The sequence below is a fragment of the Motacilla alba genome, chromosome 1A, assembly GCF_015832195.1.
Source record: "Motacilla alba alba isolate MOTALB_02 chromosome 1A, Motacilla_alba_V1.0_pri, whole genome shotgun sequence".
NCBI lineage: Eukaryota > Metazoa > Chordata > Aves > Passeriformes > Motacillidae > Motacilla > Motacilla alba.
In genome coordinates this window covers 7,516,679-7,577,626 of record NC_052031.1, presented here as the reverse complement: position 1 = coordinate 7,577,626, position 60,948 = coordinate 7,516,679, and the positions used below count along the sequence as shown (strand labels likewise).

At 42.5% G+C, this 60,948-nt stretch overlaps 4 protein-coding genes across 8 annotated transcripts; 1 reads left to right on the top strand and 3 right to left on the bottom strand.

Annotated features, from left to right (window-relative positions):
• Window positions 1-740: 740 nt before the first annotated feature.
• MEIG1 (meiosis/spermiogenesis associated 1) lies at window positions 741-9,542 on the bottom strand. Of its 4 annotated transcripts, none has more exons than XM_038154396.1 (4): window positions 9,483-9,542; window positions 6,868-7,000; window positions 4,896-5,058; window positions 741-2,875 (listed from the first exon to the last, which is right to left on the bottom strand). In XM_038154396.1, exons 2-4 carry the CDS (start codon window positions 6,969-6,971, stop codon window positions 2,747-2,749), a joined length of 396 nt encoding a protein of 131 aa, XP_038010324.1. In that variant the 5' UTR covers window positions 6,972-7,000; window positions 9,483-9,542; the 3' UTR covers window positions 741-2,746. The 4 variants fall into 4 exon arrangements, with proteins under 4 accessions (XP_038010324.1, XP_038010323.1, XP_038010326.1 ...); XM_038154395.1 differs by lacking the exon at window positions 9,483-9,542 and adding an exon at window positions 9,048-9,194; XM_038154398.1 differs by lacking the exon at window positions 9,483-9,542 and adding an exon at window positions 9,048-9,106 and having other exon boundaries at window positions 4,896-5,069.
• DCLRE1C (DNA cross-link repair 1C) lies at window positions 9,155-22,995 on the top strand. Of its 2 annotated transcripts, none has more exons than XM_038154391.1 (14): window positions 9,155-9,408; window positions 9,502-9,553; window positions 11,212-11,296; window positions 12,356-12,415; window positions 13,062-13,117; window positions 13,196-13,297; window positions 13,545-13,617; window positions 13,782-13,922; window positions 14,432-14,533; window positions 15,133-15,269; window positions 15,429-15,483; window positions 17,032-17,120; window positions 17,991-18,091; window positions 18,568-22,995. In XM_038154391.1, the coding sequence occupies exons 1-14, from the start codon at window positions 9,300-9,302 to the stop codon at window positions 19,524-19,526; spliced, it is 2,121 nt and encodes a 706-aa protein (XP_038010319.1). In that variant the 5' UTR covers window positions 9,155-9,299; the 3' UTR covers window positions 19,527-22,995. The 2 variants fall into 2 exon arrangements, with proteins under 2 accessions (XP_038010319.1, XP_038010320.1); XM_038154392.1 differs by lacking the exon at window positions 9,155-9,408 and adding an exon at window positions 9,936-10,279 and having other exon boundaries at window positions 9,508-9,553.
• Window positions 22,996-23,660: 665 nt separating this feature from the next.
• On the bottom strand, window positions 23,661-33,192 carry SUV39H2 (suppressor of variegation 3-9 homolog 2). The gene is made up of 6 exons (XM_038154393.1): window positions 33,090-33,192; window positions 31,932-32,077; window positions 30,294-30,965; window positions 28,259-28,405; window positions 26,548-26,677; window positions 23,661-25,176 (listed from the first exon to the last, which is right to left on the bottom strand). The coding sequence occupies exons 1-6, from the start codon at window positions 33,106-33,108 to the stop codon at window positions 25,067-25,069; spliced, it is 1,224 nt and encodes a 407-aa protein (XP_038010321.1). The 5' UTR covers window positions 33,109-33,192; the 3' UTR covers window positions 23,661-25,066.
• Window positions 33,193-34,070: 878 nt separating this feature from the next.
• On the bottom strand, window positions 34,071-45,636 carry HSPA14 (heat shock protein family A (Hsp70) member 14). The gene is made up of 14 exons (XM_038155176.1): window positions 45,516-45,636; window positions 45,340-45,420; window positions 45,167-45,249; window positions 43,969-44,017; window positions 43,098-43,191; window positions 42,902-42,992; window positions 41,684-41,788; window positions 41,121-41,282; window positions 40,569-40,724; window positions 39,251-39,353; window positions 37,517-37,729; window positions 36,924-37,097; window positions 36,009-36,079; window positions 34,071-34,747 (listed from the first exon to the last, which is right to left on the bottom strand). Exons 1-14 carry the CDS (start codon window positions 45,570-45,572, stop codon window positions 34,669-34,671), a joined length of 1,518 nt encoding a protein of 505 aa, XP_038011104.1. The 5' UTR covers window positions 45,573-45,636; the 3' UTR covers window positions 34,071-34,668.
• Window positions 45,637-60,948: the final 15,312 nt, after the last annotated feature.

The window sequence follows — 60,948 nt, the reverse complement described above, 5'->3', positions numbered from 1 at the left end:
CTAAGCTTAAGAGACAAGTGAGCTCACAGCTGTCCACCTGCTTAAAACTGAGGTAGGGATATTTCAGTTTAGAAATATTTCAGATATTTCTCTTATCAGACGTATCAGATAAGAGAAAACACTGAGTTCTTTTGACAGCTCTTCTGAATGACTCAGCACACAGGCAGCAGAGGAAACCTTGCTGGTACTCAAGTATCAGCTTCATGCTCAACCAGCACAGCTGAACGCCAAAGCCTGGTCAGGAGGAGCGTTGGTAGGCTGGAGGAGTGGTCACATCATCTTAAGTTTAGCATAAACTGGATGTCAAAAGACAATTATAAAGGAAACCAACACTGCCAGTACAAAACCTGCTGTTTCCGTAATGAGAACTCCCAAAGTCACCAGGCTTGACAAAGGCCATCTCTGTAAACTGGTCTTGCTAATTACAAGGCTTGTTTTTCTCTTTCATCCTGTGAATCTTTTAAATATCACAGTGACATTCAATCATTTTTTACATTGACAGTGCTGAAAAGTGTAATATCTAGGTAACTCACTCTCTCAAAGTGGGAAGGATCTGTCAACTCATATAAAGTGGAACATGAATTTCCATGCTATTAGTTTGAAGTAAAATATCCATGGGCTGCATGAAATGCACACTCATGGTTTTAAAATACAGACAGAAGCATCCAGCAATACTGCAAAAATTCAAAAATATCGAGGAGTAGTCAGGTAAAATGAGGGAATGCCAAAATAATCTCTTATATGTGTTTCAACTTCTAAAAAATCTTTCTTGAGGAAAAAAAAAATCACAATAAATCCTAAAAAGTTACCTGCAGTTTTAATTCCTGTTCCCAAATGCCCAACTATGTCTTTTTTATAGACTGAGAAAATGGCTGTACCAAATGTTCTCACTTCTTCTGTGCGAGCTGATAGCAATAATTTCTGACAATAAATTTGAGCAGGCTATACACCACATCTATTTTTTGTGAAATTCTTTAAAGGCTGTTTTCATGTCCACTGGAATATTTTGTTTTTAGGAATCTATAAAGTTTACAAAGTGAGATCCACTACACTAAAGTGAAAAAACAGATGGGTTATCTCATAATTGCTCTGTTCCCACTATTTAACTGCAAAGCATGCAAAAAGTCCTGTCTTTAAAAAGTACATCCAGAGCACTCCAAGCATAAAACAAATCATAATGAAAGGCTGAAGTGACATTCATTGTAGCAATGCTTTATTTCTCTACATTGCAGTAACTCTCTATATGCCATTAAAACCTTCTGGGAATATAAGTTTCATAGCTGCTTCACAGTATCTTTCAGTAATTTCTCTAACAGAGCCCATACAAATTTAAGCTAAAACTTTCCAAGTAGTCTAAATAAGATGAGGAGATCATCAGCAGTCATTGTCAATGAGGTCTTTTAAATACTGCATTCATACTTCTTATTTTGACCAGGAGCTGTAAGTCCTCTATTTCTCATCTTGAGTCTGCTTCCATCTTAGGCTCAAATAAATGAAGAATATCCATAAGATAGGTGGTAAAATGTACACTGCTAACTCATGCCTAAAACTAAGTTTAGATACCCTTGGTTAACAGTCTAGAGATAGGAAATATTAATAACTTTTTTTTTTTGTAACTACCTCAAACACACCTACAGGTTTACATAACAAGAGTCTGTTCTAGTGGTCAATTATCAAGAGTTTTGGCATCTCAAAGCATTTTAATTAAATCCCCTCATGAGTGAAGGTAACTACAGTCCCTCATCTTCATTGAGTGTCTCAGTAGCCCAGATATGGGCAGGTGCTGCAGAGCTGATGTCACAGCAGCACATTCAAAGAAAACGTTACATAGCTGCACTTAAAATAAATTAATTGTGCCCACAAGAGCTTCTCTCTATTCAGAACAAAGGCTGTCCAAATGACAGGATCAGGTGTGGATGTTGATAATGTGACATTTGAAGTTAGATGACATGAATTCTGCCCAGAAATCCCACATATCATCTGTGTATGTCACTTTCCTCTAAATATTATTGAGCGTGGATTTCAAGTTCTCCCTGGAGTTTTACACTGCATGTTCCCAACACCTGGGAATCCACAATCCACCCCTGCAAGAAGGCATATGCTACTAAATCAATTAATACTTCCTCTTTGAGTAATTAATACTGGCAACTGACAAAAATACTTTGGGGATGGACAAAAAAAACATTTCTGTGGTGCCTCTTTCTATCACAATAACCAGTCTTTACATCTGCAGCTCTGCACTAGCCATTGTTACTTGATTGTTCAGCATCCTTCACTTAAATTCTTTGCTTGTTTTTCTTGCTGTGCTCCAAGGAAATGTCAGTCAGGGCTCTGGCCTCACTTTGGCCCTTTGGAGTCTCATAACCCTTAGCTACCCCAAGAGACTGTGGCTGACATTAACCAGTGTCAACTAGATTATATTGTTTGGAATAAAGATTGATTCTTGTACTTACAATAGACTTTATACAGTTAACTGAAATGTATGATGCCCATTTACCAGTTTTTTAGCTTTATGTCAAAGCATTTGTAACCAGGAAAATGAGGAATAATAAGACTTTTAGTTATAGGAAGGAAAAAGTGAAGTTTCTATGTCTATAGTTCAGGCTTCTCTACATTTCCAGAAATCCCCTTTCTATCTAAGCATGCCATGGATATTTAAGGTCAGCCAGATTACACAGTTCATTTACTTATAGGTCTTAAGAAATTATTTATAAAAACAAACAAACCAACCATAACAGTAACAACACTAATACACATAAACTTTCACTTTACGGACATCTTTGTCTTCGCATTCTCTTTGCCTGTTGTAATAATAGAATGTATTGTCCCTTCTCTGGAGTTTCTTAACAAATCCGGTTTCTGGCCAGCACTCTACCTACAAGTAGAACAAAAAGGATATAAAATCACCTGGACACGCTCACATTAAATGATGTTTGTGCATGACATTGCAAGAAATACAGGGTATACTTTAATAGGAAACCCTCATTTGCATCTAAATACTACTTTTCTATTAACTAGCTGAACTTTTAAAACAGATTGAGAACAAGATGACAGAAACCAGTTTTCAGGTTTAGTATAATGTTATGTGATCTGAAAAGCCTAGAAATAGGAATCTAAGGATATTTAACAGGCTAATTTAAAATTGGACAAGTCAAAGATTTTAAAACACCTTGTTTAGGAATATAACATTGATGCTATTCAGTTATTCAGTAATCTGAGAGGCTGCAAGTGTCTGCTTCTGTAAGACTGACATATATTTAAGGTTTCTTTCAGATCCATCTAACCATGAAAAATGTTCTTTTCATTAGTAATTTAATGAAAATAAAGTAAGCTTCAGACTGTATCAGTCTCAAAGACAGTAGGATCAGTCCCACATAAACTCAGCATCACCCTGGTGCTCTTCATTGTTTCACAGTGTAAAGCTTTAAATTAAAAGCTTCAGCATTTGCATGTTCAACAGCTTTATAGCTTTAGTAGCTCTTTCAGCTTGAGCATGTATGACTGTTTCTGATTAAACTAAACCTTAAAAATCAGGTACTAAGCATCTTATTTCTCTTCCAGGCAGAGCTGACAACACGATGTCAGACTAGAGCGTTCTCTAATGGGAGAGCCCCAGAAGTGGTTTCATCACTTACCTTATGGCTTCAGGCATACAGCTTTGTTATTGCTACTGTCTGTCTAAACATAAGAGCCTTAATATTCATTCCACCTACATTGTAATTGCATCTTTAGTAACAATAATATGGACTAAACAAGACATTTTGGAATACGTAAGTTGAAAGAGAATCACTGCCAGGCCCTGGCATGCTGGAACTGAACGCACACGCACATTACAATTAGTCAGTGGTATTCATTAACTTTCATCAGGGTTTAACTGCCAGTGGTTGTGCCCTGTCATAAATCTTGAACACACAATAATTACCTACCACAATAATTACGTGATTTCCTTCGGCACTTACTGAAAATTATACCACAGCCTTTGCAGTGGTATCAGAGCCCACAATAAAACAATAAACTGCATCTTATTATGCACATCAATGTGTTTTGCTGTGTTTTGAGTTAACTGGATGGGGAGTGAGTTTCTTGCAACTTTCTGTTCTTTCTTATGTGCACAGGAGCTCAACATATTTTAAAACTGTGTTCTTCATACTATATTTGTTGCTTTGGAAGATAAATTACAGAGCTGTAATAAAAATGATACATTGTTTGCTGAATTAACCTGTTGGTTGCTATTTTGAATGTAGAGTAGCCACTGGATATTTGGCCACCACTCAGGAGTTCATTTGATGTGCTGGGGAGCATCACTAACAACTGCAGTGAGCAGAGGCACAAGTCCCTGGTGTTGACAAGAGCCTGTGTCACTATTGCCTTTAGTACAGCTCAAATATTTCCATTGTGGACATCATTTTGATAGAGGCCAAGCTCTGAGTGTGCACAAAGCCTGACTGTGCTGCCACAAAATCCAACTGCAAACTGAAGCAGTAGCAATGACACAGGACTGACTCCATGGACAATCAACAGGTTTCCTATCAAGTCTATTGACAGACTAATGGGGAAGCTTCAGAGAGCTCACTTGGAAATATTTCTTTCCTGAACACTGAATGATTCCTTTGGAGATCAGCTACATCGGCTCAAAGAGATCTGTGATGCTTCTAAATGCATCAGACATGGGGAACAGAACACAGGCTGGGTAGTATTTCTGCTTCACTTCTGTGAAATGAGTTATTCTACACAGTTAACAACAGCTCAAGAATTCAAGTCAGACCTGTGAGGAAACCCAATGTATCAGAGCCTAGCCTAAATGAAAGAAAATAAGCAACACCTCCATTTTTACTCCATATTTTACATGAGACAGAAGTTTAAAGTAGTAACTCTTACAAAGTTCTAAATCTTACCTCATCAACTTGTTTTACTTGTTTATATTCCACCTCATCTCTGTATCCAGCTTGCTGAAATCTGTATAAGTTCTCTACGTCATCTGACCATACTTTGGCACGATGCATAGATTTTGGTTTGATGTCAGCTTTAGTCATGACTTCAGAAACTTCAGCCATCTTCCTGAAATTAGACTTAAAAAAATTAAATAGAGAAGACAGAAGCAAGTGATTTTGTTGAGGACATAGAGTAATGGATAGAACAAAATTTTAAAATAAAGGAATTACAGAGTTCAAAGTCTGAGGTTAAAAAGGGAAAAAGTTATAAGCAGTTGGAAATCAAATTAAATCCACTATTTGATGTCAAACCAAACTCATTTGTACTTCCATATACATCTTGACTCAACCTTCCTAAAATTTAACTGTGCATATTGATGAACTAAAAAAATACTAAATGCAGTAATTTTTGAATTTCACATCTTTGCAGTTGCAGTCCCCCTGGGGCAGGCAGGCAGATTTCCAGATTTTTCTTTCTTGCTCCTGAAGTGGCACCGAACTGGGAACCACAGAATGAAGATCTGGGCTGTTCCTGAAGAACAGCAAACACTCAGGGTGGGAGAGGAGGGGAAAGGAGAAATGCACAGTCAGTGACATGGCCACAGTGCCAGTGCCAGAGATGAGGTCTTCAGAGATAAACTGGATAAGGAGATAAGGCACATAACCTGCCAGAATTCACGTTTCTACCTTTGCCCAAGCAAACAGACTGCCACTGACTTCCTCCTCACACAAAACCCATTTGTTCAGTCTGCTGAGGCACAGCAAACAGGTTAATCAGCTGCTAAACCTGAAAAGAGCAGAACTGGGGCAACTCAAACTGAAAAGAAACTTAATCAAAGAGATAAATGAGAAAAAAAAAACTCAAACAAACTAAAAACAACAGCAACAAAAAAGCAATAAAAATTGTAGAGAGTGGATACTCATCAGGGATGGATTTGAACTACATTAAAAAATAATTTGACTTCTGAATTTCACTGCATTTGCTTTCCTAAGTATATCTTATTTGGCTGCTCAAATAGAACTTCTGTTGCTTCTGCCAGCAAAACACACCCATCACTATCATGCCTAGCAGGTATGATCAGAGATGAGTCCTTTCCCAGGTTTGAAATGTCACCAAGCTTCAGCTTCATAACTAGGAAAGTATCTCCAAGGAATGAAAGCTTCTGGATTTTGCAGTGAGAGGATGAATAGTTTCTTTCCCTATGGGTACCATGCTGCCTCCAAACCTTGCCTAATTTCTTTATTTGGTGTTCCTATATTAACAGAGAGCTTGAAAAGTTGAATGCTGAAATCGTACCAAATGCAAAATGTCATTAGTCTTTTAGAAAAGCAGAAATTGGAAAAAAAGTCTTGCACCACAGGATAAAAATATTTGGGAAAATTATATCAAGAATTATTGTTATCACAATGTGGAACTGGCAGAAAGAAGTCTGCACACCTGTCACCTGTTTGTATGAGAGCCAGCAGCAGACAAAGAAAGGGCCTTTCATCTCTTATCAAATACATTTATTAGAGATCAATAAAAATACGTAAAAGGGCATTTTTCTGGCAACACTGAACCTTTTCTTGCAGTTCAGTACTCCAAGCATTCTTTCACCAGGCACTGCAGCAGTTTTAAATTGAAAGCAGCCATTCACTAAACTAAAAAAGTAATTTTCCCACCTGGTTATGAGGTATCAAATACAAATTACCAGGATAAGCACAGATCCTTATTCTAAATTTAGGGTAGTAAGTAGGGTAAGTTTGTTTCTCCTGTGCTGCAAAGGGCTCTTTTGTAGCCATCTCAGGATTTTTCAAGCTCTGTATTTTTTATCAGTGTTTGATGAGAACTGTTGTCAGTCAGTATTGACTTTAGACAGTTAATATGATGAGCAATAATATTAGATCCTAATAAATGCTAAGCTAGAATGAAATGAAGTGTCTTGTGGTAACTTACATGTCATTAGTGTTAAGTACTTCTTTACTGGACATGCTGGATTCACCTAATGAAGGTTTTTCTTCGAGACATGTGGGGAGGTCTGGCTCTTCCTGAGTCACCATTAATTCACAGTGCCTGTCCACAGGTGTTCCTGCCCAAAAAATAAAGATCATGTATTGAAAGTTCCAGCTTAGTGACTTCATGTAATGAAAGCATCCCATTTTGGGGCTGCTATTTAAAAAATGTACTCTGTGTCTATTGTGTGTCCAAGTTCCAGGCACAGAGCTGTTTTCATTGTACCAGAGCAGGAGACAGCTGTACTCCAGCCAGGAATTCAGGGAAGAGATGAAAGACAACAGACAGACAAAGGCAAATAGAGAGGACAGGAGAATGGTAAGAAAATATTCAGTTTAATATGAACGCTTTTCATTTAAAGGGAATTTTTGAACAGTGAAGTGGGCTTTGCTGAGATGATAATGTTTGCCAGCTCCTAATTTAGGGTAAACAGTGAGTGCTTTGGCCTTGGGAACACATTTTTTAATGTTAATCATAACACAGTTACTGTGGAATCCTAACTAGCCTGGGCTCACTGATGGTGGTTTCCTGAACCTTGTATATAGTTATAAAAGCTGTGGGGGTTTGTGGGAGGAGAGTGTCTGCTCCCTTAGGGCATCTGCCCAAGGACCACTTTCACTGCAACATGGGCTTAGAGGAAGGGCAGGAAGACATAAAACAATGTATGGGGACACAAACCTGAGCAGCAAATGAGGAAAGTGATGATGAGAACCACACCTGTGGCATCGGAAGAGTGTGAGAATGTTTATTCCAGCAAGGTTATCTGATCAGGGACCTTGTCAGTTGGGAAATTTGGGAAAAGGGGGAAACAAACAACATACGCAGAGATAGGGACCTGACAAAACAAACACTGATAAACAAACCTCAACTCCAGCACTAATAGATGGGCTATCAAGAAACTACAGGAATGACATCCAAGGAGACCAATCTGGACTTTGCACTGGTGAGACTTAATCAGGGGGACCCAGACTTGGAGAGGTGTGGGAATCCACAGAACTGTATAGACCTGTGAGGAATGTGCAGGAGCAGCGAGAAGCAAAGATGGGAATAGACAGATAGGAGTATAAAATAAGCCTGTCCTGTGTAAAACAGGACCAGTCAGTACTAAGTCCTACACCTGATCTTCACTTTCGTATCTTCTTAAATCTTAACCGTCACTCTGCACAAACTCTGTATTCCACATGTGTGTGTGCTGCAAGGACAAAGTGCCAGCTCCTGGTGAGGCCTGTGTATGAACACTGGTGCCAGTTCTGGGAGTCAGGCTGGGGGTATGAGCACCTATGATATCTGGAGTAGGTGGGGGTACTAAATTTCCAGCCACTGGAGCAGGAACAGGATGTGTCCTGAAAAATTAGCCACTGGGGGAGGGCTGTCATGAGTGAGGGGCTCCATGTCAGCAGGTGGAGCAGGACTGTGGGTCACAGCCTGTGTGCCTGGTGCTGGGGAGGAGTGGTGTGTGTACCTTCACCCATTTTGGTATACCTAGGGTGCACACTCATATTCACCAGCAAACTTAAAGCTGAAGAGCAGTGGCACCTTGGCTCCAGGCCAGGGTATCCAGCGGGACAGGCGGCCCTGCTGCATCCTCAGCCTGGACCAGGAGCACCATGTTCCGAGGCAGAAGAGGCCCTGGGGCACAGCAGAGGGAGGAGATGGCCGTACCTCCTACATCACTTAAGTCGGCAAACACAGGACATGCTTCGAGTCTTAGAAGAGCCAGTAAGAGATTTCAGAGGATGTTAAGGGGTTGGAAAGGCCCTTAAAGATCATCTCATTCCAACCCCCTGCCATGAGCAGGGACACCTTCCATTAGGTCAGGTTGGTCTGAGCCCCATCCAACCTGGCCTCGAACTGTCCCAGGGCTGGGGCAGCACAGCCTCCCTGGGAAACCTGTCCCAGTGCCTCACCGCCTGCACTGTAAAAAAATTCTTCCTAATACCTAATCTAAGTTCCCCTCTTTCCAGCGGCTTCTGCCTACTCTACCCGATAGTCCCCTGTACATTCCGAGGCGCTCAGGCAGATGCACCCCGGCCTGCATCCGCAAACTGCGCTGCGACCGTAACTTCACCCCGCTCCCACCGCCCTGGCCACAACCCGCCCACCCAGCCCTTAAGGCGGCCCACCTCGGTTCGAGAGAGGCAAAGCGGGGACTCTTCTCCGGCGGGGCGGAGCGGCGGCCGAGGCACGATGGCGGCGCCCCTCAGGGCCTCCCCCAGCCCCTCACGGCCGCGCCCTCCCGACGCCAACGGTCGCCAGGCAACCGCCCGTCATGCTCCCTTTAAAAGGCCGCGCCCGCCCCTGATAGGCCGGCGCGGGGCGGGGTCGCCTCAGGATTGGCTGGGAGGCCGGGCGGGCGGAAGCGCGCGCCGCCCGCCATGAGCCGCTTCGGGGGCCGCACGCGCGAGTACCCGGCGCTGTCCATCGACCGCTTCGACCGCGACAACCTGCGCGCGCGCGCCTTCTTCCTGTCGCACTGCCACAAGGGTGAGGGCCCGCCGCTCCCCCGGCCCCGCCGCGGGGCCCCGCCGCCGCCCCGCCTGTCCCGTCCCCCGGCTGACCCCGTGCCTCTCTCCGCAGATCACATGATGGGGCTGCGGGCGACCGCCCTGAAGAGGCGGCTGGAGGGCAGGTACGGGCTGAGGGCGGGCCGGCCTCAGGGGCGGGCAGCGGCTGGTGCGGGGCTGAACGGCGCCAGGAGCTGCCGTGAGCCGTAAATGCCAGGGTGGAAGCGGGACAGGGACGCCTCCCACTAGACCGGGTTGTTCCTACCTGGCCTCGAACTCTTTCAGGGATGGGGCATCCGCAGCTTCTCCGAGCAATTTGCTCCAGTGCCTCACCGCCCTCACTCGTAAAAAACTTCTTCCTTGTACCTCATCTAGACCTGCTCCCTTTCAAGTTGAAGTCAGCTCCCCTTGTCCCCTTGTAGAAAGCCCCCCTCTATAATTCTTAAAAGCCCCTTTTAAATATCAAATGGTAGCACAAATGTCCCTCCAGAATTTTCTCTTCTCTAGGCTGAAGAACCCTGGCTATCTCAGCCGTGCCTTCATAGCAGAGGTGCTCCAGCCCTCTGAGCATCCTGCTGGTCTCTGGAATTGCTCCCGCAGGTCCCTGTCCTTCCTGTGCTGGGCCCCCCGGAGCTGGCTGCAGCGCTGCAGGTGGGGCTCACAGGAGTGGAGCAGAACCCCCTGCCTTGTCCTGCTGCCTGCACTGCTGGGGATGCAGCCCACATTAAGATTGGCTTTCTGGGCTGCATGTGCACGCTGCTGGCTCATGTCCATCCACCAGCACCCCAAAGTCTTCTGCAGGGCTGCTATTACCCCAGCCTGTTTCGATACTAGGGGTCACCCAGACTCAGGTACACTTGGTTTTGTTGAACTCCACGATGTTCATGAGCTTCATGAGGATCTCTCTGTTACTCCTTGGATGTGTTGTTACACAGAGACAGTGCTGTGCCTGTGCAGTGAAGGGACCAGCTGTGCTCTCTGAGGTGTATAAGCAAGCAGGTAGCCAGCAGTTTGAGGCAGATAGTTATTCCCCTCTGGCCAGCATCTGTGAGACTTTTCTGGGGTACTGTGTCCAGCCCTGGGCTCCCCTGGATGGTAAATTGATAGGTGTTTTGGTCAGCATCAGCACGCTGGTCTGGGGCCAGGGCCCTGTGATGTGTGAGGAGAGGCTGAGAGAGCTGGATATCTTCAGCCCTAGGAGAAGGAGACAATCATTTATCACTGCTTGCAGGTAGGAGTGGAGGAGATGGAGCCAGGCTTTTCATGGAAGCGCATAAAGAAAGGGCAAGGGACATCTTTTTCACCATGAGGATGACTAAATGTGGCAATGGTTGTGGACCAGTTCCTAGGCTCTCTTTGATTTATTAGAGTAGATATTGCATCTCCTCTGACGCAAGCAGAGAATCTCTTTGTTCATCAGGACTCTGTGCATCAGCTCAAGTTTCATAAGGAGTATTCTGTGTTCTGCTGTGTGCTGACTGTCCCAAATGCCTGTTCCGGGGGTGTGTGCAGGGCTGGAGAAACAAGCAGCTAGGTTACGACCACGTACCACACACTGCATTTGTGTCTGCACCAAACCGTGCAGGCGGGGGCACACAGGGGTAGGTTTGGGTTTGCTGTGCTGAGGAGAAGCCTGCAGGCTTCCAGCTCTGCAGGTCTCCTCGCACGAGAGGTTTCTGAGGGCAGGGTTTGATGTCCTGGGTGCCAGGTGCTGATGTGTCGTTAGATTGTTCCTCATGTCTGCTTTAAAAAACCCTTATCTGTGTTTTTTGTCTCCTCACAGCTTGAAAGTTAAACTATACTGCTCACCAGTAACTAAGGAATTGTTGTTGACTAACTGGAAATACAAGTTTTGGGAGAATCATATTGTGAGTTTGTGTTTATTTTGAAAGTAGCACTTTCCAAGCAGTGATTCTCAGAAAGAAGCAGCTCTCTGCTCCTCAGGAGTGTCTGAATATTGGTGTTGATCGAGTGTTTCAGGGCTTAAGTACTTCCAACAATGTGCCTTTCCTGCTGCTTGCTCTGTGGCATTGGTTTATTGCTGTTTGTTGTTTAATTATTTTTCCCCCCACAATATTTTTCATTTTCTCTCAACTTCAGCTTTACACAGCCTTCATCTTTACACTGATCATTTGTACACTTGAATTTGTATTCATTTTCTTACCTTGCTCATGTCTCTTTGCTTCTCTCCTTTATTTCTCTTCGGCTTCATTTAAAGTCTCTTATTGCTTGGAGTGTATATAATCTGAAGTTATTTGATTTTCCTTTTGCTTTTTGGAAAATGGATTATAACATGAAGAAGTTGTAGTATAAAATCACTGAAAAACTTAATAAATGTACATGATTTCCAGTGTTTAGAGCCAGACTGCAAAGGATCAGTGTTATGTATGGGTGACTTGAAGTTATTTCCTTCCCTTTGCAGATGCAGGCATTATAAAATGGAACATGAGTTTTTTTACAGAAATAAAAATAATTATCTCTGCACAAATATAGGAATTCATGCTCCTAGTGATTTGTGGGCTCTACTTCTGGTGAAAGGGGGCAGTGGGAAGTCCTGCAGCACAGAGCTGTCCTAGCAAGATCCACTGCTGTGGGACTGGGATTTTGGGTTTTGCAGTCATCCAAAAATGAGGCATGTGATCTGTCCAGAGGAACAAGAGCTGTTGCTGATAAAAGTCCAACGTGCTCTTTTTTAGGCATGCACACCTTGGCTGAGGTATCTCCATTTAGTTTTTAGATAACTTTTAAGAAAAATTTATTCCACTGGAGATGGAACTTTATGACTTACTACAGGAAAATCAATTTAATTTTACAGGCGTAGCATTAGCCACAGTGAGTGCTACAGATGTCTACCTAATAAATAACTAGACATAAACATGAAACAATGTTCAGTAAATCTTATAATGCAATTAATCATTTTGTTACAGGTTGCACTGGAAGTTGAAACACCGACTCAGATTTCTTTAGAAGATGAAACATCTGGTGAGGTAAATTACAGGAAAAAAAAAATGATTCATGTCAGTCATGGGCAGTAATGCTGTTTACATGAGTACAGGAAACACAGCTGCAGCATCTGAAGTGCACAAGCTTTTTTTAAAATGTACGTGCCCCTCCTCTCCTGTAGGCACAGAAAAAGAGGTGATAGTTCCACCCTAAAAATGGCTCAATTCAGACTAGATAGAAGGAAGAAGCATTTTACAGTGAGGATGGTGAAAGACTGGAACAGGTTGCCCAGAGAGCTGGTGGATGCCCCATCCCTGGAAACATTCAAGGTCAGGATGAGGCTCTGAGCAGTCTGATCTAATTGAAAATGTCCCTGCTTATTGCAGGGGAGTTGAACTGGATGAACTTTAAAGGTCCTTTCCAACCCAAACTATTCTGTGCTTGCTCACCAGGAACCAAGGAAGGAGAACTGTCTTGTGTCCAACTTGCTTTATAAGCACCATACAATGCTTGTTCCTCTCTTACGCCATGACAGGATGGTGGCTGCAGTGTGAAGAGACTCTCTGGTTTTAAAGCAATGCTAAATGCTGCAGGAGGCTGTGGGGAGTAATGCATTGCTCTCACTGTGCTGACAAAAGTACTCATAATACCTACTACAGTCTGAAAATAATGCTAACCCCTCTCTTCCAGAAAGAAGATGTAGTGGTGACACTTCTGCCAGCCGGTCACTGTCCAGGTTCAGTCATGTATGTCCTTTCAACACTTTAAAGGTTTTACCACCTGGCATTTAATGAGGAGTTTGACCCAAATGTTGCTGTCTGCAGGTTTCTGTTTGAAGGTGAGAATGGCACTGTGTTGTACACAGGGGATTTCAGGCTTGCAAAAGGAGAAGCAGCCAGAATGGAGCTTTTGCATTCAGGGACCAGGTGAGCTATTTGTGGGATATAGAAAGAACAGAAGATCATATGGCATGGACAATTTGGCTAGGTGTTCATTATTTTTTCCTCATTTTTTTATTCTAGATTACATACAATTGCAATACTGCAGTTACAAGCCCCCTTTGACATTCTTTGTAATCAAGAGGTAGAATTACCCCCTTTTGAAGAGAGAGGAAGTGTGTATCTTAGCACTGTGATATGATTTTTAGTCTGATACCACATTTCTATCCTCCAGGGTAAAAGACATCCAGAGTGTGTATTTGGACACTACTTTTTGTGATCCCAAATTTTATCACATACCAAGCCGGGTAAGTCTAATAAATTGTGAGAAGAAAGGCCCTTAAATCTGTTAATTAATTAACTGCCTTTTTGTTAGGAAGGTCTCACAAGGCAATGCCATTTTGCATTACTAAATCACAGCACTTTGGAAGCATCTTCCAAGATGACTGGCAGCACTCTCTGCACTTTTCAGGAGGAATGTTTAAATGGGATCTTGGAGTTGGTGCGAAGCTGGACCTCACTGTCTCGTAATCATGTTGTATGGCTGAACTGCAAAGCTGCTTATGGATATGAGTATTTATTCATAAACCTCAGCGAGGAACTCGGAATCAAGGTGGTGTTTCTCTAATTGCTGCTTTGGAACAGATCCTCAGTAAGGATTGTGGCCAACACTGAGCTGGCAGTGGCTCTTCAGAGGGCTGCTCTAGGCCACAGTTATGCCTGTTTCATTAACTTCCCTTAAAAAGTGCAGTTGTGCTCAAAATGAGGTAACTAGTTGACTTCAGTCTGGAACATCTGGACTTTCCAAAGAGAAGGTAATTCCCAGTTTTCAAGCTCAGTGTTTACCTCACTCCCTTTTATTTTGTGAATGATAAAAGTCATTTACATACAGCATTAATAGTTAGTATATATATTCTGATTTTCTCATGATACCTTCTTCATTATAGGTATCATGTTCTACTTGTTCCAGATGTCCAGGTTTTGGCTGACACATCTCTGCTTGGGCATTATTGGGAGTAACAATTTAAATGCCTGCCAGCATTTGGGGAGAGCAGAATCACATCTATACAGCTGCTTCAATCTGGCAAACACTAATAAAGAGTAAACTCTGGCTTTCTGTAGGTGCACATGAACAAACTTGATATGTTCAGGAACATGCCAGAAATCCTGTGCCATGTTACCACAGACCAGCGCACGCAGATCCACGCCTGTCGGCATCCTCGGGTGCGTTCGTTCTGCAAAGCCTCCCCCGACTTTGCTCTGAAAGCGTGGTTATAGGTGCTGATGTTGGGGGCCTCTTGGGTTAATGAAGACTGGTGAAATGGTGACTTAATGTGAAGCTGAGTGAAAACATTAGTTAGTGGGTTGAAGCTATTTTTTTAAGAAAAAAAGAGGGGAAAATATATTAGCTTATGCTAGAAGTAATTTAATTGCATTTGAAGCCTGAAAATTGTTTTTAAGTGAAGTGAGACGAGCAGCAGAGTAGAACAATCAGGTGTTACCCCATTTTTGATACACCCAGGTGTATCAAAAGCAGCTCAGATGGTGCCTGTGTGGTTTTAGCATGAGGCCATCCATTCCCAGGATGTCTGTCAGGCTGGAGGCTCCAGCTTGGAGGAACACAGGTGGAACCTGAGATGGCACTTTGGGGCCTTGGTCTCTGACTTATTTGCTCTGCCAGCTGCACTAAAGAACCAAGGTGTGACAGGGTCTTTCAAGGGAATTGGAAGTGAGAGAGGTACCTGGTTTGGCTAGATACTGTGCTGCTTAATTTCTAGGTTGAAAAGGTCACTGTTGAACTTAATTTTATATCCATTGGACAGGATGAAGACTGCTTCCGAGGGAACAGACTGCCCTGTGGGATGACTTGCCTCAATGGAACCCCCCTGCACATAATCAGCATCAAACCTTCCACAATGTGGTTTGGGGAAAGGAAAAAGAAAACCAGTGTAATAGTGAGGTGAGCATTTGGGCCACACAGAAACCTGTTGTTTCAGTTTGTATCTTGCCTGATACTTGTATAATTGAATCTCAGAATGGACTTCAAGAGTAGGTTATGCTGGTCTGTTGAGCAGGATGAAGAGCAGTTACCTAATTTCTGTGCCTCTTCTGTTTTTAGGACTGGGGAGAGAACGTACAGAGCTTGTTTCTCTTTCCACTCTTCGTACAGTGAGGTTTGTATACTTCTAGTACTGAGTATACATTGATTAAGAAAATGTAAAAGGGTTTTGATTATTCTGGAATGGATGACATGATTTATCATAAGGAGAAAAAATCCTGTCAGTAATAAGGCGTACGGAGATAGGAAGTTCTGAATGCTGAAGACAGAGAAATTTGTTTTAATATGGCTGCAGAGGAACTTGTTAAAGTAGGGCAGGATTACAAGCCTATTTCCTGTTCTCTGTTCTCAATGTATGCCTCTTCTACAATTGTTTTGACTGCCTTTCTATTTTAGATTATTGTGTAACTATGCAATGCTTATAGCATGGAGTTTTAGTTTACAATACATTGTTTATCTGCTGTGACTCAGGTTTGGGTGGGTTTGCCTTCTTTTCTCAGCCCACATATTTAAACCAAATTTTCTCTCATCCTGACTGCTGCTCTTGCCCCTTTTCCTGTGTTAAAAGACTAAAAGGAAATTGTTCATGGCAGCATCCTCTCCACAATCACACGCTTTCATTTAACATGACTTGATACAGATCTAAAAACACTACTTTCTCCTAAGAAACTGAACTGAAACTGGATCAGTGCTAATAAGGAACTGTCACAAAGTCTTGCACTACAAAATGGGGGAAGGCAGTACTGGTTTTAACATCCTGATTAAGTTTAAATTTGCTCTGCCATGTAGAATTTTAAATTGAGGTCCCAGTGTAGAATTTGCTGGTGAAATTTGGGAGGTAATGTAACACTCCTACCTCCACATGTAAAAATAGATGGGTCCTTGTCTTGGTTTGAGACAATTTAAAGGAGAACACTCTGGAATGAGTTGTCTCTCTTTACAGGTTCAACTAATCCCTTTCCACCAGTAAGGAATGAACGAAGTGAAAAAATAACAGTTTCCTAACAAGTGCACCAGCAACAGGCAAAAAAATCACAGTAAATAACTGCTAGATACAAAGTTGCAATAACGTTATGGGTCACCCCAGGGCAGTCCTGCTGTCTGTACAGATAGCAGTGTAATCTGCAACCTGCTCAGCAGGAGTGCCCCAAACTGGACACAATTCTTGAGGAAATTTACTGGAGATCATCTAGAAGATGACAGAGGAAGGTTTGGAAAAAACAGTGTGTTTTGTCATAACGGGCTTTTACAGGGCACTCCAGGAGAGACTTTAGGAATAGGAAAGGAATACCTGATCTGCATAACTAGAGACTTGAACTCCAGTAAGAAAAACGTGTATTTGAGAAGATCAGCAGCAGTAAGGACAAGGAAACGCGATCACATTCCAGGTCTGCCCAGCCATTTCTTTCAGGGACATTGATGGTCTTGTGTAGCAACTGATGATTGCAGTGAGGTGTTAGGTGAGGCTGAGTTCTCAGCATCCTTTCAGGCCTGTTTCCTTGTTCCAGAGATACCCACTTCAACAGAGTCGTGGGCTACACTGGTCTTTTCACAAAGGCTACTAGTAGAACTTGTGGATGTGCTTGCATCAGTGCTGCCTTTAAGTGACATTCTTAACTGTTGCTGTAATTTGTTAAATTGCTTCTTCTTTTCTGGAATTCAGATCAAGGATTTCCTGAGCTATATCTGTCCTGTGAGCGTGTATCCCAATGTACTGCCAATGGGTGGGACTGAGGACAAAGTTATGGAAATGTAAGTGACAAGTGGCTGCTGGAGGGAGGTGATCCAAACTCTGTTCCTGTAAGGACAATTCCCCTCCTGAATCCCAGCCTCTCAAGAGTGCCACTGCCTTTTGCTTTACTTGTCTGATAATTCAGATTCTTTTTTCTACATTCAGTCCCAGAGACTTGGGCTTTCTGAAGCACACATGTATGTTGAGCTGATTCTCAGAGTTTGTATTCTACTTCTATCTGTGTGTAGAGGCTTTTCTGCTGTTAAACTCTGTTTGGGAGGAAGCTGAATACAGATTCGTCTCACTCTGTTCTGTGACCCATTTCTATTTCTCATTGCTACTTCTCAGAAGTTTCTTTTAAAAGTGGTTTCTCTGGGGACTTGAACTCCTCCCCTGCACAGCATCAGAGAGGCCAGTCATCCTCTGCTGAGTTGGCACAGGATAGTTGTTGGCAGCTTAAAAAGCACCCTCCAGGAGCAGGAGTGCTGTGGTGTGTCAGTCTGGACAGAACAAAGATTCCTGCTCCTTTTTCCTTTTCTCCTTAGTAAGAAAGGAGACTTCCACTTCATAATCACTGAATAAAACTGTAGTCAGATTTTGAACCCTGTCAGCTTGTCTTCTGTAAGGAAGGAACTACAAGATATGTTCCAAAAAATGTACATGTTTTAAGGTAAATATATTGAAAGGACAGATTTCCACCTTTCAGCTGTTGAAGCTCACCAATGAATCAAGGACTTTGTCCTGGGTATTATTGCTGCCTTTGCTTTAACATTTTTGCTGCCTATGAAAGGCATGGAGCAGTGTACTTAAAACAAGTTAAAGGATTTACTTTTGCTCCTGAAAGCATCTGCTGAGTTCTAAATATTAACTGCTTTTCTCATTCCCTTCAGATTAAAGCCCCTATGCAGGTCATACAGGAGAATCATGGAACCCAGGTACAAGCCCTTAGGAACACTGAAGAGAGCCCACAAGAGAGAATTATCTGATACAGGTAAAGGCTCTGCTGCTGCACCTTAAATGGAAGTCTGAGACTAAGCAGAAGTGTCAAAAGCTTTGGTGTTCACCACAGTCTGTCTGTGTGTTCAAAGCAACAGCTGGAAAGGAGAAATAGAAATGACGTGAACTTAGGTATTAGGAGGATGAGAGAGCACTAACTGCGTGAAAACACACTTGTTTGCAGTCTTAAAATGTACTTAATGCTCAACTGCCCTGTAAGTTTTTGGATGGAGTTCATTCCCTCAGTCCCAGAGCAGCCCTAGGGAGGCTTGTTCTAACAGTCTCTGTGAGGCACTGTGCTAGGCAATGCAAGGCAAACGCTGTCAATATCATCCTGCAAGATCTCCAGCTGGGTTAAAGAATACTTTCCTCAATTTATACTAAATAAATTTTTATTAAAGCCTTGCTCTCAACAAGATTTTAGCAGATATGTGAACTTTTCTTAGTGATCTTCTGTTTGTTTCTTGCCAGATGAAGATGATCTCTTTGATTCAGAATTAATTTCTACAAGACCTAAGATTCCAAAACAGCAGAGAGGAGAGAGCAGGCCCTCCAGCACAGGACAGGCTGAAAATTCTGAAGGAAACATTAACGAGAGCACAGAAAGTTACAAAGGGACCACAACTTACACCTCCCTCAAGGTAGACTTCGTGGACTGTGAGGAATCAAACGATGATGATGATGATGATGAAGAAGAACCTGAAGAAAATACAGTTCAATTTCTTTCCCATGAGCCAGATGCCACTTCCACAGCCAATTTCAATGGAGTAACTAGTGACCAGCAGGACTCTAGTGCCAATGTCCCTTGCTGGGATGAATTTTTTACAGGTAATAAACTAGAGGAAAGCTCTGAAAATGAGGACAACCTCCCATCCTCAGCAGATGCTGGCGGGTCCCAGTCACTGTTCAGCGATTCAGAGGGAGTCAGTGACTCAACACACATCTCCTCCCAAAATTCTTCTCAGTCAACACACATATCAGAGCAAGGGAGCCAGGGCTGGGATAGCCAAATGGACACAGTGCTCATCACCTCCCAGGAGAGAAGTGCCCTGGACCTCGGCAGAGGTGGGAGCAGAGCAGGGGTTCCTGTGCTGCAGGAGAGCCCCAGGGACACTCAGCTGGACAGCAGCAGGGGGAAGGCACCAGGTCAGGACAGACCTTGTGCCCACGATGGTGCCTCTGGCTTGAAAAGCAAAGGCTGTGAGAAAGCTGCAGAAGATGGCACTGCCCACGTTCAGGATGTGCTGGCAGAAATAAGCGACAGCTCCAGGACTCCTGATCTGGAGCTGAGGAGGGACTCCCAGAGCTCCTCTGACTTTGAAATTCCCTTGACTCCTGGTGCTGAAGCACCTCAGCCAGATAAACTGCACCATTTATACAAGAAGCTTGCAGCAGGTGAAAACATAATCAATGAGAAAAAAGTCTCCTGAGAGCAGGTATAACTGATTACCTTGTGGTAATACCAACATATCTATTAATACCTGAATTATTTTTCTCTTTCCTGCTGTTACTGTCTGCAGCTATGCTGAGTCATGCTTTATTCACAAGTATTTTACTGTCAGTACCAGGAATTTGCAGCCTGTGTACCTTTATTGTTCCTTCCATGAAATACTGAAAAGGAAATATTCAGAAAATATTCCCAGGAGGGACAGTAAAAGCCTACCTCCCAAGGTTCAATTCTCCAGGACTGTAAGTAGACAAAAAATAGACCAGACAAAACTAAGGGTAGGACACTAAATGAAATTTAGTGTTTATCATGAGCTCTAAGAGTTTGCCTTTGTAATGTGATCTCAGGTTTTAATAAAATAGCACACTGTTAACTGTGGGGAGGAAGACCTAAGTATGACCATGCAAACAAGGCAGTTGTAATTTGGCTTTAACCCTATTACCATTGTTTATCATTATTATAACAATTTAATCAGTACTCACTGCAGTTATTTTTAAAAATAACTGCAGAACAGATTAGAGAATTACTGAGGTTGGGAGGGGGTTTTAATTTGTTTGAAATCAAACTGTTAATTTCAAAAAGTCTCTCTTTACACTGAGCTTTAACTCCTGAGTTAGGTACTGCAGACTGCTGTCTATGCTTCACATCCAGCTCGTTGCAAACCACTTGTCATCACTTCCTCTGTGTTCTGGTTTGTTCTGAATTGTTCTTCAGAAAAACTTAAAGTCCTGTGGTTCCCAAGTTACCAGCCCTGTCCTGCTCTGGCCAGTAACTCAGCCACAGATGTTAACCTGCTATCTCAGACAGGCTCTTGTACTACAAAACTTCACCTCCTCTGCAACACGCTGTAGACTTCACTGTTTTAAATCAAGACAATATATTCTCCGTGCACACGTGCCATCATAACTGCCAAAATTCTTAGCTTCTGACATAGAAACATAATTCAAGTTTTTCCTAAACTGAAGTGCCTACAAAATATCTAAACCACAGAAGTCATCTAAAAATCCCTGAGGTTTTCCATCCATGGTCTTAAGTCCCAAAGAATTAAACATAATTTAGCACAACATCCCTCTCCTCCGAGTGTGCCTTCCGTTGTTGTGCCATGTTTAGTAACATGTGAATGTGAAACCAACCAGCATTCTGCCACAGGGAACAGAGGCAGGAGGGACAAAGCATTGCTATAATCTGTGTATGATTCTAAGGATATTAAAGATCTGTGTATTTCTCCACTGTTACCTTTCCTGCTGTTTGTGGGATTTGTTAACCTAAATTCCAAATGTGATCTACCAACTTTGGGCGTTTTTTGGTAAGCCTGAGTGCGTGCAACTACCTCTGTGAATAAAGTCAGACAAAACAGACCCTCTTCTTTTGGCTCATTTCATATCTGAAAACTGTGCATGTAAGGTCAAGGCTGCCCTTACCAGGATGCTCAAATATACAGGAATCCAGTCTGTTCAAGCAAGTGTAAATTTATACCAGTTCTCACCAGCCCTAAACTGAAAACACATCACTTCCTCATGGTCCCTCTGCTGGAGTCCTTACACTCCTAGAAAATTTGGGTACAAGCCAGGAATTAAGAGGTTGCAGTCTTAAAGCAAATGCTATAACTAACTTTGACAGGCTAATTTTTTTAAAAAATGACAACAGCAAGAGAAAAACTAAATTTAATTTATTTTATCAAAAACTATAGGAAGACAGCAATACTAGAGATGACACGGTATGAAAAGAAAATGTTCCTGAGCTTACAAACTGCATATTCTAATACAGTTCCTAAAACATACATTAAAAATAATCAAAAGATTGACTTAACTTGGAGATTAAATAAATATACAATAGCTTTTCTTACAGGTGATCTTGCAGCTTTAGTTTTGCTACAAAAAACAGAACCAACAAAAAAAGAACAGCTGGAGGGCAGGCCACAGGTTACCAGCCCCCAAGAAGTGCATACACAGGACTGAATTGGTGACCATGACGATGCCAATGGACCACACAGCAAAACAAAGGCAGAAGCTGGGCTGGTTTAGCTTCCCTAAGAAATTGAAAACAGCTATTTCTCCATTTCCAGTTTGGCAATTTTCTGCCAAACTCATAAAAACAGTAAAGGGAGTTTTAAAAGTGACAGTGTTCCATTAAGCTAATTCATTGACTGCAATCCAAATACACTGTGAATATGTAAATATAAAATACTGTTCAAGGCTCCTATGTTGGAAACTGGATTCATGTGTTTCCTTCAAATAAATACAAAATACTGCTACCTCCCAGAACATAAATTAACAGTTCTTTATTCATGGCAGAAGATAACACACGTATCCTTAACAAACAGCAGCGTTATTCCAGTGCTGGTGACAACATTCTCTGCCTCTGGGAAAGGCAGACACCGCACTCCAGTACAACTGCCACAACTGTCACCTTCTAAAATGCATCTGCTTGCAATATTTAAATCAAACTGGGCCTGGGGAGAGACAGAGCCCGGGGCCTGCCTGGAGTAAGGAATCCATCTCTGCCGCAGCTGCTCCCTCCTGCAGGGACAGCGCAGGCTGCGGCGGATGAAGGAGCTGGAGACTGCAGGTTCCATCCACACGGAATGCACTGCTCATTTCAGCTACACGCAAGGGAAAGCACTAATGACTCCAAATGATGCAAGATCATCTAGAGTTTGCTGACATTAAAGCTCCACATTCCACTTAAAACTTTAAATTAAAAAAAATTCATTAGAGATATGGCATGATAAAAACTGATGAGATTCAGCATTTATCAACTGTGGATACAGGTTAGCCTGATCACATCAAATACTTTTAAATCTAAGCAAACTTCTTCCTATTTATTAAGCAATATAAAGTCTCTATTTCAACATCTGTATTGTAGATTAAAAACTCACACAGCATTTTCAGCAGCCCATGCTCTTCACCAAAAGTGTAAAACTGATTTTGGCTAGTAGCATATAAAATGTCATTTGCTACCAAAGAGCCAGATCTTCAGTACAAATGCAACTGTGCTTCTTAAGAAACAACCTTGAAATGCTCTTTTTGAAGTGCTAATAATTAACATGGAATTTAAGGCATTTTCTAACAAATTAAGTAAACAGTGACATGCTAGGTACTTGACTTCATTCACCTGAGCCAACAGCTGTGCACCTTATAAAGGTAACTAGCTGACCTATGATACATAGCCAGCATCCAGCTATGGAGCATCCATTTCTGGAGCAACATTATTCTGCCTGACCCTGTCAACATTCACATGACTGGTAAAGCAATAGGCAAGTTTTACAAGCTCTGAATCCATGAGAAAAAAGCACGTGGATCATCCCTATAGCATGGATCTTGGCTGTAACTCCACTCATTACCCACCTCAACTGCTCTTCAGTGGTTCTGAAGCCAAGCAAAACTTAGCAAATGTTACGAATACATTGAGATAACTTTAAGATGATCAGGAAAAAAAAAAAAAAAAAAAAAGATGACTCAAGCAGCTGAAGAACAGCACATTTCTCAGCCTTTACATTCAAGAACATCTTACAAATGTCTACAGCAAATGGGTATACTCACCCCTAGTCTAACTTCACTGAAGTTAACATTTTTGCAACCAGAAAATACAGGCCTACCTAGTATCTTAGAAGTCTGTCACTAGGTAAAAAAGACACAGTATGTAAAAATTTAACCAAAACCAGTTGTGAACATACATCAATCCCAGGGCTCTTCTGCACCTAACAGATAACAGAGCATATCTCCACAATGCACTGGCTTTGTTAGACTGGGCTGCTCTCCTTAACCTTTTGCTATCTATTTCCAAACTGTAGCCAGCAACTTGTTTCAGCCATGACTGCCAAATTTCTGTAATGAAAACAAACAGCAAATGTTTCTTCTGACAATTCCATATTTACAAATGCTCTGTGGAACTGCAGTCCTCCTATAGAATCCTAACTAAAAATCAGAGCATAACAACTGAAAGCATTCTACATAACATCAGCTAAGAAGTTCAAGTTTTACACTTGGGAACTGTTAATACCAATTACAGAATGACAGAATCAATTAGGCTGGAAAAGGCTTTTGAGATCATTGAGTCCAATGTATGACCAGACACCATCTTGTCAACTAGACCATGGCACTGAGTGCAATATCCACCCTTTTTTAAAACCTTCAGGATGCTCCTCTCTGAGCAGCTCATTCCAGTGTCCAATCATGCCTTCTGTGAAGAAATTTTTCCTAATATCCAACCTAACCACCCCCCAGCACACCTTGAGACATCTCCTTGTCCTGTTGCTGGATCCCTGGGATACTGACCCTCACCTGGCTACACCCTCCTGTCAGGGAGTTGCAGAGAGAGATGAAGTCAGCCCTGAGCCTCCTTTTCTCCAGGTACATGATGGAGTGGCTTGGTGAGCTCATCTGCCAGCTTCCTTATCATCCTAGGAGGGATCCCATGGACTTAGGAGCATCTAAGTGACTCAGCAAGCCTCTAACTGCTTCCTCCTGGATTACAAGGGACTATTCTACTCCAGCTCAGGAGGCCGGTAGTCCTGAGGATGAAACAACTGTCTTAATGTTGAAAACTGAGGCAAAGAAGGTATAAGTTAAGTACCTCAGCCTTGTCCTCATCTTTGGTGACCATATTCCCTCACCATGTCCAACAATAAATGGAGTTTTTCCTTGCCCTTCCTTTTGCTATGAATGTATTTATAAAAACATTTTTTACTATCCTTTAAAGAAGTAGCTAGGTTAAGTTTTAACTGAGCTTTGGCCTCTCTAATTTTCTTTCTGCAATTACTTCCTTTGCATGGAGTTCCATGGACATTTCACGATTTGCACTCCTGTGAACCTTTATTTACACACTGGCTCTCCTTAATCCCTCACCCTGGTGCCATAAATGTTATTGCTAAGATCTTCAAGCTTTTCTTTATATAACAAAACGGCAAAAGAACTGTCAACTAAGATTTAGAATTCAAATCAAATGCCTCCTGACTTCTCAAGATATAGAAAACATGTAGCTTGAAGCTGAGTCACAGGAGGTTTAGATGGGATATTAGGAAAAGGTTCTTCAGCCAGAGGGTGGTTGGGCACTGGAAGAGGCTCCCCAGGGCAGTGGTCACAGCACCAAGCCTGGCAGAGTTCAAGAAGTGTTTGGACAACGCTCTCACGCACATGGGGTGACTCTTGGGGGTGTTCTATGCAGGACTAAGACTTGGACACAATGACCCTTGAGGGTCCCTTCCAATCCAGTTTATTCTGTGATTCTAGGAATACTCAAATTAAGGTACATTTTCGAGTTTTCTTTGCATACATTTTACGGCTTCCTAAACAACTGCTCCAGAAAAATGAATTTTTAATCCCCATTAGCAGTTCAGTATTGGCTTGAAACACTACAATCTCTTTCTTTGGCCAATGCCATTTCAATTACCAACACAATACCTTGTTTTTACCATCCTTATTTAGACTAGATGTAAGAATACTTGAATATATGTGTGAAAGAAGAGTCTTCTGAAAACACATTAAAAAAGAACAAAATATTTGTGACTTTGGATACCCGAACTCAGTTGAGATAACCTCTGCAACACATGGCTCCACATTTACAGACAGTTCTGATGCTCTTTTTGGGTGGGCTAAGACCTTCAGCAGAGTCTGAAGTCAGATCTATTGAACCTGCAACACAGATGAACACAATTAAGAAAGTTCTAAAAGACAGACCAAGATCATGCCCAGTATTCAAACAGCTTCTAAAGGCCCAGTTCAAAGAGCTGAGTGTGAAGCACCCTCAGATTCTACTGACACTCTTGTTACAGCTCCTTGTACAACATCTGGCATACATGTTGGAATCCAAGACTCAGACTCATCTTTGTACCCCCCAGGTATCCCCATGGATCAGCTGAGAGTGCAGCCGGCCTTCAAGGGCGTTCAATGTCAGTGTCACAAACAGAGAGAAAGAGAAGTTTTAAAATTCAAGATCAATTTGGCAGTGTGGTGTTTTAAGCCCAGACGGCAATAGAACACCACGCAGATGCTCACTTCCACCCCACTGGAGCAGGGAGGAGAATCAAAAGTAAAACTTGTCAGTTGAGATAAGAACAGTTTAATAATTTGAAACAGTAAAATATCATAATAATTATGATATTCTGATTATGCTGATGCTGATTATTATTAGTAGTAGTAGTAGTAATACTAAAAGAAAAAACCAAACATGAGTGATGCACATACAATTGCTTACCTTTGGCTCATTGATGCTCAGAGGCCATCCCTGAACTCTGATCAGCCCCTTCTGGATATCTCCCCAGTTTCTACACTAGGCATGACATTCTCTGCCGTGGAATATCTCTTTGATAAGTTCATCTATCTATGCTTCCTACCAGATTTTTTTTAACATTTTTTGAGTACCTCCTCACTGGTAAAGCATGAGACACAAAAAAGTTCTTGATTTAAGAAAACATCAGTGAATTATCAACACTATTCTCATACTGAGTCTAAAACACAGCACTGTACCAGCTACTGAGAAGAAATTAACTGTATCCCATCTGAAACAGCTGTTCCATAGGACCTACATCCACAGCTGGGGCCTACAGAACACCAGAACTCAAAGACAAACCTATGGTGCCTCATGCTGCTGAGCTGTTACAGCTGCCTTAGTATCTATCTTAGTAACTATCACTAGCAGACTACTTAGAAAGTAGTCTACCTGAAATAGTGATTTGAATAAAGGAAAGCTTTATTTAAGGGCAGCCTGACCATTCCTTTGAGCATTCCTGGGACAAAGCTTCAAAATCATATGCTTCACCAGACAGTCCAGCCACAATCCCTGATGTACTAGGAGCACTGAGGGAGGCAATGCACTAGAGATGCAGGCAAAAGCTGCTGGGTGTGCTCCTCTCTGCACACGCATCATGAGCAATGACCGTTCTGAAAACCAGAGCTATGTTATAAAAAGCTGTGCCTGAGCTGAAATGCTACCATCATTCAGGCTGCAGTAAAACCCACCAGCACCCCAAAACTTCCACAAGAACCATGTTAAAATGTGCAGACCTTTCATCTGATAGTCAAAGGTCAGCTCTTCTCCAGCCTTGATGGTTCGGGTAGAGAACAGCGCTATCCGAGGAAGACGCAAGTCGAGGTTATCAATAAACACATTGAAGACTTGAAGATTTGGATCACACTGTAAGCAAAAATGAATGCAGTTTCTGCTTAGAAAAATCAACATTTAATATCACTGAAGTGTTTAAGTAAATGAAGGTCACAGCAAAGAAAAGAATGGGTTCTTGTCTTGGTGACAAAAGTCTGCAATTAAGTTATCTTCTGAAATCAACAAATTGAAATAATGTTCCAGGAGAACATTCATAGCTCAGATTCAAGTCCCTCCAGGAAGGCAACCTTTGCACAATGTGCAGACTACACTAACATGCAACAACCTATAAAAAAATGGCACCTTCAAAGGTGACAACAAAAATGGTGACAAAATAATTAGAACCTACTCTAGGCTAATGTAGGCTAATACTAGCCTACATTCAGAGGCTAGTATGTACCAACAAAACCCATAAAAAGAATTAAAGCTGAAAGAAAACTGACAACAACCTAGTGTTTCAAGCCCCACAAACTCACTGCTCTGTAGTGATGTTTAAGCACTGCTTCCAGGCCAGAGATAACATCTTCATACTATGCATGAATTTCTACTGTAAACTGCAAACTTGCTTGGCTTCTGAATTCCCTGCCATGGTCTGGGTGCTAGGAGGAGGAGGGTGAAGGTCACTAAGCTGGATTAGAAACCACTTCCTCATTTTGTCTGGATTAACTGTCAAAAGTCAGTAGTCCCTGAGACTGTTAAACTCTGAATGCTTTTTTGTTCTTTAACAGTGAAATATAGCACACATTAAAGAATCACAATTGAAGTTGCAGACATCTAAATTTGCACTGAAGACTGAGAATACTTCAGTCCCATTTGTGAAAGTGAAGAGCAACTGTATCTAAAACTCTTCTTCACCCTTCACCCTGCAGGAAATACAAGTATCATCATCTCACAGACCTGAAGACATGAATTTTCTGTATTTGTAGAGTACTGACTGCATAGCTCACAGACATTGGATTAGTAAGAAATAATAATTTTTAGTTCAGGAATCCTTACAAATGCAGCTCAGCTGTCTTGCTTTAGATGCTTCAGTTGAACTTCAACAAAACACTACAAAAACTGCTTGTTAAAATTTGAGTTCTCTGGCAAGCTTAGATTAGAAGGAAAAGTTATATCTCTCTGCTGTAGATACCTAAGAAAGCACAGGAATTTTCTCTTTTTTTTCCTCTACCAAGTTTGCAGGATGAAATTCAGAGTAACATTCCATCCTGCCCAGCTACAAAATAACACATCAATTCCTGTCATCTCTGATTCCTGGCTAATTTCACTAAGGAACTGTCACACATTAAGTATTTCAGGTACTCAGAAAAAACACACCCAAACCAACCCTATTGTGGCTGTCTAGAACCAGCTGATTCAGTGAAAACTCCAGTCCTATAGGATGTCCACTTCAGCCAGCATCTCTCCCCCAGATTTTGGTAGGCAGTCTCAATCCAAGTAAGGCCCAGTATTCTGTTCTATTTATTACATCATCTGATTAACTGGACTGTGCTGGCATGAAGCAAACTACTCCAGAAAAACTGTGAATACAGTAAGGGAATGTTTACATTAGAAGACATTTCTAGCACAATTAGGATATTCTCCAAATTCTTAGTATACAAAACAGAGCCTTACACTGTGGTTCACAAAGTGGGACACGTTTCCATATCGAGCTGCATCTACTGTAAATTCATCTGAGTCATAGTCCAAATCAAACAAGTATGTATTTCCCTGGTTGTCATAGAACTGGCCTCGCCTCTCTGCTTCCTCACTTGTAATCACCTAAAAAAAAAAAAAGGAATAAAGATACCTGCATTATGTTATTAATTATTATTAAATCAAAACAAAAATCACAATCCAATTAGAAAAAAAGTTAGAAAAATACTTAGCAAAAAAAATACCACAATAAGTTTTTGATGTTGAAATAGCACTCCATCTAATGAATGAAGAATACATAAGAGTACATACAGCTGAACTAATTATTTTTGATTGAGGCTTCTCTGGGTGCATTTTGTCTACAGCTGATGCACAGCACTACCTTGTCTCTGGAAAAAAAAACATACCAGCACCCTCTACTAACAATTTTGATGATGACAATACAATCAACTGTTTTTACCTGAAGTTTCTATATACACACTTTTTCCATTAGATCCAGAGAGCCTCGTTTACTTCACATAAAACCAAGATTCAACCTTTTCCCTTTGCAAAGATGATCAACAGGTATCAGTCTTCAAAACCCAGCCACATTTACAGTCTGATATTCATTTCCTCTCTTCCCAGAAGCATCTCTTCCTGCTATTTTTGACTGCAATGAAAGGTCCTATTCACTGCAGCTCAGACACATCACAAAGCTCAATCTGCTCAATTAGGCGAGCGTGTCACTGTCGAAACAGCTTCAACAACTTCATCTGCAGCCTGTGACATTAAACACATTCTGTTGTGCAGATTCAGCAAAGAAATCATAATTTTGCAGCAAGAGAGATACAAAATGTGATGGAATTGGGCAACAAATCCCTCTAAAATCTGACAGATGAGATGTGAGAACTCAGCAGTAGATATTAAGTAGATTCAGGTGAAACAGTAAATACACACTCTTTCCTTTAAGCAACAAAATTACAGAATCACCTTTCAGAGAATGGAGTGTATGACCTTTTGTATATTTAAAGGAAATGGATGAACACGAGAAGAAGTTTTGGGGCAGGAAGCATGGAGGAAATCTACTTGACACCATAAACGCTGTACAAAGGGACAGAAGGAAATACTTTGAGTCAACATAGTAGCAAGGCAGATTTGTGGCAGAAACGAAACACACTGTAACAGAGAGGCTGCCAGGAACTGCTGGTGCGAAGAGCCCTGGAACAGAGCAGAGGCTGAAACACATAAACACAGGGCAATACAAAACCTCAGGAGTAGCTCAATTTTATAACATAGAAGTTCTTTTTGAAATAGTATGAGATTGAATAAGCAGATAATGCCCGTGCTATGAATCTTACTCTTGCTCTTAATCAAAAGCAATAAATATGCTTGGAAATACTACCTTAGAAGTGCAGACAAAACAGAAAAGGGACTGAAAGTCTGTGCAGGGAGTTTAAAAACAACTGTGCTTTGGGAAGGCAAAAAACTACAAAAAATATGATCAGGGAAGAAAGAAGAATATGATTGCCATGAAAGAAATTAAGGACTTGCCTTTAGAAATACTATTAGGGCACGTATCTAAAATAATTCTTTAGTGCCATATGAGATAAATATTCTCTTTACTTTTGACCTTTTACAACTGCTCTGGAATGAAGGAATGTTCTAGACAACATAATTTTGCTGTCGACTTCAATGTGCCTTTATCTCTCTACTCAAAAGCAGACTGATCTATTGTACAGTAGAATTGCAGAGTATCCTGAGTTGGAAGAGTCCCACAAGGATCACCAAGTCCTGGCCCTGCCCAGGACATCCCCAGGAATCATACCATGTGCCTTGGAGTATTGTCCAAACACTCCATGAACTCTGTCAGGCTTGTTGCCCTGATCAGCTCCCTGGAGAGCCTGTTCCAGTGTCTGACCACCCTCTGGGTGAAGAAGCCAAGAAGTGTGAAAACTGAGAGAAAGCTCATCAAGATTTTATCTAACATTTCCTTGATTGTATGTAATTCACCTCTACGAAACAAATACATACCTACCTCTCCAACATACTCCATCACAAAACTGTTGGTTTTAATTTTCTGGAGGGTTTTTACTCCCCAGCCACGGCCATTGTTGGTTCTGAAGATGCAGAGGGAATATGGGGTTCCTTTCTGCACAATCCTATTGGGGCAGTCAGGCCCACACCTACAATATGAATTGCACTCATAGATGGGCAAGCCAGGCTGGATTTTCAATTTCTTACGTTTATTGTAAGCCAAAATAAACCCAGCCTCCTTTGGACAGCACTTCTCAGCAGGGCAGTCAGCACATTCACAGCCAGTTGTTATTCCATTGAGCACATTTATTCCTGGAGCAGGTTTATACTCATTGATGTAGTAGAAGTCTAAAGGAGGGCCTTCAAGGTCCACGGTGTTTTCTACCAGAATCATTGCTTTGTGATTCTTTTTCCTGTTGAGCTCTTCTTTCCACCTCTGCAGAGCTATTCTTTGTTTAGCCTTCTTTACAATATAATCTGCAATTGCAGGTTTCAAAGTTTTGACATGGTTTCTCAGTTTCATTGCTTTGCCTCCTCTCCCCCGAGACAAGTATTCACTTTTGTCTCTAAGAAAGTTCTGAATAAGCAGAGGGCAGTTCAGATGCTTCAGAGGTTCCCAAGTATTTGAAGATTCTGGCCATCCTTTCCATTTCACAAGATAGTATCCTTTGCCCTTGAAATACAGAAACAGATACAGATTTAGCCAGAGCTCACGTTGCTGAAATCCACCATCACAGAACAACACAGACAAACACAACAGCTCTGGACTTAAGGATCAGCACACAGGGCAGAAGGCCTTGATGCCCCCATAAAAATTACAATTAGGGAGAAAGAGAAAAATCAGGTTGTTCGCAAATTAACTTATAGCACAACTTTGCATACTTTACAAATTGTCTCTAGGGGCAACGAAATCAAAAGCTGGGATGAGCTCTGATTGCTAACAGCATACCTGGAGGAGGAGGAGGAGGCTAGTTTGTCAAGGCAGGTGGAAAGTTATGCTAACTCGCTGTATGACTCGTATGCACAAGCAGAATGCAGTCGTATCACATACAGAACAAAAAAAAATGCAAAATGTAGCAAAAAAAAAGTCTAAAACCAACTATTGGTCACATCAACCATCCTTCCAAAACTAAATTAATTTAGTCAATATAATATTGTATTTACAATGAGGAACATACATTTTGCACTTATTTAGAAAGGACAAATAACTGTAACAAGGACAAATCAAATCCTGAGACTGAATTTCACAGGAATCCATTTGCAGCACATGGCCCTAATTCTTCTCAAATAGACTGAAAGAATCAAAAGAGAAATACACATGGTTGTCTGCAAATAAAGGAGAGGCATCATAATTCATACTGAGCTACCACCCTAAAGCATCAGCATCAGATACACAAAGGTGAAACATTTCATATTCTAAATGTCTGTAATTTCAGGAAAAGATCTTCCTTGCACGTACTGAAAGTAGCAGTTTGCACCACTTTCTGTTTGCAGTTTAAAGTTTAAAATATGTTTAATTTGATGCCAGCAAAAGCTTTGTCCTCACTGTCTGCTTCTTTATATTACAAGCAAAACTACCTTTGGCTTGCTTCCAAACTTCAGCTGAAAAAGTGATCAAATTGGTCTGTGTTTCTCTTACCTCTTCTACCTTGTAGTCACACAAATATTCCACCTCATAACTCTTTAGACTCCTGTTGGTGATTCCAATGGCTTTACATGTGAGATTTTCCTTCCTACATAATTCTTGGAGGGTCTCAAGTGAAGCTAGACATGGCACATACCAGGCTACAATAAGAAAATTGGTAAAGAATCCTATTTAATGTCTCAGCTAAATTGAAATAATTATGCCTCATCCCAGATTCCCCACATTACCATTTGTGACAGCAGTCCACGAGTGTCTCGTACAACTGCAGCGTCTCCAACTCAACCCTTCTCTAACGGGTCAAGGGAAGCACGTCAATGATTCCCTCCCTGCACCTTTATTCTGTACAGTACGTACGCGTCCAAAGAACAACAAATATTTTGGAGGGCAGAGACTCCCACAGGTGAAAGGTACACTAAGCGCCAGCAATTTTTCTACAATTACCGCATCGCATAACTGAATTACGGCAAGCAGGAAACCTCCATTCTTTACACAAGACCGCCAAATTTCTGTAGTCAAGCGCGACTGAGTACTTGCGATGCAACCATGGTGACCGGACGAAGAGATAGAGACCCACAGCCCTCATCCGGAAAGATCGCGAGTGCCCTATCAGCCCGGCGGATTTAGAGGGACGAGACGCTCCGCAGGGCGCCAGCGCCCGGGAAACACCGGGATCCAGGGGCAGAATGAAGTCCAGAGCGGGAGCCGCCGGCTGCAGGGCCGTGCCCGCCTCCCGCCGGGGCTCCCCCGCCCCGGGCCCGGCGCACTTCACGGAGCTCGGGAGGGGGCGGCGGTGCCTTTCCCGCGGCCGCACCGGGCTCCAGCGCCTCTCCCCGCGTCCCACCGCCGGTTCCAGGTTTACCCCAGGCACCTCCCGCCCTCCTCCCACAGCTCCCCTGGGGCAGCGAGCAGGATCCTCAGGGAAGCGGGATCCTCAGGACTCCCCGCCCGCCGGGGCTCTGTGGGCAGGGGCGGTGCGAACGGTCCTGACAGAGCCGGGCGACAGGGAACCGTAGCGGCTCCCAACGCCGAAAGCGAGCGGGAGCTTCCCCACCCGTCCTTCCTCCCCGTCCGTCGCGGCCCCCCGTCTGTCGCAGAGCCCCGGGCGGCAGCAGAGCCCCGGGCGGCCGCGTCCCCAGCCCGCTCCCCCCTCACCTCCTCGCCAGCCCTCCATGTTGGGGGGGAGGGGGCCGCGCTCGGGCGGCGCCGGCTCCGCCCCCCGCCGGAAGGGGGCGGAGCGCGGAGGGCGGCCCGGGCGCGCGCGCGGCTCCGCCCGCGCTCCCCTTTCCCGCCTCTACCGTGAGGGGCCCCGGAGGGACGGGCCCGGGAGAGCGGCTGAAAGGAAGCGGGACGGGTTTAAAGCCATTTTGCTTTTGTTCTTACAGAGCTCTGCAGTGCCTGGGACAAGCAGGGGAAGCGCGAGGCAGCTTCTTTCCTGGGCCCTGCAGCTGCAGAACTAAAAAGAACCTTGGAGAAACGATCCCGGCACGTTGTGGCGGGGGGACGTTACACCGTCATTACACCTCACTCCTCAGATGAGGTGTTTATTATTAAATGTAGCTTCGACAGAATCGATAAGTTTAGAAAAGGCCTCTGAGATCATCAAGTCCAACCCATGACCAAACACCACCCCGTCACCCAGACATGGCACTGAGCGCCAGGCTTTCATTAAACACCTCAGGGTGTTTAATTACACATTCACCACCGCCCCTTGGGCAGCCCATTCCAATGTCTAATCACCTTTAATGTGAAGAAATTCCTCCCACTGTCCCACCCAAACCTCCCCTGTCAGAGCTGAGCCAGCAACCTCTGATCCTGTCGGCTCTTTCTCCCAGGCAAGCACTGACAGGAAGGCTCCTTTAGGCAGGTCATGGAATATAACTCTCTTCAAACTCTCACTGGTATCCCTTGCTGTGCTCTCTAATTCTTGAGGCTCTTCTGTGACACTTTCAGAGTTTTACAAGGTAACACACTGTTGTAAGCACTGAACTGTTGTCCCTTAACTGCACTTTAGGCTAAGACCCTCATATTCCATAACCACACATGCCTGCTCCATCTCGTTATTGAAAAAGCCTGCCAGCTTATACCCACATAAATGTATGACAATACAGATTTAAAACAGTACCACACATAATGGAGATTGCCAGGATCTGAATAAAAAAAGTATTTTTAATAACATATAAATAAGCACACTTAACTCTTACATTTCTCAGGTAATAAGGCAAAATCATTTTACAGAAAAAAACTCTTAAAAAAAATTTACCTGCTCAAGAGGCCAGCACAAATGGGCTCTACCTTCATGGTTTTGGGCAATATCAATTACACAGGATTCCAGTATAATTACCAGAGAGTGGATTTGCACCAGTCTCGTTATCACTGGTTCAAAGCTATACCACTGAAGCCACAGGTGCACTGGCTGAATGGGTACAAGACCTGATTAGTCAAGGAAAAATCTTCAAACTATGTAATATGCTTGTTGCTGAACCACAGGCATTTGCGCTTTGCATTTTGTAAACCAAGCGCTGATAATTCAACAGTCTGCTGTTCATGTCTTGACTAATGTTTTGCACCACACTCTAAACAGACTTGGTGGCAAAATAACTTGGTGACATTTTACTTTAGTTTATTACAGTCCTCTAAGAATCATGAGAGACATCAAAGAGAGTCACTGCTTTGGCAGAAAGCCACTAAGAGACAAAAATCAAGTTAGAAAAATGTTGCCTTCCAAAATGGCCTATGATGCCACTTCAACAGTGATGATTTCACACTTTCCAGTATCTTGATCTGTGCAGGTGACGTGCAAGGACCCATCCCTAGATAAAAGAGAGAGTTATGTTTAGGATTATCTCAAAACAACACTTACTATATTACTGCATGTGCCACAGAGGATAAACAACAGTCTTCACACAGATAAAAGGATGATAGATCAGCATCAAAATATCCAGGGACAAACATGCTTCAACACACATGAAATTGGTTTATGAAATTAAGTTTAATTTAGCCATTGTTTTTATATCCACTTCTTGCCCTTAAAGCATCTATCTTCTCTACATATGTTGGAATTAATCAAAGAACACATTTAAATATTGCAACTGAATTTATTTTGTACAGGTTTGTAAATAGAATATGTAGTAATATTATTCAAAATATTCCTTGTGAGAACTGAGTAACAACAGTGGATTGATAAACATGTCTTGTCATAGCACAAGAACTTGACTTTTGAAGTGTAAGTAGTCTTTAAATTCCAAGGTTCTCCTTCAACAAGGAAAACCTTAACTGTTAAAATCCAAGACTTTAGAAACAATATTGAGCCCTGCTTCAGCTAGGCATACAGTCACACAAAATAAATTTAGGTACAAATAGATCTTCTCTACTAAACTTCCTCTCCCTTTCACACCTAAATATTCCTTAAATCTCCTTCCAAATGATGATGTTTTTCTGCACGACAGAGTTGCATCTATAATCCCCAAAATGTTTTCCTTATCAGTACTCAGTATAAATCTCTGTATGACAAACCAGGCATTTTTGGTGAGTTCTATTAACAGGCATTAATACATCTGATAGCTAACACAAGAAAATGAAGTATTTTGAAACTTAAATAGCAAGTAGAAATTTCCTGTGGCACTGTTTCTCTGTTTAACAACCCTGCGTCTGAAAGGACAGAGCCACTGTAAATTCTACAATCCTTCATAACTAAAAAAGACAAAATCTCCTGCAGTTTTTCCCAACAGCAGGAGCATTCTGCAAAACTACCCAACCCACTTCCAGAAGAAGGCTGAGATCCTGACTGCTCTCATGCACGGTCAAACTGATCAACGGTTCAGAAGTTGCTAAAAATAATCTACACAATTGTATTAAGCTTTGTTTCTTTAAGAATCAAACAACGACAGCACCAAAGGCACTGCAGAAAACCCACATTTCTACAGAATTTACCCCTGCTAGGACTGTACAGCCCTGTGACCAAAGAAACGCTGAAATTTCTCAAAAAAAAAAATTAAATACTCTGTAACAGGAGCAAAGACTGTCAGAAGTGTGACATAGCAGGGTGAACAGCAGAACAAGTGTTTTGGGTACCTTTTCATTGTGAGAACTGTAAGTATATCATGTAGGCCATCCTCCTTTTTATCTAAATCCTGGAGTACAATCTATTAAAAAAAAAAAAGAAAGTTTGATTACAATAGGTTCTTCAAGTTCTTGTGCAGCACTTCAAGGGAAGTGAAACAACAGCTAAGATGTGAAAATTCATGCATTTTAGCTACTTGCACTATTGTTTTTGTGTTTTGGTTCAGGATCTATCCCTGAGATAGCTGAAGTACCACTCCCACAGTGTCCTTTAGAATCAGTACTGTAACTATTGGGTAACATCCCTTCCCTATCCCCTTTCAAGATATTTGGGCAGAATTAATGTGGAATAACAATCTTCTTAAATATTCCATCAATTTCAGAGACATCTGCCCCTTTCCTGATGCTTTCCAAGGAAAGCACATCATAACTGTTTCAAAAAAGCTGTGTTCTCTCTGTAGGTTGATTCCTAAAGAACTTTAAACCCTCACTTGATAACTTGATATCTTACCACTGTGCTAAATCAAATTCAATATTTGATAACAAGATCCTGTCCAATCTAGGAAGATCAAAAAGTAATCAACACATTAGCTATACCACTGCCTTCACCAGTTCTATTTTTAAAATGTTGAAGGATCTGTGTACAACTGGAATAACTGGTAAAAACCCCTCATCCCAGGTGATCTTACTGTAGTGCCACGTGTCAAACCCTGTCAGCCATTTAGGAATTCAAAAGGGAAACTTCAGTACTTTACAAAGTAGTTCAATATTTTGCATGTCCAGAAGAATAATTAAAAGACCAATACCAAAGAGATGCATGTCACTGTAATTTTCTAACAATAAATTTTGGTATTGGTGGAATTGGTTTCCATTTTTTTTTCCCGGGAGGCTGTTGTTAAAACTGCACAGGAGTGTGCACATACTCACCTGTGCAAATTTCTCTTCTTCGTTGATGGGACTCTTCCCCAATGACTCGTACAGCTCAAGGCACACAGAGGAAATGTTGCCAGGAGCATGCAGGGTGTGCTGCCTTCGAGCTGGCAGTGGCGTCCCTGATGGAAACAGCACTGTGAATTTGTCAGCCCCTGACTCATCTACTCCCTTAAAAAAGAAAAAAGAGAATATAGTTCATGTTTTTCTTTAAGTGCTTCAATCAGCTGGAAGTGTTACAACAATGCTCCACAAGAAAAGAAGTCCAAGCTTCATTCCCTGTCACATTCACCATCCCACCAAGTGAAAACCCTGACATTCCTACAAATGAGAAGTCCAGCTATTACAAGATAGATAGGAAAGATACAATCGCCACTTAAAATCAGTTTTTCCTGTCTTTTTTTTTGTCAATAAACCTAAGTTACCATGATAACTTACCACTGGTAACTTAAGTTATCACTGCTAATCTATAGCAAATCTGTAGAAGCAATAATAAACCAATGCTGTTTCTCCAACATCAATCACACATAATCAGTGCTATATATTCACTGCAGTAGTAAAATTTTCTAGTATTTTAATTTTAGCCTTACCTTAAGAAGAATATCTTTGGCAGAACACTCAATGAGTGCATCTTCTTCTAACAAGGTATTCTCTTTCCCTAGCAGAATTCCTGCCTCTATGGCTGCACCAATGGGAATAACTTCATCTGGAGGAATTGAATTCAGTAATTCCACAGTTGGGAAAATATCTTTGATCAGCTGCTGTAGCTTTGGGATTCGAGCAGATCCACCACAAAGAACTACCTGGAAAACAATCATAATAATTTCAAATCTTTAGTCCGTGAAATAAAACAGACAGGTCATACCCTGCTGTGCAAAAATGCAAACTGCTCTGGGATATTTTATCACCTTCAGTTGTTGAAATAAAAATTGATGTAATCTTTGGTTGACTTGATACTTTTGCTTCTGAAATTAAAGGAAATACGATGTCTTTGACGAGTTTCTCTTACAGCAAGAATCACCTAAATAAAGTAACACCTTGAAAATCGAAAAATTCATCATAAAAAGAACATCAGGTTCAAAGGGAGTTCCAGAGGTGATCTAGTCCAACCTCCTGCCCAGACCAGGCACAGTTACAACAGGCTGCTCAGGACCTTTCCTCCACAAATACTGTATTACACAGACTCCGTAGGCCTTTAATTCAGCATCTGATTTCCCTCATACTACACATTCCTTTCCTGGCATCTAAAATTTCCCCATGGTGTAACTTGTGCTGCTTGCCACTCACCCTTCCATCATGCACCTTTAGGAAGGAACAAGTCAGGTTTTATCCATAAATCCAAGTCTTATTACAGAGACTTTGTTGAAGTCAGCCAGATCTGGAAAAAAAGCTAACTCCCACTTTTCCTCATGTAAAATATAAACCTAATTTACAACTCTGAAGTTATTTATTTTTACATTTAAAGTGTTCCACTGCCCTCCATCCAAAGCATTAAAGCCTGAAAGAGTCTGAAAGGCCACCTAAAAACCACAGCCACCAGAAAACAAAAACCATTCTTTGAACGGTGGCCTGGGATACTTCATTATCACTCAAACAGAGATGTGACACAACAAACACTAATTAAAAGTCTGAAACAGCATCAGGTGTCACTGAAAGCACCAGGCAGCTTTAGCTGCAGACCTGATAAGCCAATTCTGCCAGCAATGGACGCAGCACCATTTGCCAAGCACAGGTACAAAGAGGGTGAGATGAATTTCCTCTCTTATACCAAGGCAAGAGAGACATGAATCAAACTACTGATGTCTGCTGCCTTGCTCACATCTTTGGGATTAAAGCACTCTCTAGTTTGGCACCTCCTGCAGTTTTTAAGCCAGCAAGGAGGAGCACAAGCAAACAAGTGGACACTTAGTGATCTGTTCAACTTTAAGTTAAAACTTTGACTTTCTTCAGAAGTGGCAGCAAACCCTATCCAAAGTTCAAAGAAGGCAGAACAAAGGCCACAGACTGAACTTAAGGAAGGTACTCCTCAGCTTGAATTTAGGCAGCTACACAAATGCACCAAATGGAGACAAATCCTCCCCACCACTCAATATGCAGCTGTAAAAACACAGAACTGAATGTGACTCTACCTTATGCTTAACTTCAGATACCTGAAAGGAAAGCAAACACAGCAGTTCTAAAGATCCTGAATCTATAGACTTTGTTGGATCCCAGTCAAAACTGCTTAAATATATCATGAAATAATCTCAGTCTACAAGGAAAACAGGCCCCATAAGCACTGTTCTTGTGGAAGTGTCCTACAGACACATGATTTCTATTATTACCTTATTGATATCATCTGCTGTAAATCCAACTTGCTTCAAGAGCTTTTTAATTGCTTCTACACATTTACTAAAAAGCGAAGAACAGATAAGTTCAAATCTGGCCCTAAAAGAGAAAAATAAAACATTCAAAAAGGATCATGTCATCCATTAGAGACAGGTAGCTGAAATGGAAGAACAATAATTTTTAGAATATACTTTAGCTCTCCAGCTGGTACTAAGGGATTTAAAAAAAAAGAATATTTTCCCATTATTAATCTTCAAGCAATTTTGTTGTTGTGGAAGTATCTGTGCTATAAGTTCCAACAACAACACCTACACGAATGCACATTCATTCTTCAGTGTACTCCAGAGGAAAAAAAAACCAGTATTGTTGTCTTGACAACACCAGTATTGCTGTCTTGACTCACGCCAAAAAAATAAAGAAAAATTCTGGAACTGCTTCATGATCTGTAAAATAAATACAAGGACTCAATTTTTAGAGGCAAATCAAGCTGTGTCCTGATTTTCACACAGGGAGCAGATTAAGCAAATTAAAAAACAAACTTGTGCTTGCTTTTGTCTCTTTCAAGCCTGCAAAGGAAGTTCTGCTCTGCATGAATACCACAAATCAAAGTCTGCAACACTGACCCACAGGACTGGCATCCTGATCCAAATGGAGCTGACCCCATTTATACAGTATTGCTTCTCACACTTTCAAACATGCTGTGCCTTATTTGAGCAGCTCCAACTGTTGGAGTTCTAGAATGGAAAAGTCTGTTTCATTTTGCTAAAGCTGCTACTGCCTGGAAGAGCAATCAAAGTGAGCTAAAAATCTCAGTAAGAGATCATCCCATGGGAAAAGAGACTGAGTAGGACACAGCAGTAGGAACAAAAAGACAGAAAATGTCTTTCTACTCCAGCTCTTACAAAGAAGCAACATCAAGACTTCCAGGACTCCTACCATTCTGGATCTCATTTAGATCAAGAGTTCACAAGCCATCTTTTCTTCAAGGAAAGTACAACAAAAACAATAAGGGGAAGGAAACAGCCACCTTGATTCATTACAGTATCTACTCCCCTCCAATCAACAACCAGACTCTGAAGAAGGGGGCTCCTTGTGTCTTTTTTGCACTTCATTTCCCAACCATCAGGGCAACACTGTTACTGTGACTGCCCTGACCACTACAGACTGCAGCATAACAGAACCATCAACATGAAACAGCAGGTTTGCCTTCAATCTTACTTCCTTCTCTAAAATAAACATCATCAGAAATCAAAGCTTACTGAATATCCATAATACCATGTAGAAAGATTTCAGTAGCTTCAAGATCTGCCTTACCTGGACACATTGCAATCAAAATCCAATCCATCATACAATGAATCTACAAAACAGTTTGCACTTCCCAGGGTTGATAAAGAGTGCTTTGCAATGTCAGCACTGTTCATTAACTTCATCATGGCTCTGGGATTTCCTCTAATATCATGCTTACAAGACCTGTATTTCAAAAAAAAAAAAAAAAAGATGATACCAGTTTAAAGAGACAGGAATTTGGTAACTTTCTGAAAGGAAGAACAGGGTAGAGGTCTTGCACTTTTTTCTGTAAACATTTCAGTATTAACTACAATGCCACTACTGAAAGTTTGCACACATCTCGACACAACAGAGCCCACAGCTGAGCCCTTACAGTTTAACACCAACTTAAGGCAACATCCACCCAAACTCAGGCATTTCCCAGTCTTCCTCCTTGGCCCCAGTCAACTGACTGCTCCTTAATCATCATCTTCACTTGAACCATTTCACTAACAGAGATTCTACTAATTTTTTTTTAAGCAAGCACCACATAATGTAGGTCCTGTCCTAACAGCAACATGCTTGGAATTCAAATCTTACCTCTGAAATTCAGAAGCTAAGTGTTGTGCTAGAGCTTCTGTGAAGCAAACTCCACCAATGCTGTCATCTGTGTTTGTAGCAAGTACACGATATATTCCACTGTTTACTTCTATAACTGTGATAGAAAGTGATGTTCCACCCAGTTTATAAACCAGCACGTTGCTGCCACATAAAAACAATGTTGAAAGTAACATTAATTTTGACACATTGCCAAAAGATTACCACCACGTAGTGACAGTTTTAATCAGACAAGAAGTATATGAGAATGGTAAAGAAACACCACACAAGAACAAAAATGTTCAAACTGATAGCAGTCTTTAGCATTTTGAAAGGGAATTAGCTATATATTCATAAAGACAATCAGGTGCACCCTACTGAACCCAGGAGCTCTGCTTTAGTTCTTCCAGCCCATGAAAAGTTACAACTTCTAAATGCTTATTGTCTTGCTCGAGAGAAAAAAGCAAAACAAGCCTTGTACTAAGGCAACACAGCATCCCCTCATTTAAGATTTCTCCAGATTTAATACAGCAGCTTAAAAAAGAAGTAAAATATTAGGATTTTACCTTTTCCCAGTGGGTGAATCTTGGCCAATTCCATAAGCAAGGAGAGCTGCAGACGGTTCATGAATTAATCTCATAACGTTGAACCCAGCAGCTGCAGCTGCTTCCCTGCAATGAACCATAACAGCATTTCATTTTACTGTAATGATCTCACTATAGTCACACACTATTAAGATTTCACCTGAACTACATGTGCCACCTAATCTGACCTTGTTTATAGCATGGTATTAACAAAACTGAATGACTGAAAAAGTACCAAGAAGGTCAGTTGCTACTGTGTTCTTCAAAGAATTGGATCTGCTGTGTGCTCACTGTCTAAGAAAACACTGGTCTATAAGACTGCACAGCCCATAAAAACTGCAAAATACCCCACAACTACACCCCACCCTACATCAAACCTGGTAACTCATCTTCAGGTGTGGTATTAAAACTCCTTGACACATTATTTCAACAGGTACCAAAATTAATTTACCATGCCTCACTTGCACCATTTAACTTACATGTTTTCTTGAAACTTCAGTAACCCTGGGAATACTCCACAACTTGTTTCCTCCACTTGGAAGTTACACCAGAGCAATAGAGAAAGTTTCAGTATAGATACTGTAAATCCCCAGCTCACTGTTTTCTGACCAACTTTTAGGTGTGCTTTATTTTTTTCATGAGAGTTCAATGTAAGGGCTTCTACATATCAGAAGGAAAAAAAAGATGGTGCCATTTATGCTCAGCTTTAAGCATGCTTATATTTTCCTGCTGAGGAACTGTTGGAGCAAAAGTGTTTTCAAACAGAATTTCCAAGTAGAAAACTGGTATGTATTCAAAATCTGCACTCTGACAAAGCAGACCTCAAGAGGCCATGTAGCATCACTCTGGGGAGTATGGAGGGCAGGGAGGGGAAATTATGGATGAGGGTGAGAAACTATTTGCGTTTCAAAGGGGTCACTGAAGATCCTGATCTGAAATGAGGTTGTATCCTTGATGAAATTGAAATTTCCTCTCACTTCAGTGATTCAGAATTACCTTTTGGTCACATCAGCAAATTCCATTAAAAGTTTCTGCACTCAAAATTAAATCTCTTGCTTTTGTATTCCCCCAGTTTAAACAACATCCCAATATCTTGACTGATGGTCCCAAGCTGAAGTCCAGCAGCAGAATTCCCACTGCGGATCTTCCAGTCCATCTGCTTTAGGCACATAAATAACAGAAAAACCTCAATGCTCTTACCCAAGGGCATTTTTCTGATTCTCTCCAAAATCAAATGGTACAGTGACAACAACATCATTCACATCTGAACCCAATGCAGACTGGGCAGTCTCTGTTTAGAAACACAGGCAGAGCATGGTGAGTAACAGCAAGCAAGAAAAAAATATATGGCAGCTCAAAAAGCTAAAATGTGTCAATGAATTGAATTATCATATACCTTTCATTTTACTGAAAATTAGTTTTGCCACAGCTTCTGGGGTAATAAGTTTGTTATCTATTTCATACTGAAGTCTCCCATTCTTCTCAATTATCTGTAAGCAAAACCAACACACCTTTGTTAGACAGTAACTTGGTTAATAACAAAAAGTAATGTTTCATTTAGGCTCTGTTTCAAGTAAAAAGCACTAGACTGTGTAAACACTCTGCCTTAGCATTCTACTACACAGGAAAAACACTTTCAAGATGCTTATCAAAGACCTGTAGCATATGACAGACACAACAGGGACATCTAAGAATTTAAAGAGTCCAGACTTCCCCTTTCTTTTAAGTTTTCCTGAGTACAAAAGCAATGTTTAGAACAAAAGTACACTCCTGGTTATATTCCACAAGAAAAACCCTAGCTATTTTTAAAATCACACCAACATGAACAGGAGAGAAATCACTCTTTTGTTACGAATGCATTTTCCAGGATAATTTTTCTTCTGTTTTGCAAAATTTTCTAGCAACAAGGAGACAGTATTACACAAATTAAACTGAGATTAAATCAACTGGTTAAAGATGTTAATCACAAGGTGCTGCAACTTGAGTATCTTCCACCAGCTCTAAGAAAAACCACAATGCTCCTACTGAAATGTATTAGGATTCATCTGTTTGGAGGATGGCCACGAGATAAATAATTTTCTGTTGGAACTAACTAGATTATGCTGGCAGACCCCAGAACATAGTTATCTACTGGATAAAAACAGGAACATTCCACACAGCAGCAGAGGGACATCCCATGATGGGAGCTGATCACTACAGAACACAGACATGGTATGGCCCAAACAATAACAAAGAAAGCACTAAATTATATAAATCATCATACTCACAGAGCACTTGCTTTCTGCAATATATTTCTTTGCCTGAGGGTCGTCAGAGCTGTCCATAAAAATTCAAAATAACAAAATAAATCATGCATTCAAGGTTAACTGCACAAATGCATCTTGCTGATAATTCCTTTTGACATCTCCAACATACCAAGCTATACTTGAACCAAAAATTCCTGGTTTCACTCTACAGATACATTTACAGAGTTGAAGAAAACCCAACAGTTCTGACAGGTGGCATTTTTCATTCTTCTTACCTAAAAGTGATGATGGAAAAAATACCTACTACTTACGGAAAAGGAAAACCAAAACCCAACCCATTGTTTTAACCTGCTATCCCCCGTGAACATTTATAAAAGATTTCAGTGAAGTTCTGCATCTGAGAAATGCTGAGAAATACAGAATGGGCAACATCTTGTCAGCTCCTGTCAATGAAAGGGCTGTAACACACAGCTGGGTCATCACTAAAAAGTTTTGTCACATCTCTGACGTTAACTCCAACCCAAGAGGTTTACTTCTACCATCACTGTAAATCCAGTGCAAATTATCACAGCTCCTCTAACAGGAATCACAACAGGCACTAGTCAACAGTTTCACTATTGTAACAGAAGCAAGACAAAGTTTCATCCAAACAGAACCACAGTGGATTTTACAAAAGAGCAATCAGGTGACAAAAAATCATAGTTAAGAAACTTAAGTATGTATGAAAACTTGCTACTATATTTCACAACTTGATTTTTACAGACAAGTTCAGACCTAAAATACAAATTTTCTTCTCTACTTTTTTATTTTCAGAAGCACCTCTTTGCTGCTGGAAGAAAATACAGGCTGAGAAGCTCACAGTACCAACCTGGTCTAGGGGAAGGTGTCCCTGCCCTGGCAGGGGGGTTGGAAGGGAGGTGATCATTAAAACCCCTTCCAAAGAAAACCCTTCAGTGACTCTATAATAACAGAAAGATTTTTTAAGAGATGCCTTCAGTATTAGTGCTGAGACGTTAAACCAGCTTTAAATGGGATAAAATGGGTGCAGCCACCATCCCTGGATGTGTTCAAGATAAGGCTGGATGTGGCACTCAGTGCCATGGCTCAGCTGAGGTGTTGGGGATATGGTTGGACTCCATGATCTTTAGGGTCTCTTCCCACCCAGTCATTCTGTGAATTCTGTAATTTCTCACCGCCCCTTTGACGCCCATTCTCTTACCTTCGCCCAAGGATCTGCTTCACTTTCACCACAGTGTTCGCAATATTTCTTATCCTACTTTGCTTCGCAGCTAACCCAACAACCTGAACGAAAAACAAATGAAAACAAGAAACGAAAATCCCAGCAGCAGACAGAGCCCCCTCCCCACAGCACCCGCGGAGGCGCAGCCTCACCTCCTCGCTCTCCGAGAACGCCACGACCGCGGGAGTGACCCTGTCCCCGGCGTCGTTGGCGACCACGTCGGCGCGGCCATCCTGGGGAGGGAGAGGGAGAAAGAGAGAGAGAGGCACAGCCGTGAGGGCTCCACCGCCGAGCGGCAGCCACCCCCCCCGAGCGGCCCGGCCCTCACCTTGTAGACGGCGGCGCACGCACAGGTGGCGCCCAGGTGCACCCCGATGGCCGCCATTGCCCCCGCCCGCCCCGGCGTGCCCCGCGCGGGCCCGCTCCCAGCCAATCCCGCGCCGCGCTGCGCCGTCACCGGCGGAGCAGCCAATGAGAAAAAGCGGAGCGAGCGGCGTCATGGCGCATAGCAACGGGGGCAGACTGCGCGGGTGTGGGCGGGAAGCGGCGCTGAGGCGGCGGCGGCTCCGTGAGGGGATCCGTAACCCGGGGCAGCGGCGGCGAGAAAATCGGAGATAAAGCGCGGGAACTAGAAAATAGAGAAATAAAAATAGACAATCGCGATCAAAGCGGAGAAAGCGGCAAGCGTGCGTGTGGTTTATGTCCCTGGCGCCTTTCGTGGTTCAATTCCTCCATTCCAAGCGCATGGGGGAAGAGGTTGTAAACCACATAACCACAACCTTTTCCACCCTTTTCCATTAGGTTTTGTGAAAAACGCCAATCACTTGTTTTTAAAATTTTAATAGCAAAAAAATGGTTATAAAAATAGTCATATAATTAAAGTAATAAAAATTTGGAAAATTAGGATTGAGGACAATACGAGACAATAAAAACAAAGAGTTATGGATGGTTTGGGTACCTCTTTCTGGGCTAAATAAGCCCCAAAAAGGACACCCGTTAACAGAGGATTAACCCTTAAAAAAATAGCCTGTTGCAAATTCATACACCTCATACCTGATGCATAAATTCCATTCAAACAAAGGATTCTGTCTGGTCAGTGTCAACTTCTTCCTCTGAATCCTGATGGCATCTTCAGGGCTGAACGAGGCAGGAAGAAGTTAGTTTCTTCTGATATTGGAGCAATAAATTCTTTTTCTCTGAAAGGTTTAGGTGTCCTGTGGCTGCTATCTCAGCGCGAGCACCTCATTCCTTTCTTTAAAAAAATATCCCACAAACATAGTTTCTATTTTAACATTATAACCTAAAACTATATTTAACACACTACTTAAGAAAATTAACACAGCACAACTTTCTAACATAACACGTATAATATTCCTTTTAATGTTTGCGAAAAGCCAATCTAAAATACGCATTTTTCACAGTTGGAAAAAGACCTCTGAGATCGCCGAGTCCCTCCAGTGACTGAACACCACCCTGTAAACCAGCCCATGGCCCTGAGTGCCATGTCCAGACTTTCCTTAAGCATTTCCAGGGACGGTGACTCCACCACCTCCCTGGGCAGCCTGTTCCACTGTCTAATCATCCTTTCTGTGAAGAAATTCCTCCTGATTGTGAAAAGCACATTCACTCTCCTGTGAAAATGTAAAAAGCTGAATAAAGGACAATAGGAGACAAGGACCATAGAGCCAAGATTATTATGGCTGGGTGAATCTTGGCACTTATCTTTGGAGATACCCCTTAAATACCTTTTCCCTTACATTCAGCCTGTTGCATATTCATAGATCCTTATGCACAATAAACTTTTCCCCAAACTAGTTTACATGTTCCAAGAATTATTTAGCATATCTCCTCCTTGGGTCCACCTTTTTAGCGCATGCATATTCCTTGGTTGTGGTTTTAGTCCTTTTTTATCATCATCTTCAGTTTTGGCCCTGGTCCACTTTGTCTTCAGATGGTGAGTGGATAATTGGCATATCAGTAGCAAGTGTCTTCTTCCTATGTTCATTGGATGTTATCCCATCCAAGCAGGCATTTTAACACAAGCATGCTTACATCAGCTATTTCACTACTATGTCTAAGCTCAATTAACAACAGAAATAAAAACTATATCTTTGTAACAAAGTTACTCCAACACTACACATATAGAATCCATTTTAATATCTGCGAAAAGCCAGTATTATAACATGTATCTATAACATAATGTCCAACCTTTCAAAATTACAGAAATATCTCTGTATGTAGTGCAGCAGGTTGAGTTGAAGTGCTGGTTTTCCATCGTCTAACAAGGCATGAGCAATGCCTGAAAGCAAAGCTCAGGGTTCCATAATGCTACACTGCTGTTGGAGAAATTCATTCTCAATGCCACAGGACAGAGAAGGAAAAAAAAATATCTCTTATCATCTTATCACTCCTGGGGAAATCAGTATCACAGAAATTCACAGAAAAACACAGAAATTCATCCTGGCCAGAGCAGTGTGCCAACAGCTCCTCAGGTTTTGTGTGGCCCCATAAAAGGAACTGCAAAGTTATCACAGGACTGGCCAGGCCACGTCACATTTGCAACCTCACACTGTCCAGGTGACAGCACTTGTGTAAGGTTGGGTGTTCATTTGCATCTCATTTCCATAGGGAGTCTAAATGCCCCTCTGGGCCATCTCACTGCATTGCTCTGAAATGAAGATTGTCCTTATCCTGCTTTAAAAGTGATATGCTGAAGGTTAAAGGAGTATACCAAGCTCACATAGAGGTGAAAGGTGTTACTTGGAGTCCCAAAGGAATTGTCTGTCCCAGAACAGATCCCAAGGTTCTTGAGTCATGGGACAATCTTCCTTTGGGTAACTGAGCTGAAGGTGCCCAAAGACTGGAGCTCAGATGCCAGCAGTCCACGCTCCAGAGATGATGGCAGTGTGACAAAGGCAAAGCTTATACAGCTGGAAACAATCCCTTTGGAATGTGTCCAAATTGTAGCTCCTTTCTGTCTTGTAAATGGAGGAATGAAAAGGGAAAAAGGGTAGAAGTGGGCAGGAGAGAGCTGTGGGGACTGGAAAAAGGTGTTGCAGAAGAGAGGGAAGTGTGGGGGCGAGGGGGCTCCCCATGATGCTTTTGGGAAAAGAAAAGAGAAGGGAGTCTGTGGAGAGACACACAAGATGTGAGGGTAAAAGAGAACATAGGCCCCAATACAGAAAACAAAATATTTTTCCTCTGCTTTCCTTCAAATCCTAATACTAGTTGCACCATTTATGTCAGCATACGGGTACTTAGAACCCAGGCCAGAATGTGTAATCTGTGCATTGCAGAGTGCTTGTGGCCACCCTGGTAACAGCTCCTACACAGCTCAGCACACCCACAGGTATTTTCCAGTTGGTATGCCACAGGCATGTCCATATGGACACACAGAAGTTCTGCTCATCTCAACCAAAGCAATTAATGTTCCTGCCATGTATAAGCAAAGCTGAGTGGTAGCAGGCAAGAAATTCCTTGGCAGAGGTTTGTGGTGGCAAGTGGTGTTTGCTGAGGAGTGAAAAGCCCTTGTCTGTCTGTGCCCTTCCTATGTTTTTGGGAATTGTTCTTATCTAATGGGAAGTTCAGAAGCTGCACTGAGCTTGAGTGAGCTGATAGATGGGGCAACAACCCACCTCTAAATAAAGAGTGGGAGCAGCAGCCTGGGTTTGGAATTTGATCTTGCACTCCTCTGCAAGAGCTATTTCTCTGAGGCAGGAAGAGGAGAAACACCCAGCCACAATCTGAAAGGAGTCCTGCACGTCTCCAGGCACCTACATCCAACAAACACCCACCATGCATCAAACTCAGCTCAGAATTAGACAGGTACTCTGATGAAACCCTCAGTATTAGCTCCCAGCTGAAAAAGCAGCAGCACAAACCTTTCACAGCGTCAGAGCTGTCCCTTCTCCTCCAGGCTGTGGCACATCTCTCAGCCATCCAAAAACCAGAGCAGCCTTATATCCTCATATCAAATCAGCCCTCTTTCCATTTAAAACCATCACCCCTTGCAACAGGCCCTGCTAAAAACTCTGTGCCCATCTTTCTTGCAGGTCTCCTTTAATGCCTGTAAGGTGGAAGTAAGTGTCTCTATCAAACAAAGATTGTTTTGCAGCTGGGAAATAGTACATACTCTAAAATGTTCCTTGGGGTGAGGAAAGATGGAGGAGAGAACTTTTTTTAATTATCCTCTGTGTGTTCTGACTTAATTCTCAGAAAATAAAGCTTTGAGGAGACAAGATGGCAGCTCCAAGACTGGCCTATGATCCTCTCTGGCCTGAGGATGTGAACAGAGGCAGCTCAGTGGTCGGGATTCTCAGGAGAGCTTTGTGAGAGCCTGGCTGTGGGGCACCTGGACAGGAATCCTTTGTGTGGCACTTAACCCCAGCTTTGAAAACAGCTCCTTCCCTGAGACAGAGCTGTAAGACTACACAGTCTTACTGGAGGTACTGCCATCTCTGTAAGAAAACTTCCATTTCCCTCACTTTGTATAAAAAGAGGCTTTTCTAGCTCATTGCCTAAATTCCCCAGTGATTACTCCATCCTTCTTCAGTGCAGTGCTTATTTTGGGCACACATGGTGTTGGGGGGGGGTCTGTCTGTATATCACCTCCAAAGCTGCTGGGCTTTGGTGGGAGCTGGAGCTATTCCTGGCTTTGCTCTAATACTTGCCACCCATGACAAAAGTCACTTAATAAAATTGATTTTGGTATCCCTTCTTCATAACCACAGTATATAAATGATAGGGAAGAAGCAAGCTCGCTTAGTGGGTCAGATGAGTTAAATAATTATCTTAATATATAATAAGTGGAACAAAATATTTTTATGGGTCGGAGGTCGGGGCTGATTGCTGTGGACTGTTCCCTCAGCAGCCCCAAAAAAGAAGTACATGGAAAGCTTGGCGGGCAAACCCCTGGCAGGGCTGCTCTCAGTGCCTGTAGGTGGCAGAACTGCCGCATGAAATCGCAGCGCTTCAACTCAGCTGCAGAGATGAAGCCTGATTAATTTTCTTTTACTCACACCAGAGTGCTTATTCGAGAGTATGCCAAGGTTGGTTTATATTTTGGAGGACATAGAGCATATTAAACATCTCTGATTTCGATTGTAAAACAAGAATGGTAGTTTTCTTTCTTCTTTTGAAAAACCTTAGGGTGCTTTCAAAATAAACCGCCCCCCCCCCCCCTTTTTTTTTTTTTTTGGCACTCTACATCACAAACTTGAGTCACAAGTAGGAAAACTTTGATTTTCTTACAACCTGAAATAACCAAACTGTACCTGGGGCATTGATGAGTGCTCCTTGAAAGAGCTGCTCACCCACACTGAAGCATCCTAAGGGAATCTGCTGATGACTCCACTGAAAACAAGGTTGTCCTGAAAATAGGAAGCTCTTTCAGGTCACTCCAGTACATTTCTTCTCTGCTGCCACTCAGCCAATGGTGAATTATTGTTGACAGGACCAAGGAGGTACTGAAGGCCAATTAAATACAGCAAACACACTCCAAGGCTAGAACAAAGAGCTGGCACAAGTCACCTTTTGACAAGGCTTTGTTGAAATTTGGCTATTAGGGAAATCAAACTTGTATGGATTACTGTAGAGTAAATATAAGTGCATGCCACGGATAATTGCACGCACATTTGAGAAAACAAAAAATATGTAATATTCTCACTGCTGCTTGGGAAATTGCTATTGACTGTGTCAGGCAGTATCATCTTTGGGCACATCTGTGATGATCAAAGTTGGCTAAACAACTTCATTACTTATGTCAAGCCTAAGAACTTTCAAACATCCATTCCAGGGTTTTTTTTCCCCAGTAAAAGCGCAAATCTGCATATTTTTCTCCATTTTTCTCTCTGTGTTCCAGTTTTCCCATCTCTTAAATGATGTCAAGTTCACTCTGCAGGAATGTTGAAAGACTTTAATAATGGATGGGAAGTGTGCTGAGATCCTTGGCTGGAGGATGCTCAGTAAATGCAAAATGTTATGGTTAATAATGCAGATCTGAGTTGTGACACGAATTACAAAGTATGCCATGAGGCAAGCTCAGAGCTTTCCAAGCAAACTACATGGGAAAATATGCCTGAAATTCACTTTTGTGCTCTCAGTGGAAAACCTTGTGTGCACTGAGCACTGCCGTGCAGTTCATACTCTGCTAGGGCGAGGTGGCTACAAAAGGATGAGAGGAAATGGCCTCAAGTTGTGTCAGGGAGGATTTAGATTAGAATTAGATATTAGGAGCAAATTATTTGCTGAAAGGGAGGTCAGGCATTGGAATCACCATCCCTGGAAGTTTTCAAAAGGTGTTTGGGTGAGGCACTCGGGGTCATGGTGAGCACATTGGACTCGATGTTCTTAGAGGCCTTCTCCAACCTGAACAGTTCCATGATTCTCTGAAAACTGAGCAGTGTTTGAACCAGCAGTTTAAGAAAAGATGAGTACCACAACAGGTTATGATCAGCATCAGATTAGATAGTGATTCATGTAGGCAAAGAATGGATTTAGGCATGAGGGTGCCAGCTAGAAACAAGGAGTTCATTCTGTGCACTGTCAGAGATTTACCACATATTCTTGTGGAAGCCATTGAATTTTGCTGTTCCCTGAGTTCTTCATTTGAAAAAAAACCTGAAACAAACAAATAAACAGGAGCAGCATTTTCCTTCCTCCCAAGGGTGTTCTGAGGATAACCACATTAATTAGTTGCCTCCTTAGAGGTGAGTGTAATAGGATGGAGTAGCTAGAACACAGCTCTTATCTCTGCTGACCAGTCCTGGTCAGTATCATGTCAACTGAATTGATTTTTGCAGAAGGTGATTAAATGCAATTAAATGTCTGTGTTAAAACCAACACTAAGATCATCTTTACTGAACTGAGATCAAAGTGGTGATAGATTTTAAGCTCCTTTTATACCAAAAAAAAAAATTCTTAATAGGATTCATGCAGAGCTGACAGAACTACTTCCTTTCCCACAAACCCACTGTTATCTATAGAGCTCAAAGATAAAATTTCAGTTCTTCTTTAAACTACAGAGAAGTCATATTTTTTTAAGTGTTAATGATCCCTGTCTTTAGCTAACTTGTTAATATTCCTTTGGCAATCTCTGCTGTTCAGCTTAAGGTTTTTATTATTGTTGTATGTAAAGAATGTTTTGACAGAATTTACAATTCACTTAGAGAAATTTAGTTCTTGCTTGTGGACATCATAGCTGGTCAGCAGCTGTGGGGATGCAAAGGGAAAGAATGGCATCTGGAATCGTTCTTCTTTGTTTGAAGTTCTGAAAAAGCCCTGGTTAAATGGCAGAATTTGTGCTCAGAAAAATCTCTGTCCATCTGCACTCACGGGCATTAATTCAAATTCAGTAATGACAATAATAATGGTAATTATGAATAACAGAGGACAGTCCTGTGGCCTGTGAGAAGCAGATTTGTGTGGTTTGTGCTTCATTTTCAGCATATATGGCTGTGTGTTGTTGGACAGCCATTGAAATTAGTGGGACTCTTTCCAGCAGCTTCCCTGGCCATTGGCTGGGGCCCTAAACTGCCTATTACAGCAGGGGAAAATTAACAGAGCTGTTGGCAGCTCATCAGCTGATGAGTGAATAGATATACTGAAATTCCCTTCCACCTTTACAGAGGAAGCTGGGAAAGGCCAAGTGTGCAGAGGAGGGAGCTGCTGTGCTGATGAACAAACAGCTGCACTTTTCCTTAGCGACAGCTTCAGGGCTTCCGAGGAATTCCAGACACCCAAAGATTTTACTGTGTGATGCTCTGGCTTTAATGACCTGGACCCAGAGAGCTGCCTCTGAAATAACAGCTGGCACTTCTGTGGAAAACTACACTTTTTTATGGAGACAAAACCACTTCTCATTCTAGGCAGACTGGGGCCCGGGCAGTTGGGACACATCTACTGAGCCACAGGAGGGCTGAGCAATCGGGCAGTTTATTGTAAAATCCCTCCATGCTCTGATGTTCATCTGTTGTGCTGCAGGGACTCCTCACTTCTTTGGAAGTGGGAGGGCAATCCCCAAAGTCTTCACAGAAGAGCTGCTGCAGGAGACAGGCTGCTTTCTGGCAGCTCACAAATCCCACTCCACCAAGCAGGGGTTTAGCCCAACTTCAGCAGAGACATCTGCAGCACCAATCAATTGCATGGGCCTACCCTTTGAAGGAAGGTGAATGCTGAATTCTGAGCTCTGGATTTCCCCAGTTTGCCTTTCGGAGATTTTCCTGGCCTGTTCTAATGCCCAGACGTTATTCCTCTGAGAGCTGTTCAACCACAGAGCAAAAAGACAAAATCTACTTGAAGAAATTACAGTCAAACCAAGAGGAATTTCCTGGGGTGCAGAGAACCAGTGAATCAGTCTGGGCAGAAGATGAGCAGAGGTTTCTGTGGATCAGCCTCCTGCCCCTGTGCTGAAGAGTGCTTATCCACTATGGGTCCTGGTGGCACAGCCTAGGTGGGCAGAGCTGCAAGAGTCTCATTCTTGATTTAGAACCACAGGTGGTCTCTTTGCCTTCGCTGTGCTGTAAAAGCTAGTAGAAAACCCCTGCTGCTTTTATGGGATGCATTCTACCATGAGGAGGAGAGCTTCCTTGCTGTATCACGTTACTCATTAGTTCATTTAATTGTGCATTCATTATGTTTGCTCATGTGACAGACTGACACAATCCAAGGCTTACCTTCAGGATTTATTATAGGTGCAAATTTAAGCAAAACATTACTAAACAGAAACACCACCATTCAGTACCTCCTTGAAAATCCATTATTTTCACATTTACAACATCCATTACGAGCAGGTCTGGTACTGCTGTGCCCTTTGCTTTGCCTTGTGTTTTACCCCATGGAAGAGGGAGTCCTGTGATTTTAGCCAGTGGCTTGTGGCAGTCAACATCCCTGGCATAATTGTGCCTTGTATTTCCATGGGTTTCTAGGAGTGTGCAAACCTTCCCAGCTCTGCAGCATCCTCTCCCAAAGATCTGTGAAAAGTATAAGGTGGCAGGTATTTTGATGAGTTTGGATAAAGTAGGTCGAGGTTTTAAAACAAGTTGCTGGGTTTTGGGGTCTCACTGCCACATTTGGGTACCTTCCTACAGACTGTTTCTATTCTTCAGCCTTTCTAAACCTAAACAGAAAGGGAAATAAATAGTTCTGTAGTCCCTTCCTCCCTTTTCTCATCTACTTACAGCTCAGGCCAGGAAAAGTTTGGGGCTTACACTTTCCTGCTAGCCAGAGCAGCCTTTGTTGGAGGGCTGTCTGGATGACTCATGGATGTGGATGGGCACTTTCCCAGCTCTGCAGTGAAGGAGGAGCAATGCTGACTCCTTCAGAGAGAGGTTGCTTGTTCAAGTTGAACAGCTGTGCACAAAGACTGCTGAGTTTTAAATAACTCTAACAAGTGAAATCTCTTCTCCCTCATCTTGCTTTCTTTGTACATCAAAAACTTGTGTTCCTCTTACCCAGACAGTTTTTCATGGCAGACAAAAACTAAATATAGGACGTAAACAGCCAGTCCCATGCACTGAATGAAACCTCATTTCCAGTGGCTGAATGACTTTTGGATCTGCTATGTTTTCCCTAGTAAAGTGCAGGGGCTGGCATGAGCTTTTCTCACGGCTGGGCACTTCTCAGACTCATTCTCCTGCGTGATATTTCTTGTGGCTAATGAGACTTATTCTAAAGCCTTTCTCTTCAGGAAAGAAATGAGATAGAGGAGCTGGTGCCATCCCCTCTGGAGATGTTATGGACTGATAAAGCCATGGTCCTTGGCTTTAAACTCTTGGAGCTGCAGACAGATCAATGGAGGATATAGGACTACAAGCCCATTTCATTTGGGATGCAACAACTGGTGTCCCTGACTGTGCTGCCCTCTCTTACAGCAATTGCTCCCCAGCATTTACATAAACTGGGTGATTTTTTTTGCTCTCCACAGCACAGAGGAGTTAAGGACAATGTGAAAACTCACATGCTGTCTAAAGCATCTCTCACATTCTTTCCCCTTGCAGAAAGGAAACTGGATTTAAAACCCACAGAGCTCTCCAGGAGGGTGAGGGAGGCTGGCTGCTGGAAGTACTGACAGGCTGGGGAGAAGGCAGCAGGGTCTGTATGGAGAAAGCAGAGCTTGTTCCAAAGTATCTGTTTGGGAAGCCCAGATCACACTGTGAGCTGACACTGGCATCAAGCCCATGTTGGTCACAAACACTGCCTTAAAGGGGTGGTTGAGATTTTTATTAGTAGTTGCTTTTGTAGCACCTTAGCAGTGCAAGGCATTTGTCAAACACCTTCAGAAAAGATTTCTAACAGACATACAATCATTAATTATTTACCTTGCAATAGGTGAGCAGAGGTCCCAGTATGCCAAGACCTATACATAACACACACATCAACACACACGCACACAGAGGAACTGTTTTTCTACACTATTCTCTGAGGATATGGTGTACATAAAGCCACAGACAGAATCTATAAATAAATAAAAGGGCTCTGCCCTGTTAGCAGTGAAGTCAAGGGTCTCTCACTGATGATACTGAGAGCAGAATTAGCCATAGGGTATTCCTGGAGCACATGGTACTATGGAAGAGAGATAGGGGAGGAGGGAAGTGCCAAAATGCAGTCGGGGTGAAACTCATGTACTCTGGCTCAGCTGCCTGAAGCACAAGGTCCAGGTCAGAGCTAGTTCACACGTGGCTGAAATGGGCATCTGAAGAGACACCTCCAACTCATCAGTTTTTGGGCTCCTGGCAGCTCCCCACACTCAGAGTTCTCCCCTGCAAGCACAGCCGGGCACAAACAGACCCTACCCTCTGCTCTCTATTGTTTTTTCTCTCTTTCAGCGCAGGTAGGCAAATGAGCAGCAATACAGAAACAAATTGCAGCTGTTAGTCAGAAAATGCTAACCAAAACTAACCAGCCTAAAGCCTGTGTTGCTAGGAAACAATCTGCCTCTTACTATGCATCATTGCCATTTGCATGCATCCACTCTTCTGATTTTCTTATTAATATTCCTCACCTCAGACACTCTTAAGAAAAATCCACTACAAGCTGGCACAGAATCCAGTCCACTCCAGGTCCCCCAATGGTTTAATTTAACCTCAGACTGCTGATGCAAGTGGCTTCAGTCACTCAATTCTAGTCTGGCAGGAAAGTGACAGAATTCACATGCCCATATGCACGTGGCCATATGAAAACAGGGACAGATGAGCTTTGCAGGACACAGTGGCATGTGCTGCCTTCTGCTTTTCCAGCCTGTCCTGGAGTTTTCTTCCTTGTGTTGCTGTTGACTTTTCCATGCCTTGAGGAATTCACCTGCCTGCTTGTGATTGTTCCAATCATACCCAGAGGGAAACTCAGGCAAAAATAATTAATCCTGCTAAAATTATTTTTCTTATGACAAGTACCTTTAACCTACAATTTTATGTCAGTTCTAGGTAGCTGTTGATTTACTATATTGGAATTTAAGTCAATGTAGGTAAATCAATACCCAACTGCAGTGGAGATTAAGTTCACCATTGATTTTAAGTGTGTGTGACACTGGTAGAGTTTGCCATTTACAAGAACAGGATTTATTGGTGTGAGGCAGTTTTAAATCTCTCTGGTCATGTTACACCAGCTCTGCTAAGATTTAGGCTGGGAGCTGGAGGGGGATTTCCAGTGGTGCATTCCCAGTCTGCTGATGGTTGCTGATAAACAAAATCTCCTGATAAAACTTGGTGTGTGTTACTGCTTCCCAGTGCAGTTCCACCAGAAAATTGAAGCGTAGCAAGAATCGTGGCTTTTGCTTTTGTTTCGGGGTGTTTTCAGGTGAGTTCATCTCAAGAATGTCCTGATGCTGTCAGGATTAGGAAGGGGCTTTGCCTGCAGTGCCAGCAGCAGCCGCAGCAGGGCAAGGACAGCACAGAGCAGCAGAAGTCGCCGTCAGACACTCGCTGATGACACTGAGCAGCAGCAGCCAGCAATCACATCATCTTATCATCTCACACCGAGGTATTTGGCACCGGCTGCAGCTTCCACAGGCAGCTCCTTGGCCACAAATGCATCTTGGCTTTCCTGGAAGGCTTTTGTCTTTTATCTTAGCAGTGAAGGAAGGAGGCAGGGTTCCTGTGGATAACCCTGGCCATTGCATGTTACAGAATAAGGCAGAATCCTGGGGAAAAAAAGCCTTTTTTCCCAAAAAATCTGACTGTAGTGCACAAAGGACAAAATGAGTGTTTCACCTTGCATCTGTAATCTTATAATGGATGGGAGAGTCAGTGTGGCATCAATACACATACGTGTTCCCTTGTGAAGATTATTCCCTAATCCCCATATCTTTGCTGCTTGGGAATGATTCTTGAACAAGCCTCTGTTTTCCCTTGCTTGTTGTCTTTGAAGCAGTTTGCCACAAATACACAACCAAATCCACTTAAAGCTACTATAAATGAAAACTCAAGCTTTTTAGATCTACTCTAAATACATCTCTTCCCACATTGTATTATACTTTGCCAAAATCTATAGATATCCAAGGGCTTTATCATGATTTTTAGATATCCAAAGGCTTTGCCACCTCACTTCACTAAACTGAACTTTGCGGAGGTTTTCAATAGAATTTGAGCTCTCAACTCTTATTGTTTTGGTGCTCTTCAAATGCCTTCCAATCAGGCATTGATACAAGGAATGGCAACACAACCAGAAAATCCAAATACTCCGTTCTGGAGTACTCAGCAGGACATGTTGTTTGTTTAAAGGGGTTATTGACACATATACAGTTAGGGCCTGTGCATTTAACTTAAAGTACAGAAAATGTAGGTGCAGGAACATCACCAGAAGATCAGAAGAGGAAAGCAGAGGGCTTGTCTATTATGTTTCTACCTCAAAAAAGTGGAGATGAGCAGAATCCCTTCAAATTCCACCAGAAGGAAATGTGCTATCTCTCATCCCAGGCTGCTCTGCCCAGGCACCCTCATATTGAGAAAGGTGTGGGAGGCAGCAGGACAGGCTGTGACATGAGAGCTAAAGCCCTGATGGGCAGGATCTGAGCTGGTCCCAAAGTCTGAGCGAGACTGGCAGCAGATCCCTTAGCAGCAGGAAGAAACCTTCCTCTGGTAACTTGACCCATCCTGGAAAAAGTGAGACCTACTTTCTAATAGCTGGAGAAGCAGAACAGAACAAGATGCAGCACTTAGGAAAGAAACTAGTTCATGCATTGCCAGCCTCTTGAACAGTTTTTTACTTCACAATCAAACCCAACAGAAAAAGGACTCTGATTGTAGTTGGTTAAATGCAATAGTAAAACTAGTAAAAAGCAGACTTCTGTTATGTTACATAAATGCCTAAAAATTCACATCTGAACCTTGGCAGCCTTGTCTGGAAATCCTGGGCTTGCATCTCTTGACTGAGCAGACATCTCTAGGGCCATTGGGGAGGCCCAGCTGGGCTGGAAGGATGTGCATCTCCTGGAGGCCCCATGGCACATCTGCCCACAATTGGTGTCTCAGCCAAGAGGGTTTGAACTGTGTTGAGGTCACTGAATAGAGCCTGTCTTGTGAGGGTTTGCAGTGAATTTTCAATATCTCCTGTCACAGAGGGAAATACGAGACACATAAGTGGGTAACTGTATATCTCTATCTTTATCTATATCTATATATCTAGTTGCAAGTTATTTGGATACATACATCTGCTTTAAAAAGGGAAGTGGAAGAGGAGCTGCTCCTTCTCCATCAGTAATGAACCAAGGACCTGCTTTACTCTTAATGTTACATGCCTTTTGCTTGTGCTCTGTCACAGAAGTTAAGTCCATCCCTTCCACCTATGTAAAATTTTCTATCACTTCATAAAAGAGCAGAGTATTACTGTGGGGATGTGGCCAAACACACCTTGCCTAAACCTTCCTGTCTACCTCCATTTCCCTCCAGGTACATTTGAATAAGATAGTCTGCATTTCCTATCCAAAACCACCATATCTTTTTGCAGTGAGGTGTAAAATAAAGTACAAAATACATAAATTTAGATTTCATTGTCAAAGCATTTCAATAAATGGATTTAATTGCGCTGCCTAAAGTTTGCAAACTTTTCTTGTGGTCAAGAATATATATATATATACATATAAAAATATAGAAAGATATTTAGATCCTGTTCAAGACCTCTTTCTGCTCAGCTATGTCTTATTTGCCTGTGGAATAGGCAGTCAGGTGTGCACCTAAGGACAGACTCAGAGTTGCCAGGAGTCAAATGAGCCCAGCAGAGCCCAGACAATTCCCATCAGCCCATGGCTTGGTGTGGGCTCCTATGCAAAATTGCTTAGAGGGAAAGGCACTCAAGTCACAGACGGAGTTTAACCAGCAGTTTTAAAATTTAAAAACTAGGAAGGAAAATATTCTCTCTGAACAAAACATGGAAATGGGAATGTTTCATGTGCCAGGTGGGACTCCCTCATCCACTGAACTGGTGCAGAAATAGCTGCCATCAGCCCACAGCGCTCTGGAGCTGTCTCAGTCTGTGAATTGACATTTGCTGATGCCAGCAAACTCAGTAGCCCAAAAAGCTATTTTTTCCCTACTGCTGAGACCACCATTCCATAGACTCTGGCAGAGGAGGTGCTTTCTGTCTCCCAGAATGTCATGCCAAGAGAAAGCCTTTTGTCCACCCACAACAGAGGCAGTGGCAGAGCAGGAAGTTGTGAAACACTAACTACTGTTGCTGGCAAGTGAGCCATAAAGGAGGGTCCTGCCAGAAGGACACAGGCTGGGATGTCCCTTTCTGTGCTCACAGCCAGAGTGGATAGGTGAAGCCATCTCCTGAAGGGAGCACTGGAGGGGGCTGAGCTGAGCAGAGCCAAGAGCTCCCTGGAAGTTGACTGCATTGTTAATGCTGGGGCAGAGATCCGGGTCCCTGTCGGAAGCATGGACAATGATTCCTCTCAGTCCTGCCTCTGAGAGATTCCTGCCAGCTGGGCACCTGCCATGGATGTCAAAATGCAGCTATGAAATTGGTAGCTATCCCAAATTCAATAATATCCTGGAGGATGGCGCTGAGCAGCTTTCAGGCCAAAATTGTGTTGCCTAAAAGATGTGAGCCAATCTTTTGTATTTGCTAAAATCTGCCTTCTTAATAGTCCTTGCCTGTGTCTGCCCTCTCTGTGCAGCATCAGCTCCAGAGTGTCTAAGCAGCAGGATGAGGTGCCTTTGGGCACAGGAGATGTGTGGATTGGTCCCCCCAGGTACTTCCTCTGCTGCTCTTCTGCCCTGCAGAGGCATCTGAATTGGGTAGGACGCTGATGGGGCGATCCTCTGCATCTGCTCCGAGGGGTGCAGTGTGGGACACTGTCCCAGTGCTGTGTGCTGATGAGGGATCTGTTCCCTCCTTGCTAAAGGTCTCCTCCCTGCTGGAAGCTGCACAGGGCCATAGGGACACTTCAGTATGTTACTGACTACTCCCAGGGTAAACTTCAGACTCTGTTACAAGCCCAAGGGCTCAGAGACATATTTTAAATGTGGAATCTGCAATTCTGGCATTTCACTTGCCTCTGGGAACCAGGAGCTTTATCTGACTCCTTCACAAGCCTTAAACATTGCTACAACTTCTTGGCTCATCTCCTTCACATCTAAATCACATACTGGACCCATCTTTTCAGAAGACATTTTACTGCAATAAGATTTTCAAAGTTGCTCCTTAAATTTTGTGGTTAATTTCACATTTGCAGCATGTGAATGAAATGGCCAGATTTTCCAAGCTTTGGAAGCACCTTGAAAGTCTCCTCAATTTTTGTTCTTGCCAAATATTTGCTCTTGAAGGCA

What these genes read in the sequence shown, in the direction of transcription:
- MEIG1 (XM_038154396.1), bottom strand. Translation starts at nt 6,971, where the DNA reads ATGGTGACTCAGGAAGAGCCAGACCTCCCCACATGTCTCGAAGAAAAA. An exon ending in GTACTTAACACTAATGACAT is followed by an intron (nt 5,059 to 6,867) that starts GTAAGTTACCAC and finishes GTCTAATTTCAG; the next exon opens with GAAGATGGCTGAAGTTTCTG. An exon ending in AAGTAAAACAAGTTGATGAG is followed by an intron (nt 2,876 to 4,895) that starts GTAAGATTTAGA and finishes TTCTACTTGTAG; the next exon opens with GTAGAGTGCTGGCCAGAAAC.
- DCLRE1C (XM_038154391.1), top strand. Translation starts at nt 9,300, where the DNA reads ATGAGCCGCTTCGGGGGCCGCACGCGCGAGTACCCGGCGCTGTCCATC. An exon ending in AAGAGGCGGCTGGAGGGCAG is followed by an intron (nt 9,554 to 11,211) that starts GTACGGGCTGAG and finishes GTCTCCTCACAG; the next exon opens with CTTGAAAGTTAAACTATACT. An exon ending in AGTTTTGGGAGAATCATATT is followed by an intron (nt 11,297 to 12,355) that starts GTGAGTTTGTGT and finishes ATTTTGTTACAG; the next exon opens with GTTGCACTGGAAGTTGAAAC.
- SUV39H2 (XM_038154393.1), bottom strand. An exon ending in CCCACTTTGTGAACCACAGT is followed by an intron (nt 26,678 to 28,258) that starts GTAAGGCTCTGT and finishes TTTTGCTTACAG; the next exon opens with TGTGATCCAAATCTTCAAGT. An exon ending in CTTTGACTATCAGATGAAAG is followed by an intron (nt 25,177 to 26,547) that starts GTCTGCACATTT and finishes TCTGTGTTGCAG; the next exon opens with GTTCAATAGATCTGACTTCA.
- HSPA14 (XM_038155176.1), bottom strand. Translation starts at nt 45,572, where the DNA reads ATGGCGGCCATCGGGGTGCACCTGGGCGCCACCTGTGCGTGCGCCGCC. An exon ending in CGTTCTCGGAGAGCGAGGAG is followed by an intron (nt 45,250 to 45,339) that starts GTGAGGCTGCGC and finishes TTTTTCGTTCAG; the next exon opens with GTTGTTGGGTTAGCTGCGAA. An exon ending in AAGCAGATCCTTGGGCGAAG is followed by an intron (nt 44,018 to 45,166) that starts GTAAGAGAATGG and finishes TTTTATGGACAG; the next exon opens with CTCTGACGACCCTCAGGCAA.